Source organism: Bactrocera dorsalis, chromosome 6, assembly GCF_023373825.1.
Source record: "Bactrocera dorsalis isolate Fly_Bdor chromosome 6, ASM2337382v1, whole genome shotgun sequence".
Lineage (NCBI taxonomy): Eukaryota > Metazoa > Arthropoda > Insecta > Diptera > Tephritidae > Bactrocera > Bactrocera dorsalis.
In genome coordinates, this window is record NC_064308.1 from 13872854 (window position 1) to 13944942 (window position 72089).

Here is a 72089-nt window from a genome sequence, read left to right on the forward strand (position 1 = left end):
TACGGTCCAATGATTCCACCAGCGTACAAACCACACCAAACAGTGCATTTTTCGGGATGCATGGGCAGTTCTTGAACGGCTTCTGGTTGCTCTTCACCCCAAATGCGGCAATTTTGCTTATTTACGTAGCCATTCAACCAGAAATGAGAAATGATATGTAGACCATAAATCGGACGTAAAGCGCGAAACACATTTCGAACCGAACACTGATTTTGGTAATAAAATTCAATGATTTGCAAGCGTTGCTCGTTAGTAAGTCTATTCATGATGAAATGTCAAAGCATACTGAGCATCTTTCTCTTTGACACCATGTCTGAAATCCCACGTGATCTGTCAAATACTAATGCATGAAAATCCTAACCTCAAAAAAATCACCCGTTATAATACCTCCTTTTTGATAACTTTTTCGAAGCCTTTTCTTGTTATGATACTCTAGCATTTTCTCTAGTGCATTTTCCAACACAATTTTCATATTTTCGTGAGGTTCTTTATTAAATAAAATGTTGCAAGGTTGTTTACCTGTTACAGAATGAATTGTTTTATTATACTGTTGAACTGCTGTCATAATTGATTCAAAATGACTAATTAAGCTGAGTTCTTGCTTTAAACATCTGGAGATTTCAATCAGTGTTGAATGAACTCTTTCTATCTGATTACTTGTGGCGTGGTGAACAATAATAAATTTGTACATTTATCCTTTCTATTAAAGACTTGAACTGTATCGTACTTAAGCCTGGTTCATTATCAATAACTATACTTTTAACATTTGGAAATGTTTGTAACAGTTCCAAAACTTTTTTTTCTAAATTTGATTTGTCTTCTATATGTTTTTCGATTAGAAATTTGGAATATGAATCTATACATGTAAGAAATTTAAGCTTTTGTGCGAAAAAAAATATCTATATGGAGTTGTTCTCCCTCTTTTTTAGGTATTGGAGCTTCCCCTATTGAAATTAGTTTCGGATGTCTTTCATATTTATTACTATTACATATGCTACAATTTTTTGCATACTGTTTAAATTGTTTTATCATTAAAGGCCAATAATATTGCTGCCTAATTTGTGCCAAATTTTCCCTATAATTTCTATGCGTTCTATTATGTGTTTGCTCAATTATCGATCCTTGATCTTCTTTATTGCATATAACATAAAATAAAACGATGAGTTTTTCTTGGCAGCACTATGTGCTTACTTTGAGCTTTTGTGCCTAGTCATCAAAATTAGGTTTGCGCGTGTTTCGCTCACCTACCTAATAATTTGGACAACGGATGCGCGTGTAGCGCATTCCATTGAGTTAAGATTGCAATAGGAGTCTCAACTGTAAATTGACTCCTAATTGTGCAGACATTGTTGTCAGCGAATTTATATGAATTTATATTGTGTTAACTCCTCCCTCCGAAATTCCAATCGTGCCCGATTGGTCTTTAAAAGTATGGTATATCGTTAAGCCTTTATTGTTTTGCTACTTTTCTTGTCGGCATATGAATCGCTTCCGCGTTTTGGATAGTGATTTCGGCAATTTTCCGTGTCCGAATTTTAAGAGTTATAATTATGATTATAACGACGACCAAAATACCGAAATGAGTTAGCATACTAGACTTGACTAGTAAATTTAGAGGGCTAATTTTTTTTATATTTTTAATATTAAGCTCTCTCATAAACTTTAGAGATAGTACTTCTTCGTACTCGGATCGAGAATTTGAATTATGGATTAATGCTGGCAATGGTCTCAGGCTGTGAGCTTCGATGGCAGTAAAATTTAAATTGTTAATTTTTATTGTTTCATTAAAAAATTTTACAATAAATGATCCATTTCAATGTCTCGTTACATTATTACTTATAGTTAAATTTCCATGAAAGTTATTTAGTAAAATTAATCCTGCTTTTAGTTCTTCAGTGTTTCTTACATGTTCAGTATTTGTAATAATACAATCATAAGATTTGTTTTCTATCAAATTTTTAATACAATTTTCATTTTTTAAATCTTCAATTTGGTCTTATTTGCAAATTTTTACATTATTTATTTGTTTACAATCATTTTCTATTCCATAGTAATTTTCATTACATTTCAAAACGTTTTCACATTTTAATTTCAAAATTGTTCCATTTTTGCTTATTGGTTTTATTAAAATGCAATTACAAATTTCATTCCTTGTTTTTGGTACTTTTATTACATAAATTAGTAAATTTGATTTCATAGCTACTTATTTGAATATTTGCAAAGTTTAATGATTCTTCTAAAGAATCAAACGGAATGTTTTTTTCAATATATGTGTGATTTATCTTGTGAGCCTCTTCATTCGATATTATGAAACTGTTTATTATGTTTGCTTTGGTAAGATGTATTGCTCTGTTAATGTTTTCAATTTCTTCTTTTATTATATCACTTTTAAATTTATACTGAAGTATTAGTGAGGTTCGAAATTCATTGCTATTTTGTAGTGTTTTTAATATGCTGTTGCTTACATCGGTAATATTTTTAATTCTTTGAAAAATGTTTCTATTAATTACTAGCTGTTGATTATTGTTTTCTATGCTTTCTTCAAATTTACTATTGATCGCTACAAGGTCATCATGGTCGGGATCCTTTAAAATTTAATGATCTCTTTACTTTATATTTTGGTGTTATATTGTTGATAGTAATATTAATTATTTTAATTTCTTCTGCAATGAATGGGTGCAACTGATGGGAAGGTGGGATATTTTTTGTGAAGTGGGTATTTATGTCATCTAGGATTATGGAGTATTCGGTGAGGTTGATGAAGTGAAGGATCCTGTAAGTTCCAGACTGTACTTTCCCGATGCCATTTTCGATGGTAACAATTTCGGATCGAGAGTAATCGAGTACTTCAACCGAAGCGTAGCAAAGGATGTGAAGGGTTATGGAAATTAATGATCAAAAAGGAGATATGATTATATTAGTTTCTTATACGATCTTTGTGGACTATTTTGCCTGATTCTGTTTTTACAGTGGAATGTCTGTTTTCCTTAACTATTTCCTCTTTATACCTTTTGAAAGTTTTGTTCCTAATCTTTTATTCTGTTTAACAAAAAGTTTGTCTCCTGTTCTATAGTCCTTTTCCTGTTTCTCTTTTAATTTTTCTAGAACCTTCATCATAGTTTCTTCTCTATTAGCGGCATTTGAGGTAGGTCTACCGAAGAATATGTCAACGTGTCTTTTTCTGTAACAGAATCAACAGAATGGTTGTATTCGTTTACAGACCATTCCATTAATTCGTCGAAATTTTTATCAGAGTGTTCCTGTTTTAAGCATCTCATAATTTCTAATACTGTTGAATGAAACCGTTCTATTTGTCCATTCACCTCGCTTTTATAGGGTGGTGCAGTGAATATTTTTATATTGAATTCGTTTTCTAACATGAATTTTATTGGTTGAGAATTAAATGTCTTTTCGTTATCGAAAACTATAGCCTTTGGAATTCCAAAATAAAATATTATTTTTCTTAAGGGTTTTTTAATACTGTCTATACTTTTCCCATCTATTTTCTTTATAATGGCTAATTTGGAAAACTTGTCAATAAAAGTCAGTACTTTATGTTTGTCTGTTGAGAAAATGTCTGTGTGAATAGTATGACCTGGATATTCTGGTAAGGGTGTAGCTCCTAATTTTGCATTGTTTGGGTGGCGATCATATTTATTTTCTTTACAAACTTTGCATAATTTTGTGATTTTTTTTTATTTCTTTCAACATAGCGGGGAAATAATATTTTTTCAAAATCTGTAGCTTATTTTCTTTTTCGTTTCTGTGAGCACGATTATGTTCCTCGATTATTATTTTATCTTGGGCCTCGGTCTTAGTAATATCTTCAACTACTATTTGCGTGAAACGAATTTTGTAATTTGCGAAATGTAGAGGGTAGATTGATTGGATTTTTAGCATAATGGGATCTGTGGTTTTTATACCATTGATTACCGATGGATTAAGATATGTATTTCTTTAAAAGCGATTTTAGCGATTCTTCATTGTAGGTTGTTTCAGTTATTAAGTGCCTATGGTACGTAGGGAAAACTATTTCGGATTTGTATGAATTTTTGGAATCTTCTGATATGAAAATTTGGTTTTTGAAGACGTTAATGGGTATTTCTACTGAAGAAATTAAATTTTCGGAAGAGCTGTCATTACTGTGGACAGTCATTGAATTTAAGTTAGCGATTGGTGGTCGTGAGAGTAGGTCTGCGACGATGTTTGTGTTGCCTGGTTTATAAATGATTTCGTGGTTATATTCTTCCAATTGTGCCTTCCATCTTTTCATTTTTGCATTAGTATTTTTGTTGCTGACAGCAAAGGTCAATGCTCGGTGATCAGTGTAAATCTTAACCTTTTTTGATCCGTATAGGAAGCATTTCGGGGACTGTAGAGCTCAAATTATTGCCAACATTTCTTTTTCATTGGCGGCAAAAGTTTCCTCTGCTCTGCTTAGAGTTCTTGACAGAAAGGATAATTTGAAGCATCCGTGGTAAGCTCAAAAGCTTTTTCGAAATCTGGATAGTGAAGTATAACATCGTCTGACGTCAAGCAATTTTTCAGGTCTTTAAAAGCTTCTACTTGTTGTGCCGTTAGATTTAAAAGTGTCCTTTTAGACTGATTCTTGGAAACTCTTCCCAGCTCTCCTCTCAATATTTCAGTCAGAGGTTTTGCAATTTGTGCGTATGCTTTTATAAATCTGCGATAATGTCCGGTCATTCCTAAAAAGGAGCGTAAATCATGGACAGTTTTGGGCCGTGGAAAATTTATTATAGTTTCTATCTTTTTTTGTGTAGTTCGAATTCCATTTTGGCCAACTATTATATCGAGGAACTCGATTTCCTTTTTGATAAATTCACATTTATCGAACTGTACCTTTAAATGCGCTTTTTCGAGAGTGTTTAATCCCAACAAATACTCCTCTGCATTACTCCCACAAATTACATAAAGTAATAGAGGCGTAATGCAGAGGAATGTCAACCGCCCCAACTTCACGCAACAGAAGGAGAAACAAAAAGAGACGATTTTTCCCGCGTTTTTTACCAAGAAGTTATTATCCCGACAACACAGCAATAAAACAGAAGTGAACACGGAGACCAACTAAGCGATATACAAGCGAACCAATCACAAGTGAAATAGTAGAGTGAATACCGAACGCAAAGGTGCTTAACATAAAAAACATTTCTTTCTCGGAGAATAAAACGATTAAAACAAGCGCAAGTGAAACACAAGCGAACATACTCTACAAAGTTATTATTATCAAACAAACACAAGTTTACAAGGTGATACATCCAAGTGAACAAACTCAGGAAAAACCCTCAACTCATCATTACAACCACAAATCTCAATTAAATGAATTAAAGTTTTTATAACGTTTGAACTCAAATTAAATATCTTTTAATTAAACGCAATCGCCCCATACGTCGACATACCCGACATTTTTGGTCCTTCGAGCCGGATAATTAAAAGAAAAAATCTTCGTGGGAATTTCAGCAACAACATCAACGTTGGAATTCCATAACCCAACCCAAAAGTTAAAAGAGTGCACCCAATAAGCAAAAGCCTGTAAGCTAAGCCAACAAATACCGAAACGAGTAATTAAAAACAACAACCCAAAATTAACAAACCGGAAAAAATTTCTAAGTGCGACCCATATATTTTTCAATATAATAATACAATATAAAGTGCAAATCAAAAATTTGTTAAAAAACACCCAATTGCCAAATTGTGTCCTTAAGCCGACTTAAGCACAATTTATTTGTTTTATTGGGTTAATAAAAATTTGATCTGCACTATTTAATTATATGTATACACACACATATTTACATATTTACCCAAGAGAAGAAGTGCAATAATAAAATATATGCATATATTTTGCCACCGGCTATTGCATTCTTCTCGTTAAACTAAAAATACATATAAAGAAATATACAGCCGCTAATACCTACGAATAACGCACCCATCCGCATTATATTGTATCGAAAATTGTTAGCGACCAGCGCATCAAAAGGCAATTACCCAGTGGGAAATTAAAAAGGTGACCCAGTAGGAAAAAGTGCAAAACCCTGCAAATTTTATATTTATCGATTTTTTTCTACGATTCATCGGAAATTTAATAATTTCCCATCAATATTAACAATCGGACACCATCGAGATAAAAATTGAAATTTTGAAAATAAATATATCACTATACAAAAAGTTTTTAAAGTTTGTTTTCTTAAATTTTCGTAACTCTACGCGACTTGTTTTTCTCATTCAACCCAAATATTAAATATATCTTACCCAAAAATGGAAATGGAAGATTTTAAAATTACAACAACTGATTTAATGGAATTTGTTGAAGACCATCTTCAGACCCAAAGTGAAGATGAATCGGTCTATACCCTAGAAATTAAAAGGGTCGAACTAAATTCGCTTTATGAAAAAGCAAAGCGCTCATACGATGCGATTAGAAGAATTTCTCGCGAAAGTCATGAAACCATCGATTTCTTTAAAGTGAAAGAAAAATACCAAACAAGTTATCGAATGTACCTCTCTTGCTTAGCTTCCATCAGCGAAGATGTAGATGCGCGTAAAACACAGATGTCAACCGAACCCATTAAGGAAAGGACTTCAGAAGCCACAATGATGGATTTCGCTCCTGCAGTTCACCTTCCACCATGCGACACCGACATCTTTTACGGAGATTACACAACTTGGCCCACCTTTCGGGATATGTTTACAGCCCTGTATATCCGTAACCCAAGGATTAGTAATGTTGAAAGACTCTTTCACCTTACTCAGAAGACCCGAGGAGAAGCAAGAGAGGTTATTCAAAACGCACTCCTAACAAATGATGGTTTCATACTGGCCTGGAAAAATTTAGTCGACCAATACGAAAATAAAAGGTTGCAGGTAAATACCCAATTAAAGACCCTTTTTAACCTACCTCAAGTAACTCAAGAGACAGGTTGTGCTATAAAAAGCTTACAACATTCGGTTAATAACGTTTTAACCAATTTACACAATATTGAGATTGACACAAACAGCTGGGATCCGATACTGATATATCTTTGTAGTTCAAAACTACCTAAACAAACTCTAGAAACGTTTAAATGTACCCTAGCTAATAATTCAGATATACCGACCCACAAGTACAAAACCCTCGAATCTGTTGGAAATTTCAAAGTTTCAGTAGCAAAATTACCCCCATTCCACACCGGTACAATTAAAGAACAGATGAAAAGAAATATAACACTTTTCATGCAAACGTGGCTGAAACGCCAATTGCTAGAGCCTCTAACACCCAAAGGAACAATAAAACCAATAACCACAGTGGACGGACATATTCAGGCGCCAAAATAGCAGCAGCAGCAGTATTAGCAGCAACAACAACAACACTACAGTAGCAGCACCAGCATATCAACGCGGGAAAAATTAACCACTTCAGTTTTTATTTTATTTGGCACACCGGCAAACACACGTCGATCACCCGACATTTTGGTCCTTCGAGCCGGAGTATTTGCGAAATCACGCTTTGCTCACCCTTAAACACAAATTATAAGGTATCAGCACAGGCATTTGTACTAAATAGCTTAACTGATAATTTACCCTCATACCCCTTGGATCCAATGCAGTGTCTTAAAAATCTTGGATTCACTTTAGCCGACACCCAATTTCACAAACCCAGACCCGTGGATATATTAATCGGTAGTGATATCTATCCAAGTATTTTACTCAATGGAGTAAAGAGAAACGTACTAGGTTCACTCTTAGCTCAAGAGACAGAATTCGGATGGATATTGTCCGGACCCATAACCCAACCCTCCCAAAATTCCGCCATAGTCTCATTTCACAATAAAGTGAACCCTGAGAATCTATTCACACGTTTTTGGGAGGTGGAGGAAATCCCAAAGGAATCCGTAGTTTCCAAATGGGACCAAATTTGTGAGGAAATTTTCCAAAAAACTACCCGTCGTAATCCAGATGGGCGCTATATAGTAACCCTACCCTTCAAAGAACCCGACAATATTGATATCGGATATTCTAGACATATAGCGTTGGCCCAATTCCTCAGAAAAGAACGAGCTTTACTTAAAAAACCCGAAGTGAAAGCAGAATATGACATAGCAATTATGGAATATTTGGAACTCGGACAAATGAAGAAAGTAGAATATGACCCTTCTGGTAAAGCGACCCAGTATTACTTACCACACCACGCAGTCATTAAACCCGATCGTATAACCACGAAATTGCGTGTGGTATTTAATGCATCTTGCCTCACGTGAAATAACAAAAGCTTAAATGACGTCTTACATATCGGGCCTACTTTACAGAAAGATCTTGTTATTCTGATCACAAATTGGCGACTATTCCAATTCGTTTTTAATGCGGATATTCAGAAAATGTACCGGCAAATACTCGTAGACCCTAATCATACCCGGTTCCAAAGTATTCTATTTGGGAAGTCCCCGGAAGAAACAATAGAAGACTTCGAATTGCAAACAGTCACGTTCGGCATAAATTGTGCACCGTATCTAGCGATCTGTACGCTCATGAAGCTAGCCGATGATATAGAAGAAACCCACCCATTAACAGCCAAAATACTTCGCCAGGAAATGTATGTAGACGATGTTTTAGCTGGAACACATGACCTGACCACGGCAAAGTCAGCACGAGATGAACTCATTTCCGCTCTGAAGTCCCCAGGATTCGCTCTGCGAAAATGGACCTCCAATGACCCACACATTCTGAAAGGACTTCCACAGGATCATCTTTTAGAGACGGAAACACTCAACCTTTCAGAACCCGAGAACACCAAAACCCTGGGCATTCGATGGAACTCCAAAAAGGATTCATTTTTCTTCCTCGTCAACCCAATGGAGAAAAAACCCGCACACACCAAACGTGAAGTTTTATCAGCCATAGCAAAGTTGTTTGACCCAGCCGGTTGGCTTAGTCCAATAATAATCACGGCAAAAATAATTATGCAACAAATATGGCTAGATAAAACTGACTGGGATGAAAGCCTGAAGTCCCTCACCCTTCATCGATGGAACAGTTTCGTAAAGGATTATGAAAACATAAATAAAATTGAAATACCCAGATGGACCCATTTCAACCCAACAGCCACCATCGAATTCCACGGTTTCTCTGATGCTTCAAAAAAAGCATATGCCGCGACACTTTATATAAGGATTTTAGTTGGACACAATATATGGACAACTCTCTTAGTGTCAAAAACAAGAGTTGCTCCCATTAAAACCGTATCCCTACCCAGATTGGAACTCTGCGGAGCGGTTCTACTAGCTAACCTTGTTAACTCTACCCTATCCCAACTACACCTAACCCAATACAAAAATTATTTTTGGACTTGGTTAAACAAACCACCCTGCTCATGAACCACTTTCGTTTCTCATAGATTAGCTGCAATCACCGAGAAAGTGGGAGTCGATAATTGGAACCATGTGGAAAGCCAAGACAATCCCGCAGACTTGGCAAGCCGAGGTTGTACACCCACCGATCTATTGAATTGCAACCTCTGGTGGCATGGACCCCAATGGCTACAACATGAAAAGGAGCATTTCCCAGCAACGGAGAAAATATACAACACCACCGTGGAATTCAAACCCGTTAAGACGTTTGCGATAACCACCCAAGAGGATATACTCGAAAGATTTTCCTCATTCCTCCTAAAGGAGTTACCCGAAGTGACGGAAGATTAACTAATTCCGCAGCACTATCATATAATGAGCGCCACCCTATCTTACTACCCTATAATAGTCGTATAACAAAATTACTAACTCAATTTACCCATTTAGCAACGTTACACGGCGGAAATCAGCTAGTTCTTCGACTCCATAGGACAGAATTCTGGATACCCAAAGCAAAGATGCTGATTAAAACAATAATTCATCAATGCAAAACGTGCATCGTACACAACAAGGCTCAACAAACCCAAATAATGGCAGCTCTTCCAAATGAACGAACCATCCTAACCCGGCCGTTTGCTGCCACTGGTATCGACTTTGCTGGACCCTATGACATCAAAAACTACACTGGAAGAGCATGTCTAATCAGCAAAGGATATATATGTTCATTTGTATGCTTCTCAACTAAAGCAATACATCTCGAACCCGTTAGCGATCTCACTACACAAGCCTTCCTAGCAGCATTTTCCCGTGTCTTCTCGAGGCGTGGATGCCCCGCCAATCTTTATTCCGACAACGGAACAAACTTTATAGGACCTTCAAAGTTGCTAATGAAAGATCGGCGTGAATTATTACAGACACTTCGAACTCAAATTACATCTCTCCTTAGTCATCAAAATATCTCATGGCACTTCAACCCACCAGGAGCTCCACATATGGGTGGATTATGCGAAGCAGGCGTAAAAAGTCTAAAAACCCACCTAAAAAAGATCGCAAAATTACAAAAATTCACGTTTGAAGAATTTGCTACCCTATTGACCCGCATTGAAAGTTGTTTAAACTCTCGGCCAATAAGCCCCATAAGCGACGACTCATCAAACTTGGAACCTCTAACTCCACGACACTTCCTATAGGTACACCATTACTAACCCCTGCCGAACCCAATTTCGAGGATGCAAAATTAAGCATCGTTAACAGATGGTAGAAACTAAAAATACTCTACCAGCACATTTGCAAGAGATGGAAGGAAGAGTACCTCAAGGAACTACACAAACGATATAAAGGAAACATCCACAACGTAATGTCGAAGTTAACGACTTAGTCGTTATAAGAAACGACAATATTTCACCCAACGAATGGAAGCTCGGTCGAATCCAAAAGGTCTTCCCCGGCTTAGACAATAAAACACGAGTGGTTGAAATCCGAACTGCTCAAGGCACAATAACCCACCCCATCACAAAAATTGTGATATTAAATACAGAATAACATACAAGTTTTCTCTTCTTTTTCAGTGAAATGGCCCCAACAATCACCAACTCACCCAAAACTCGTCGTATGAGTTCAACAAGCACCATCCGGTCCCATAGCGCAACCCGTAGCATTACACCGATTTCGGAAGACGAAACGATGTCACGACGCATTCAACGTTTCAAGTCGACCCTTCCCACTATTCGCGAGGAAAAGGAACGTGATGATCACACAACCCGAAGAACGATCTCACATAAGAGAAAGAATACGTCATCCCGTCATGTCGCTTGCGGCATATGCAAAAAAGACCACCGTCTAGTGACTTGCGCTACGTGCTCGGGATACAATATAAGCAAAAAATACGAAGCAGTAATAAAACACCACTACTGCGTCAATTGCTTAGCCAGGTCGCACAAGACAGAAGGATGCACAAGCAAAAATCGATGTTCCACTTGTCATGGGAAACATCATTCATCCTTACACGGACATCCGAGGGTATACCCGGCCAACGATGCAAATATTGTTGAGAAACATCCACTTGCGATAGAGACCCGACTACCATCCTTACTGGCTAAGCAGACCCTATTACCCACACTGAAGTTCCGTTTAAGATGCGATGGCGAATGGTATAAAGTTCGAGCCATTTTAAACCTTCCCCTAAAAATTACAAATTTCGCGGCCGAACTCGTTAAAAAATTAAAATTGCCAATTACATACCTCAACACTTATCGTATTTGTAGCATCAAAATTAGCTCAAGTAATGATACAAAGTTTTGTTTGGAATGTAACGCAGTTATAACACACAAGTCACCCAAAAAAACATTTGAGCGAGACTTAAGTGACGATGTGCAAATGCGCTTCGAACACTTAGTTCTCGCTGACCCTCAATTCCATAGTAACAAAGAGATAACGTTGGAGATTGGAGCGGATATCTACCCACAGATTATTAGAAGTGGACTCTTCAAACCCGACAATAGTACAGTGGTACCGCAGAATACAGCATTTGGCTGGACCCTTACTGGCACCATCTAACCCCAAGTATACTTCTGATAATTACTCTATTTCATTTCAAAACTTTCAATATATGAGTATGTTACCCGACTAATACTCAATTATTTCGCAGATTCTGCAAGGTGGCCGGGATGTTTAATCCAAACAAATACTCCTCTGCATTACTCCCACAAATTACATAAAGTAATAGAGGCGTAATGCAGAGGAATGTCAACCGCCCCAACTTCACGCAACAGAAGGAGAAACAAAAAGAGACGATTTTTCCCCCGTTTTTTACCAAGAAGTTATTATCCCGCCAACACAGCAATAAAACAGAAGTGAACACGGAGACCAACTAAGCGATATACAAGCGAACCAATCACAAGTGAAATAGTAGAGTGAATACCGAACGCAAAGGTGCTTATCATAAAAAACATTTATTATCAAACAAACACAAGTTTACAAGGTGATACATCCAAGTGAACAAACTCAGGAAAAACCCTCAACTCATCATTACAACCACAAATCTCAACCCAGGAATAAAGGAATTTAAAATCACAACAATCCGTATGTATATTAACCCTGAACTCTAACACTAACTAATAGGAAATCAATAACAATTAATAAATATTGGAAACACACACACACACACTCAAATACTTGTATATATCCACATTTATATTGAATTAAAGTTTTTATAACGTTTGAACTCAAATTAAGTATCTTTTAATTAAACGCAATCGGCCCCATACGTCGACATACCCCGACAGAGAGTGTCAAATATGATTGCAAGATTTCTAAAATGATCTTCTTTACTTTTGCTAAAGATAATTATGTCGTCAACATAAACGTAGCACCGAACGCCGATGTGTTTTCGTAGCACATCATCCAAAGTTCGTTGGAAAATGGCAGGCGCATTTCTTAAGCCGAATGGAAGTCGAGTAAATTCAAATTTCCCATTGGCAATGGAGAAGGCGGTCTTCTCAATATCTGCTTCGTTGAGAGCAATCTGATGGAATCCACTCTTAAGGTCAATTGTAGAAAAATACTTATTTGATCCTAGATTAGTTAGAATAGTGGTAATATCTGGAATGGGATATTTATCTGCCATGGTATCCTCGTTCAATTTACGATAGTCGATAACCATACGGAACTTTTTAATCCTGAGGCGTCTTCTTTCTTCGGTACGACCCATACCGGAGAATTGTAGGGAGATTTCGATGGTCGAATAATGCCATCTATAAGTAATTCCTCAATTTGTTTGTCTATTTCCTTTTTTAAAGGCATTGGATAGGGGTGAGTTTTGGAATATATTGGCCTATCGCTTTAGTCTGATGGAATCCACTCTTAAGGTCAATTGTAGAAAAATACTTATTTGATCCTAGATTAGTTAGAATAGTGGTAATATCTGGAATGGGATATTTATCTGCTATGGTATCCTCGTTCAATTTACGATAGTCGATAACCATACGGAATTTTTTAATCCTGAGGCGTCTTCTTTCTTCGGTACGACCCATACCGGAGAATTGTAGGGAGATTTCGATGGTCGAATAATGCCATCTATAAGTAATTCCTCAATTTGTTTGTCTATTTCCTTTTTTAAAGGCATTGGATAGGGGTGAGTTTTGGAATATATTGGCCTATCGCTTTTAGTCCTAATTTCGGCTTTAACGTTCGTAACCTATGTTAATTTTTTATCTAGTTCAGAAAATAGTATTCGGCGAGAGTTAAAGAGTTGTTTTAATCTTTCGTTATTTTCGGGACTCAAATAATTTAGCCTTAATATACTCGTAGTGTGTGCAATAGAGTTAATTGCTAACTGGTGGATGGGGTATTCGTATTTATTGAGTAATGTAAAATAGTTCTCCTTAGTAAAAATTACTGCGTTTAAACTTTTCATTGGCATACATATTATGGCATCAAAGGTTCTTAACTTGGGCAAAATGTGTTATTTTAAATTACATATTTCATCACCGAAAACACTGATATTAGCATGATGAGTAATTTTGACGGGTCCACCAACAGAATTTGCAATGAAAGGTTTGTTCGGAATGGGGTTCCTAATATAAGTTGGACTAATATAATTTTTGTTCGATCCCGTATCTAATAAAAATTTTAGTTCATTGCCATTTTTCAGTTTGAAACGATAGTATGGCAATGAGCAGTTTAGTCTAAAAAATTGATATTATCACTAGGGGTTGCTTCGATCTCTTCTTGTTTTTCGTTGTATTCTCGTTGGTAGTCCTGCGAAGACTCGTAGTACCCTTCAGGATATTCTAATATTTCGTTATCGTATTCTATTGGGTCAGTTTCTGTAACTTCAGTATTGTAGATCCATTGCATTTTATTAGGAATCTGTATTATCTGTGATGGTGGTCTCTTACTAGCCTGATTATTATTAGCCGGCGCTAGTTCATTACTAAACGCTTGTGGGTTGTTACTGAATGTTTGCTGCCTATTATAAAATGTTTGATTTTGTTGATACTGAGGCCTATTTTTTGATAATTTATTTGCTTCGTTTGAAGAGAGCGATCAACTTCCATATTGATTGGTATTGGTCGGCAAGCGACTGATACTATTTGTATGGTTCGTCCTGTAATTCATGTTGCCTAATTTGAGACACATGTTGAGAGCCTGTGGTAAACTGGTTGGTTCCTTTACACTTAACAGACTGGGTAAGGCACCGTTCAGACCTCTTATAAATGTGTCAAGTGCCTTTTCTCTATTTGTCGTTGTCATGGCATACAAAGCTTCTTCACCTAACTCCAGGCAATCGATTTTGTCTAGGATAAGTGAGAGATATTGATAAACTTGTTGATAAAATTCTTCAACAGTGCTTCCCCGTTGTGCAAGTGTTGTCATTTAATATTCCAACGTGCTAACGTCTCTCTTGTCTGAGTAATGTAACATCAGACATTTTTTTATCTTACCCCAATTTAATGGGGTGCGGTAAGACTCAAGGGCCGTGTCAGCTTCGCCAACTATCTTGTGTCTTATTGCATGCAGGATAGCAAAATATTTTGGGGTGTTCTTATTCTGTCCGTACAATAATAATATTCTATCTACCGATTTCCGCCATGAACTGAATTCTCCGTTTTTACCCGAAAATTCTCTTAAACATTTTACCACATCCGGAACTCTTTCGGATGAGTCCACGTTAACGCTAAAATCTACAGGATGTTCAACTTCTTCTTCGGTTTGTGGGTGTAGTATGGTCGAAACTGTTTCCGATAATAACGAAACGAGTTCTCTTTTTTGATTAGGAGTGAAAGTGGAAGGGATGTTGCGAGGGGAAACGTTGCTGGATGAGTGCAGATTTAATCTCGACAATGTCGGTGCTATTTATTCTTCCCGACTCATTTTGATTCACTACCTTTCTTTTACGTTTGAAAGATGAAAAATATGAACCTTTCCTTTATAATTTATTAATATTATTTCTAGTATATAAAAAATTGATTTCTAATAATTTTTTCCTTATATTATCTATTTAGTATCAAATATTTTATTTAGACTAACTTACATTAATCCTAGCCACTGCATTATGTCCTTAGATGGTTGATTGCTGGTTAATAGTAAGTTGATGAATGTTGTTGCACCTTTTTTTTGTCTCTTTTGCACTTAGCTTTATTTGTTGATTTCGTTATTTGATGATTTTACTGTTTGTAGTTAGATTGTTAATCAGACATTGATGAATGTTGTTGCACTTTTTTTTTGTCTCTTTTGCACTTAGCTTTATTTGTTGATTTCGTTATTTGATGATTTCAGCCTTTTAAGTTCGTTTAATTTTAGTATTCTTTAAAAATTTTTAAACAATTTTATTTTATTTTTTCTTTAAAAATGCAAAAAAAAGTTTTTTTTTTCTATTCTTCTTGACTATGTTAATCTTCCGGTTGGCGGGTCCGTACGGACCGTCCTTTTCGTGAACACGTGTTGTGCTCTTACTACGGGGCCAACTACCAGAAGTGTTTTTCTTTTTTTTAGATTTTTAACTTTCGCGGTCCATGCTCGGGCGCCACATAAAATAAAACGATGAGTTTTTCTTGGCAGCACTATGTGCTTACTTTGAGCTTTTATTTCAAACTGTATAAATGAGCATCCTCCCCCGTACATACGCACACACACCACACTATCACACCACATCAACCCAACTTCATATCACGGACACGCACCTTCACCATACTCCCTTCACAAGTCAGCAGGGCTTACAACCCACATTCCGCACTACATACCAGCCAAACACATTACGCCAGCTGATTCCACATAAAACATAAAAAAGGAAAAAAAGGAACTGCAACTCACTTCGCTTTGGATCTTAGCAGCGAGCGCGCGTGTACGAACAGTCAAACCAAGCAACCTCAGCGTTTTTTCCCAAATTATACCAAATTTAAAATCACCGATTTCCCGAGTTTTTCATCACCGAGCGGCATCTGTTCAGATTTCTGAACAGTTCTTAACGGCTACAATTGTAAATGAGATAAATCTGTATAGAAACGGATCTCATATGTCAAATATTTGTATGCATTATCGCTAACACATAAAAATACAGTCATAAATATAAATATGTACAAATACCCATTTCGGGTATTGTTTATGTTACATGGTATAGGGCTGTTTTCAAGTGCACATGCACATTTGTATTCAATTGCCTAAATGCATATCTTAAGTCAATATGTTATCATAAGTAAATATGTTTGTTTGTTAATTGTTGAGTGCATACGTATTGCATATAAATGCATACGTGCCTCATATAAATGTATGCAGTGTAAAGGATCGCAAATGATCCTAAACTAATAGTAGATAAGAAATAGTTGTGTATGCCGTTGAGAACACTTATGTTTAAGATATGTGTACATACTGTCGGTATGTACAGTAGATTAGTATTAAGTAAGTTATGTGTATGTACTCTGCATGTGGTGCATACACGAATTAGGATAAGAAATTCTATAAATAAAGGAGCTCTGGGCAACCAGAGCTGAGTACTATTTTATAACCGAACCCAACGCGTCTCACTTAACATTTTGGTGACCCCGACGTTTTTAATCACGCGAGTGAGTATTTATAAAAAAAAAAGAAAATTCTAAAAGTTTGTCTTTATAAAAAAAATAAAAATGAAATTTTGTGAAAAGTGAAAAGTGGTGTTTGAAAAAGTGCATTAAAAAAAAAAAAATAATAATAATAATATATATATACATACATACATATATTATATTAATAATAAAAAAAAAAAAAAACGAAGTGAATTAAAAAAAAAAAAATTTTTCAAATTTACAGCTTTCTACGAGTATCAAAGTAAGAACATTTTTCATTTTTTTATATTCATATACAATTATTTTTTTTATTTTTGGTAAAATGGAGAACCAAATTAAATTAGCAGAAGAACTGCAAAAACTTCATTTTAAATCCATGAGTATGGATATAAATGAAGATTTAGAAAATTTGGAAAAACTCCTAGATAGTTTGGACAAAAAATGGTCAGAGTTTCAACGAAACCATTTAGAATTGTCCAAAGATCCCAAAAATAAAAAAGATAATTATTTTAAAAGTGACGTAGAAGGGTCGGTAGGCACGCTTTATTTGACAGCGCACGCCAAGTTAAGCGAATTGATCGCTATTATTAAAGAAAATAGTGCTCCCAGGAAAATGGAATGCCTTCCAAATCCTGGTTTAGTTCGCAGGCTTCAATTCTTATTAACAGAATTAGAAAAGAATATTGAAGACTGCGAATTAAACGAAATAGTCTCTCTAGACAGTATAGAGAGACTAATAGAAAAAACTCGTGATACTGTGCTTGAATTTATTAGCCAGCACGAAAATGATGAATTAACAAGTAAATTCTATGATTTAAGAAATAGATTTTACAAACTCAAATTAAAATCCATTAGCAAAAAAAATGCTACTAATTTTACGTTGCCTCAAGTTGACATTCCGATTTTTTCAGGAGATTACGCTCAGTGGCAAACTTTTAAAGAATTGTTCGAACAGCTAGTAGTCTCTCAAAATGTTTCAGATACGTATAAAATGTGTATTTTAAAAACAAAATTAAGAGGTTCGGCTGCAAGTTGTATTGCAAATCTGCCTTCAACCTCAACAAATTTTTCAGTTGCCTGGAACCTTCTTAATGAAAAATTTACCAATAAGAGGTTACTCGCCAATACTTATTTTAAACAAATTTTAGATGCACCAGTAGTGATTGAGACTGCTTTTAGTGTACGAAATTTTCAAGAAAAAATTTCTGAAAGTACACAAGCATTGGAAAGTCTCAGTTTGTCTGCAGATAATTTGTTGCAAGCTTTATTAAATTATACGCTTGCGCAAAAATTAGACAACAATTTAAGACTTAGGTATGAAAATTCCCTTAAAAACCCTAAGGAAATACCTACCTTAAATTCTCTACAATCGTTTCTGATTCATGAAGGGAATGCACTAGAAGCAGCACAAGCTTCAAAAACATCACCAATATTTCAAAATGCAGAATTTAAATGCATATTGGGATGTAATACTTCACATAATATATTTCATTGTTATAAATTTAAAGCCCTTTCTACACAGGACAAATGGGATGCAGTAATAAAACACAAATTATGCACCAAATGTCTTAAAACAGGGCACAATACAAAAGAATGTAAAGGCGAAAGTTGCCTCACTTGTAAAGGAAACCATCATTTATGGCTTCATAAAGATAAAACTTCTAAAGCAAAAAGCACAATCATTAAAAATACAAAAAATGATAAATTAAAAAATGATTCTAAACATGTCCTGCTAACCACAGCAATTGTTGGTATAAAAGGTCGTGATGGAAGAATAATAAAGGCACGTGCTTTATTAGATAGTGGGTCTCAAGTTCACCTTATAACCAAAGAACTAAAAAATAAATTAAAACTTCCTTCCAAGAGAGAATCTATGACCATTGAAGGAGTTGGTCAAAACAAGACAAATACAAATGAAAGAGTTAATCTTCATTTAAAGTCATTAAAAGATCCCTTCGAAACAAATTTAGACACTATGGTTGTAGAAAAGATTGTGTCGAATGTGCCCACAGAACACATAAAAGTAAAAAAAATTCCAGAGAATATAAAACTGGCCGACCCTTCATTTGGTGTTCCGGGTAAAATTGATTTACTTTTAGGTGCGGACATATTCTTTGATTTCTTAAAAGAAGAGAAATTATCAATCGAAAATGTTAATTACAAACTGCAGAACAGTGTGTTTGGGTGGTTGATATACGGATCAACTAACATAAGCTCCAAATTAGCTCACTGTGGTGTTGTAACATATTTCGTTGAAAAGTAGACAATCAACTTAAAAAGTTTCGGAAAATAGAATCCTTGGAAAAATGTGTTAATAAAACCAAAAAGGAAACACAGTACAAGAAAAATTCTCGTAATAATTTAAAATTCCCCGCAGATAGTAAATTAACTGCAGCTTTTCCATTCGAAAAGAAAAATATAATCTTAAGAGATTCTTCTTCACAAACAAAAGGAAGATTAATCTCTCTAGATAGAAAATTTAAAAATAATAAACCACGAAAAAGAAATAAATGCCAGGTTTCCTTGGAAAATATTAAAAGTGGTACATTTGTATTTTTTAAAGAACAAAATATTCCACCATTGCAGTGGAAGAAAGGACGTATGGAAAACGTCATTTTAACCCAAAATTGCAAATGTAGACGTAAGGATAAGCAATGGCACATCATAAAGAGCGATGCACATTGTTTACCCTTTTCCTACCAAAGAAAAAATTCATAAATAATAAAGAGAAAAGCGGTCGACTCGAACTAAAAACCAAGAAAAATAAAAAACCTTATACATACTTTGTTAAACTTATTTATAATTTTACAATCTATAAAATGTTTAAATATAACATAAGTTATTAAAAAAAAAAATACTTCTGGAGTGCCTGTTGGGAGTACTTGGACAGCGTGGGATAGAATTATCCACATCGATCTAGGTCAATATTCGGTTGAAAGGCAGCAAATTTCAAGTTCACAGAAATATTTAAAATACTCAACAAGTGAACTCAATGATTTAGCAGCTGCACGACATCATCGCGTTCACGGGGAGGAGGATGAAGGAAGATTGGGTCATTGTCACCCTTGAAAGGATCATTTTACTACTCCTTGTTTGACTTGATGAATGAAGAATACTTATGGTGCATTGAACAGAGCTTACTGTTCTCAGATGGTCAGCTCTTGAACTTAATTGTGGTAATTTGACCAACTTAGTGCATGAAAAGTTCCCACGAACCCGAAGGGCTTCAAGAGTTTGAGCGAAGAAACTACAACCGGTGTACACAATTTATATGAAATAATGAAGCAGAGACGTCTCGGTGTGCCAACCATCAACGTCAACGACTCGGTGGCCAAGAGTAAATCTATAATCTGTATGGTTGTCGCGAGTCGCTAATTGATGGTATTAAATGGATCACGGATGTGATTATTGCTGGCAAAGTGTGTTGTGTTGTTGGTTATGTAATATTGGCATGAGCTCGGCGTAGTTTCGGCGGAATCGTTATTGTCATCGAAATCGATTATATCATTGCCTTCCAAGTGGCTATGAAGTAACCACCATGGAGCAAGCATACAAAGAAGCTATCATCTTCGTAACAACAACTGTTTGCAAGGACATTATTACTCGCGCACATTTTGAACACATGCCCAACGATGCGATCGTTTGTAATATTGGTAATTTCGATTGTGAAATCGACGTCGCATTTTTTAATGCAACGTCAAAGAGACAATTATTATCAAAACCCAAGTCGATCGTTATACACTATCCAATGGTCATCATATTATTTTGTTGATCTAAGGACGTCTGGTAAATTTGGGCTTCGCGCACGGTCATCCCAGCTTGAGATGTTCAAACCATCAGAGATCAAGGCTAACAAATATAACGTAGATTTCTATCTGTTGCTGAAAATACTTCGTGAAAAGAGCACCAGTTTACACTTGGAGAAATTGAGCATACGAGCTGAAAAGTACCGTGATTAAATTCGAAACACTTGGACTTAGAATGGCATCACATGATGCATTAAGGCATAAATACTGACAACCTAATCCTATTAATTGCTGTAAAGTCATCGTAAACTAGTCCTACAACGCATCTGTAATTCAGCAAGGCACTAAGGCACTCATTTCCGCTACGACGGTATATCTTACAAAATTAGTTATTAATATTAGCAAATGAAAATTATATTAAAAATTTAAAATGTATACAATAAAAAATAACTTATATTAGAAAAATTATTACGAGTTCGATCCGCCAATCTTGTAATTAAAAAATGTAATTAACATGCCCAAAATTTATAATTACTAGAATTATTTTGAAGTGTAAACACTTCAACGTGGGCAGTATGTTCAGATTTCTGAACAGTTCTTAACGGCTACAATTGTAAATGAGATAAATCTGTATAGAAACGGATCTCATATGTCAAATATTTGTATGCATTATCGCTAACACATAAAAATACAGTCATAAATATAAATATGTACAAATACCCATTTCGGGTATTGTTTATGTTACATGGTATAGGGTTGTTTTCAAGTGCACATGCACATTTGTATTCAATTGCCTAAATGCATATCTTAAGTCAATATGTTATCATAAGTAAATATGTTTGTTTGTTAATTGTTGAGTGCATACGTATTGCATATAAATGCATACGTGCCTCATATAAATGTATGCAGTGTAAAGGATCGCAAATGATCCTAAACTAATAGTAGATAAGAAATAGTTGTGTATGCCGTTGAGAACACTTATGTTTAAGATATGTGTACATACTGTCGGTATGTACAGTAGATTAGTATTAAGTAAGTTATGTGTATGTACTCTGCATGTGGTGCATACACGAATTAGGATAAGAAATTCTATAAATAAAGGAGCTCTGGGCAACCAGAGCTGAGTACTATTTTATAACCGAACCCAACGCGTCTCACTTAACAGCATCAGCGCTTATTCCGAGTTTCGCCGTTGTCATCCAGTGCCCGAATTATACGAAATTTAAAATCACCGCTTTTCCCAAGTTTTTCATCATCGAGCGGCATCAGCGCTTATTCCGAGTTTCGCCGTTGTCATCCAGTTCCCGAATTATACGAAATTTAAAATCACCGTTTTTCCCGAGTTTTCATCATCGAGCGGCATCAGCGCTTTTTCCGAGCTTCGCCGTTGTCATCCAGTTTCCGAATTATAGAAAAAGTTTAACATCACCGTTTTTTCCCGAGTTTTCGTCATCAAGCAGCATCAGTGGTTTTTCCGAGTTTCGCCGTTTTCATCCAGTTTTGGAGTGATACAAATTTAACTACCTACTATAGTTTTTTTACATTTATACACTTATAAAGTGGAAGCCATTGTTCATAAATATATTCATATACATATACACGCGTATGCACAGTTCATTTTTTTTTCCTTGATAAAACAAAATCTGGTGGTGGTAAAGAAGGTGAGTTAGTGCAAAATACATGGTCCTTCGAGCAAAACGAACGGCACTTTGGTGAACCGATAAAAAAAAAGGGTGCACAAGTGTAGTGAAATGTGAAATAATATATCTATACTAATTATATAAAATCTATACTAATTATATAAAATCGCTTATATGAAAAATGTTTGTAACGGCTAATCTCCTAAAGTTCTGAAGCGATTTTTATAATTTTTTTTTTTAAATAAAGCATTTGCTCTAGGCTTGCGAGTGGCATACTTATTTTTTGAATTTTCCGAAATCAAATCCTTTTTCTTTCGGGTTGAAGTTTTTGAAAAACCAAAAATATTGCAAGCATAAGATTTTTCGGTCACCAAACGCAGTCTACAGCGAAGCGCGCTTTGTGTGTGCGCGTGTGCCCTTTATCGTTTGCGGCACGCACTCTCTCTCTCTACCATCTCTGCGCATCTTTTCCAGCTTAACGTAATGAAGTAAAGTACATACATATGTATGCACTCTCTCTCTTCCATCTCTCGCATCTTTTACTACATAACTTATTGAAGTAAAGTACATACATATCTATGCACTCTCTCTCTTCCATCTCTCGCATCTTTTATTACATAACTTATTGAAGTAAAGTACAAAGCAAAAAGTTTGCATATATAAATGATCGCTGAACAAGTGAAACAGCACAATAAAATGCTCGCATAAATTGCCGTATGTATGCATGTACATCTATACTAATTATCTATACTCTATATCTATACTAATTATATAAAATCGCTTATATGAAAAATGTTTGTAACGGCTAATCTCCTAAAGTTCTGAAGCGATTTTTATAAATTTTTTTTTTTAAATAAAGCATTTGCTCTAGGCTTGCGAGTGGCATACTTATTTTTTGAATTTTCCGAAATCAAATCCTTTTTCTTTCGGGTTGAAGTTCTTGAAAAACCAAAAATATTGCAAGCATAAGGTTTTTCGTTCACCAAACGCAGTCTACAGCGAAGCGCGCTTTGTGTGTGTGCGTGTGCCCTTTATCGTTTGCGGCACGCACTCTCTCTCTCTTCCATCTCTGCACATCTTTTCCAGCATAACGTAATGAAGTAAAGTACATATGTACATATGTATGCACTCTCTCTCTTCCATCTCTCACATCTTTTACTACATAACTTATTGAAGTAAAGTACAAAGCAAAAAAGTTTGCATATATAAATGATGGCAGAACAAGTGAAATAACGCTAAACAGCAAAATCAAATGCTCGCGTAAATTGCCGTATGTATGCATGTATGTAGATATGTAAATACAGTGTCAACTATATTTACTCTGTTTTACAGTTACTTGTTTTGCAGCAACGCACCGTTGCTTGAATTGCTTGTCTTATTGTCTATGTACTTTTTTGTAACAAAGCACATTGAAAATAAAAACAGAACGCTCTCCGTAAGGAACATCCAAAAACCAATAAAATCAAATATTAAGATGTAATGTGGTTTTCATGTGTGTCTGCGAAATACTTTCTGGTTTCTTCTAACTTTATTGTATTTATGATCGTATTCTGCAAAGGGTAGAGTAAAATTGGAAATTTATTGTCTTTAAATCAAAAGGTAAAGATTAGATTTAAGCGAAACTAATTTGGTTAATAATAAATATACGGTTTTTACAATAAAAGCTTTCAGAGATGCCAAAAGCAAAATCTCAATTATTTAGATCTTCATCAAATAGACGGCAAATTCAGCTAAGACGAAATGAGACGGTCGACGAGAGTGCAAATCGCGTAGAGAATGATGCAGAATAGACAAGGGGCGATTGCTTTCAAATCAGCGTTTAACTATAGACAGGATTGTAATTATTTGGACCATTCCCTTTTATTCATTGGTCGAATGAATGGCATTTGCAATTTTTGTAAGGCTAAAAAGTGGGTGAAAGACGCACCAGGTATGTGTTGTAGCAAGAGCCATGTAAAACTAATAGATATAGGTGAGCCTCCGCAGACAAAGCGCTGCTTACAGGCGAGCATCAGTCGTCTGTCACTTTAAAAAAAATATAAGAAAATACAATGGTTGTTTCGCTATGACTTCGTCTGGTGGTAATGAAGTTAGGGAGGGTAATTTCATGCCAACGTTTAAAATACATGGACAAGTTTACCACGTTATTGGGAGTTTACTTTACGCCAAAGTGCTACACCAACTCTTCAACGAGACATTTTGAAATCAATTCAAGAAACATAAAATTGTTAGAAGTTTCAAGACATCTATAGACCGTATGCCCACTAATTCGAATAATTATAAGGTTGTAGTCCATGCGGACAATAAAATTTACAATTCTTTTGACACAGTGACAGATGAAGGAGACGTTGTTCACTATCCAACGGAGTTTCTTAACTCTCCTAATCCCGGGACTACCTCCATTTCAACTAGAACTTAAAATTGGTACGCCAATAATCCTTCTACGAAATCTTAAGCCTCCCAATTTATGTAATGGCACTCGACTGAAGATAACGCACTTGATGCCTAATATCATTCAAGCAAACATTTTAAGGGGTTATATACAGTTAACGAGGTCGAAAAAAAGCATTTTTCAAGAATTTTTTCTAAGCAAACTATTTGGTTTATTGATTTGAAACTTGGCAGGTATATTATGACAACCTTATACTATATTCACATATTTTTTATTGCCAAAAATAATTATCGGTAACGTTGATATTGCCAATTTTGCAGAGGTCCGCAAAAAAAAGGCCTCTTGCGGTGAGCACGATATCTCTGGACTGGATAATCTAAAATGCAAAAACCAAATAAATTTCATTATAGTAATAAATAATCTTGTGTTTGATCGAAGGAATTAGCAAAAAAATTTTTTTTGACAAAATGGCGGCTACTCAAAGCAAAAGGTTCGATTTTCGACCAAAATTCGGGTCTTTAATTGTTTATAAAAATAAGAAATTTTGGTCGGATGGGGAAATCCTTCGATTAATTACTAAAAAATATAGTTAAGAAGCTTGTGTAAAAATTTCAGACCGATCGGTTCAGCCGTTTCTGAGAAATCTTGCTCACCGACTTTGAAAACACTGTTTCGAGAAAAACGAGTTTAAAGTTTTGAAAGCTCTTTACATGTAGTCGGCGCGCCTTCACTAATGTGTCTATAACTTCGAAAATATTCGTCGGATCGACTTGAAATTTTGTGTGTTTATACTCAGATGTATATACATTAAGAAAATGCAAAAAAACAAAAATCGATTTTTTGAAAATCCTAACTGTATATAACCCCTTAACCGGACCTGCAGCAGGCGAAAGCACAATGATCCATCAGATACCGATGATACCTACAGATCTTCCATTTAGTTTCAAAAGAGTACAGTTCCCCGTTAAGACGTGTTTTGCGATTACCATTAATAAGTCCCAAGGGCAAACATTTAATGCTGTTGGCATAGATCTTCGAAACGAAGTATTTTCTCACAGTCAATTATATGGGCTCTGTCACGAATTGGTTCCCCGCAAAACAAACTGTTCTCATTTCTGGCAATGGAAATAAAGCAAAAAATGTTGTATTCACTGAAGTTTTTAATAATTAAAATATATCCTTTTTGGTTATTGTTCCAAAATACATCAATTATAGTATACCTTATTTCATATCTTGAATTAATATTTACTCTATACAATCTTATTTATTTATGTAAGAGTTTTGAATTGTTTCCTTTTTGTTATCTATTTTTAATTTTTCTGTAAAAAAGAATTTAATAAACAAATTATTTATAACGTTAATGAATTTAAAAGTGTTTGCAATTAATTCAAATATGGGTAGTAAATATTTGTAAGTCTAACATAAGTTACACATTATACTCATGTATGTGTGTTTACATGTACGAATAAAGGTATTCTTTTATTTGCATTTTAAACTACATTAAATTCTTTCCAATACCCTCATCGTTTCAAATTTTGCGGCGTAACAAAGTACGCCGGGTATTTGCTAGTACATACATATGTACAAACTAAAAGTAAAAGTGCACAAAAAGGTGATACCCTAATTAATAAATAATAATAATAATAAAAGTTAAAAGTGGGTGCAAACTAAAACTAAATAAAATCCGGGCGCGGACATTAAAACCTATAAATAAAATACGGGCACGAACTTATAACAAACAAATAAATAACAACAAAATACAAATAAAACAAAAGTGGAAAAAAAAGAGAAACAGCAGCACAACAAGCGGAACGCCGGCGTTGGAGGGAATTCCCATCGAGAGAAGAAAGGAAACACACAACCTTTGCAACCCAAATTAATTCCCAAAGTCCCTGAGGAAAATCAGAGTGAGTGTCTCCATTTCACTTTTGATTTATTTATTATATGTATCTATGTATGTATGTAACGTTGTACAAACCGTCAATTTGATAAAGTCGATGGAAATCAAACCCGTTTAATAAAAACGGTTAATAAAAGTTCTAAATCGGCGGGAAATTTAAGTACCGATACAAACCAATACGGTAAATAATATATATGTATATATATATCCACAGTATATATATATATACATATATATATATATTTTAATAAATTTAACTAAATAAATTACTATTCCTTGCATTATAAGCTTACCTTCGTGCATACAATGCACACAATCCACAAAAAATTCAATAAAAATTTAATTTCAATCTATTCTGGCAATACCGCTCCAGTTCATTTACTGTGAGAGGCATACTTGCAAACTATACGAACAATACCTCTTCAGCTTATTAAGCTGTGAGAGGAATTGCTTCCAAAAAAGTAAGCAAAAAATAGCAAGAAGAAAATAACTAAAAGAGAATACAAACATACATACATATATACACACCCTCCAGCGGATGAATATAAAGAACAAAAGGCAAACTGACTTATACTTATAAAGGGTGATTTTTTAAGAGCTTGATAACTTTTTTAAAAAAAAAAACGCATAAAATTTGCAAAATCTCATCGGTTCTTTATTTGAAACGTTAGATTGGTTCATGACATTTACTTTTTGAAGATAATTTCATTTAAATGTTGACCGCGGCTGCGTCTTAGGTGGTCCATTCGGAAAGTCCAATTTTGGGCAACTTTTTCGAGCATTTCGGCCGGAATAGCCCGAATTTCTTCGGAAATGTTGTCTTCCAAAGCTGGAATAGTTGCTGGCTTATTTCTGTAGACTTTAGACTTGACGTAGCCCCACAAAAAATAGTCTAAAGGCGTTAAATCGCATGATCTTGGTGGCCAACTTACGGGTCCATTTCTTGAGATGAATTGTTGTCCGAAGTTTTCCCTCAAAATGGCCATAGAATCGCGAGCTGTGTGGCATGTAGCGCCATCTTGTTGAAACCACATGTCAACCAAGTTCAGTTCTTCCATTTTTGGCAACAAAAAGTTTGTTAGCATCGAACGATAGCGATCGCCATTCACCGTAACGTTGCGTCCAACAGCATCTTTGAAAAAATACGGTCCAATGATTCCACCAGCGTACAAACCACACCAAACAGTGCATTTTTCGGGATGCATGGGCAGTTCTTGAACGGCCTCTGGTTGCTCTTCACCCCAAATGCGGCAATTTTGCTTATTTACGTAGCCATTCAACCAGAAATGAGCCTCATCGCTGAACAAAATTTGTCGGACGTAAAGCGCGAAACACATTTCGAACCGAACACTGATTTTGGTAATAAAATTCAATGATTTGCAAGCGTTGCTCGTTAGTAAGTCTATTCATGATGAAATGTCAAAGCATACTGAGCATCTTTCTCTTTGACACCATGTCTGAAATCCCACGTGATCTGTCAAATACTAATGCATGAAAATCCTAACCTCAAAAAAATCACCCGTTACATTTACAAAATATACAAACATAGCCGTGTAAATACATAATAATATATTCATTAGCGCTTTAGCGCATATAATATGTATATATATATATAATATATATATATGTACATATAATATACATTTCTAAACGCGAGTACACAACCGCGAATACATAGACGCGAATTATATAGATTGCCGTTTATTTCAATGCTTGTATACCTATAAACATAGGATACAACACAAAAAAACAGAAACGGTGCGGTGAACCAAAAACAACATTGGGTAGCCACAGTAAATATTTTATATGCTATATACTTTTGTACATACATACACACATACATATATTGAAAGTCCAATTTTGGCGATTCCTAGCATTTATCTTGTTTCTTGTCACACAAGAACAAGCATAATTGCACACATTCTATTTAACGCATACTATATGCACAATCCACAAGTATGTACAAAGGATATTGACCTAGTTTCAGTGCGCACTGATACAAGGGCATCCGAATAAATCCAAAAAAAAAATAAAATAAAAATATTTTTTCGAAAATAAATAAATAAACAAAAAAAAAGAAGCTCGACGAACGAGATAAATACAAGCGATAAACGCATTATTATATTATTTTGCGGAAATAAAAGATCTTATTTGTTAAAAAAGAGAGTTCGGTAACATACATATATAATTTACTCATACAATTTTTCGGCAATATCAACTCTTATTTGTTGAAAAGAGTTTTCGGTACAATATATCTCTATTATAATAAAATATACATATATATTTTATTAATTAAAATTTTCTGAATGAGCACTGACTCAAAAGACTCTAAATCAGAATTCTTAAGAATTCCGAAAATGACTAATGACGATAAAAGCCCATGTACACCTGCTGAAGCTACACGCTCAAAGCAAGGTGTTACGAAGCAAAAAAGGGGGAAAGACATTTCGTATATTAAATTCATTTCCGAGAGTGACAGCTTAATTAAATACTGCACTCGATTTGCATCTTCACCGATTCAGGACAACTCTGAATCGGTACTAGAAATTAAAAATAAATCTATTGACAATTTTTGGACACGCCTCCAAGCGGCATACGACGCAGTAGTAGAAACTGATGATTCAGATCTACCTGAAAATTTCAAATCTTCGGCTTACGCCAAATACGAAAATTGCTTAGACCGCTATGAAGACACAAAAGCAATGATATCAGATCAATTAAAGCTTATGAAGGCAATTGCACCTACTCCCCACAGTGGAGTAGAGTTATCACAATTGCAAGCCCAAGAGGCAAGTTCAGGCATTCATCTCAAAGTGCCAGCGTGTGATACGGAAATATTTCATGGAGGTTATGAACAATGCCCGTCCTTCTGGGACATGTTTACAGCCGTGTACATAAACCATCCAAAATTATCACAAGCGCAAAAATTGTATCACCTCCGATACAAAACTAAAGGTCAAGCAGGCGTAATAGTCAAGCAGTTCGTATTGAATGACAATAATTTTAATTTAGCTTGGGAAGCTTTAAGACAAAGACACGAAAATGAGAGAATATTAGTTGACAAGCAAGTAACGATACTTATGAACTTGCCTAAAATTCAAAGAGAAACCAGTGAAGAATTCATGAAACTAGAATCCACTGTTTCAAATTGTTTGTCGGTTCTATCGACACAAAATATTCCCACTCACAGTTGGGATCCTATTCTGGTAAACATATGTACCGCCGCATTACCAGAAAAATCATTACTTTTGTGGGAGCAATCGCTCTCATCAAGAAGAAAATGCCCAACGTGGCAGCAGATGAAAAATTTCTTAACTACCCAATACGAAATTGCGGAAAGGGTAGACAAAAAAGTAGTCAGAACTAAAAACGTTCAACAAGACTTAAATCGAAGCTTCAATAGACCCCAAGCCGGAAGCAACATAATTTAAACAGAAAATTTTTCAAAACACAATCGTTCACATCTGAACAAAATAAATTCACGTCATGCGAACAATGTTCTGGAGGGCATAAATTAAAAACTTGCGAGAAAATTAAAAAAAATGAATGTCACTGAACAACTTTGTCAGGTCAAAAAGACTCTGTACAAACTGCTTGTCCCACTCACACAATCTTAATACTTGCGAAAGCAAATTTAATTGCGTATATTGCCACAAAAGGCATCACTCTATGTTACATCTCAATAACTTTCCCAACACATCTCATAGCAGCGCTTTTTCAAAAAAAGCCACGGGTTTAGTTGCAACAGCAACTCCCGAAACAAAACCTCAAGAAAATTGCCAAGAAACACCATGTTGTTCAAAGGCACTAAAAACTCAAACGCTACACAGCGAAAATCATAGTAGAGTACTACTACCCACAGCAGTTGTCTCCATCGAACATCGAGGAGAACTGTTCAAACTAAGAGCCCTAATAGATCAAGGATCGCAACGATCATTCATAGCGTCTAGGGCACAAAATAGGCTAAAACTGCCAACAAAACATGCCAACTATGAAATTACGGGAATGGGCGGACGAGTAGTACAAAACTCAAGTAAAATCTGCCCCATTACCCTAATTTCCCCCAAAGCGGATAAGCAAATGCCATTGTCTTACCGCAACTAACAAACATGCTTCCAAGCTATCAAATAAATAGCAAGCAGTGGGATAAAATTTCACACCTGACTCTGGCAGATCCCAACTGCAACACGCCAGCTCAGATAGACATCCTAATAGGCAGCGACCTTGTACCGCAAATCATATTAGAAGGTGTTGAAAAAATTTCGAGAACACTACTGGCGCAAAATACCATTTTCGGATGGGTCCTAAGTGGACTAGTTGCGGAACCAGTCACAGCTATGACAACTCAAGTTGAGGAAATCTCAAACGAGTATCTCAATTCACAATTGAGAAGATTTTGGGAGGTAGAAGAACTCCCCCCCATTCCAATTACAACACCTGAAGGTCAGTATTGTGAAGACTTTTACAAAGCCACAACTACTAGATCAGATAATGGTCGGTATGTCGTACGACTACCAATAAAACAACAATTTCCAGACACACTCGCCTTAGGTCACTCTCGCACCTCTGCAATTCAGCAGTTTCTAAGTATGGAAAAAAACCTACTTAGAAAAGGTGAGCTTAAACAAATTTATGATGGTGTCGTGGAAGAATACCTTCATTTAGATCACATGGAGGAAATAAGCCCATGTGAAAAAATCATAAGAGGCAAATATTACTCTTTCTACTTGCCACATCATACAGTAGTAAAGCCTGAGAAGAAAACAACGAAAGTTCGAGTTGTCTTCAATGCATCACGATCCACGAGCTCGGGTAAATCCCTAAATGATATTCTATTTACGGGACCCACACTCCAACCAGATTTAATGCTCCTCATATGGAACTGGCGTATATACAAATACGTATTCAATAGGGATGTCGAAAAGATGTATGGACAAATACTGGTTCATAAAGATGATCAAGATTTTCAGCGGATTATTTTCCGAAAATCTGCCAATAGTCCACTGCGCGACTTTAAAATGAAAACAGTTATCTTTGGCGTAAACTGTGCCCCTTATCTAGCCATTCGTACACTACACGAACTGGCAGAAAACACAAAGCCAGAATTTCCACTGGCAACACAAGTCTTAAAAACGCAAACGTATGTAGACGATATCCTGTCTGGAAGCCACAGTCTTCCACAAGCATACGAGACCTTATCACAGGTAATAAATGCCCTCAATACCGCAGGGTTTCCTTTAAAAAAGATTACTGCCAATCACCCAAATATTTTAAAAAATATTCCTAAAGACCATTTGTTGGATACTAATTTCCTTATATTTGAAAAGGATAGTACAACAAAAACACTAGGCATCCAATGGAATGCGATATCGGACCAGTTTTCATACACGACTGAGTCCATATCCGCATTATCCGCCAAATTCTCTCCTCGGTGGCAAAACTTTTTGACCCCGCAAGATGGCTTTCGCCAAATATGATACAAGCGAAAATCTTGATCCAAGAATTATGGCTAGACGGAACCGACTGGGACGAACAAGTGAAACCTATTCGGTTAGAAAAATGGTCCCAGTTCGCTAATAACTTGAACGACATCTCAAAGATACAAATTCCACGGTGGGTAAACTATTCCCCCGAATACAACGTGGAACTACACGGCTTCTGCGACGCCTCTGAAAAGGCATATTGTGCCACTATATATGTGCGTACACAAACCGATGTCGCAACTACAAGCCACTTATTAGCGGCAAAAGCAAAAGTTGCGCCTCTAAAAACGCTAAGTCTTCCACAACTTGAACTCTGTGGCGCCCTGTTGCTAGCAAAGCTAGCTTCAATGGTGCAGACCCACTTAAAAATGGCGAAATACAGATTATATTTATGGTCTGATTCCGAAATAGTTCTAGCCTGATTGGAAAAACCACCATATGCGTGGAAAACATATATTTCCAACAGAACGTTTCAAATACTTGACCTAGTAGGATCAGCCACTTGGCAACACGTAGCCAGTGCTGACAATCCTGCGGATCTAGGTACAAGAGGATGCAAACCTCTGCATCTCGCCACCTCCACCCTCTGGTGGAATGGCCCCCGATGGTTAACAGAATCTCCCGATTCTTGGCCGCAATCGCCTATGCGCAACATACTTGCCCCAGAAAGTCGTAAAATCGACACTTATCATGCAACACTGGATGACACTGACATCCTTGAACGATTCTCATCGTTCCCCCGAGCCCTCCGGGTAGTTGCCTATATGCTCAAGTTTTTAGATCGGCTTAAACTTAAAGTTAAAGGAGCAACTTATCATTGCGATAAATTGACGCACCAAGCCTTACAAAAAGCAAAGGTCGCTCTTTCGCATCAACCCAAACGCGCTACTTCAGCCGCGATATAGGATTACTAAGAGAATCGAAGCCTATTGATAAAAAGAGCTCACTCTTAGTTCTAAACCCATTTCTAGATACGAAGGGTTTACTTCGTGCGAATGGTCGGCTTGCTAATTCAAGCCTAACGTACAATGAACGCCACCCTATAATCATACCAGAGAGGTGTCCGTTTGCCACTTTATTTATTAGTTATATCCACACACTAATGCTCCATGCCGAACATCGCCTCATGCAACATATGGTCCGCCAAGAGCTGTACATACCCCGATTGAAGCCCCAAATAAAGAAGTGCATTTTCATGTGCAAAATCTGCACTATGCATAAGCAGAAAATGCGATCGCAGATTATGGCAGCACTTCCACCTGAACGCTGCAATTTTGCTCCGCCTTTCACCACTACAGGTGTAGATTTTGCTGGGCCTTTTATGATAAAGGCATCCATGCTAAGGTCTCCTACCCTCATGAAAGGCTATGTGGCTGTTTTTGTCTGTTTCACGACAAAAGCAGTACACCTTGAGCTATGTACGAAACTGACGACGGAGGCTTTTCTTGCGGCTTTTGCTCGTTTTGTCGGACGACGAGGCTTTCCATCAAAAGTCATGAGCGATAATGGTAAAACATTTATCGGAGCCCAAAGAGCCACAGAAAAACAATTTGTGGATTTTATGAAACAAGTCTCAGCGGACATTGTACAAAAATATGCTCCCCAAGGTATCAATTGGCAGTTTATCCCCCCAAGCGCCCCTCACATGGGCGGCTTATGGGAGTCAGCTGTAAAAAGCTTCAAATCACATTTCAAGAAGCTAGCTGGCAACTATAAATTCAATTATGAAGAGTTCTCGACACTCTTAACTAGAATTGAAGCCGTTCTTAACTCACGGCCTCTCGCTGCACTCTCGCAAGATACCTCAGATTTTACTGCTCTCACGCCAGGGCATTTTCTTAAAGGAGCGCCCATTCTGGTTTCTTCTAACTTTATTGTATTTATGATCGTATTCTGCAAAGGGTAGAGTAAAATTGGAAATTTATTGTCTTTAAATCAAAAGGTAAAGATTAGATTTAAGCGAAACTAATTTGGTTAATAATAAATATACGGTTTTTACAATAAAAGCTTTCAGAGATGCCAAAAGCAAAATCTCAATTATTTAGATCTTCATCAAATAGACGGCAAATTCAGCTAAGACGAAATGAGACGGTCGACGAGAGTGCAAATCGCGTAGAGAATGATGCAGAATAGACAAGGGGCGATTGCTTTCAAATCAGCGTTTAACTATAGACAGGATTGTAATTATTTGGACCATTCCCTTTTATTCATTGGTCGAATGAATGGCATTTGCAATTTTTGTAAGGCTAAAAAGTGGGTGAAAGACGCACCAGGTATGTGTTGTAGCAAGAGCCATGTAAAACTAATAGATATAGGTGAGCCTCCGCAGACAAAGCGCTGCTTACAGGCGAGCATCAGTCGTCTGTCACTTTAAAAAAAATATAAGAAAATACAATGGTTGTTTCGCTATGACTTCGTCTGGTGGTAATGAAGTTAGGGAGGGTAATTTCATGCCAACGTTTAAAATACATGGACAAGTTTACCACGTTATTGGGAGTTTACTTTACGTCAAAGTGCTACACCAACTCTTCAACGAGACATTTTGAAATCAATTCAAGAAACATAAAATTGTTAGAAGTTTCAAGACATCTATAGACCGTATGCCCACTAATTCGAATAATTATAAGGTTGTAATCCATGCGGACAATAAAATTTACAATTCTTTTGACACAGTGACAGATGAAGGAGACGTTGTTCACTATCCAACGGAGTTTCTTAACTCTCCTAATCCCGGGACTACCTCCATTTCAACTAGAACTTAAAATTGGTACGCCAATAATCCTTCTACGAAATCTTAAGCCTCCCAATTTATGTAATGGCACTCGACTGAAGATAACGCACTTGATGCCTAATATCATTCAAGCAAACATTTTAAGGGGTTATATACAGTTAACGAGGTCGAAAAAAAGCATTTTTCAAGAATTTTTTCTAAGCAAACTATTTGGTTTATTGATTTGAAACTTGGCAGGTATATTATGACAACCTTATACTATATTCACATATTTTTTATTGCCAAAAATAATTATCGGTAACGTTGATATTGCCAATTTTGCAGAGGTCCGCAAAAAAAAGGCCTCTTGCGGTGAGCACGATATCTCTGGACTGGATAATCTAAAATGCAAAAACCAAATAAATTTCATTATAGTAATAAATAATCTTGTGTTTGATCGAAGGAATTAGCAAAAAAATTTTTTTTGACAAAATGGCGGCTACTCAAAGCAAAAGGTTCGATTTTCGACCAAAATTCGGGTCTTTAATTGTTTATAAAAATAAGAAATTTTGGTCGGATGGGGAAATCCTTCGATTAATTACTAAAAAATATAGTTAAGAAGCTTGTGTAAAAATTTCAGACCGATCGGTTCAGCCGTTTCTGAGAAATCTTGCTCACCGACTTTGAAAACACTGTTTCGAGAAAAACGAGTTTAAAGTTTTGAAAGCTCTTTACATGTAGTCGGCGCGCCTTCACTAATGTGTCTATAACTTCGAAAATATTCGTCGGATCGACTTGAAATTTTGTGTGTTTATACTCAGATGTATATACATTAAGAAAATGCAAAAAAACAAAAATCGATTTTTTGAAAATCCTAACTGTATATAACCCCTTAACCGGACCTGCAGCAGGCGAAAGCACAATGATCCATCAGATACCGATGATACCTACAGATCTTCCATTTAGTTTCAAAAGAGTACAGTTCCCCGTTAAGACGTGTTTTGCGATTACCATTAATAAGTCCCAAGGGCAAACATTTAATGCTGTTGGCATAGATCTTCGAAACGAAGTATTTTCTCACAGTCAATTATATGGGCTCTGTCACGAATTGGTTCCCCGCAAAACAAACTGTTCTCATTTCTGGCAATGGAAATAAAGCAAAAAATGTTGTATTCACTGAAGTTTTTAATAATTAAAATATATCCTTTTTGGTTATTGTTCCAAAATACATCAATTATAGTATACCTTATTTCATATCTTGAATTAATATTTACTCTATACAATCTTATTTATTTATGTAAGAGTTTTGAATTGTTTCCTTTTTGTTATCTATTTTTAATTTTTCTGTAAAAAAGAATTTAATAAACAAATTATTTATAACGTTAATGAATTTAAAAGTGTTTGCAATTAATTCAAATATGGGTAGTAAATATTTGTAAGTCTAACATAAGTTACACATTATACTCATGTATGTGTGTTTACATGTACGAATAAAGGTATTCTTTTATTTGCATTTTAAACTACATTAAATTCTTTCCAATACCCTCATCGTTTCAAATTTTGCGGCGTAACAAAGTACGCCGGGTATTTGCTAGTACATACATATGTACAAACTAAAAGTAAAAGTGCACAAAAAGGTGATACCCTAATTAATAAATAATAATAATAATAAAAGTTAAAAGTGGGTGCAAACTAAAACTAAATAAAATCCGGGCGCGGACATTAAAACCTATAAATAAAATACGGGCACGAACTTATAACAAACAAATAAATAACAACAAAATACAAATAAAACAAAAGTGGAAAAAAAAGAGAAACAGCAGCACAACAAGCGGAACGCCGGCGTTGGAGGGAATTCCCATCGAGAGAAGAAAGGAAACACACAACCTTTGCAACCCAAATTAATTCCCAAAGTCCCTGAGGAAAATCAGAGTGAGTGTCTCCATTTCACTTTTGATTTATTTATTATATGTATCTATGTATGTATGTAACGTTGTACAAACCGTCAATTTGATAAAGTCGATGGAAATCAAACCCGTTTAATAAAAACGGTTAATAAAAGTTCTAAATCGGCGGGAAATTTAAGTACCGATACAAACCAATACGGTAAATAATATATATGTATATATATATCCACAGTATATATATATATACATATATATATATATTTTAATAAATTTAACTAAATAAATTACTATTCCTTGCATTATAAGCTTACCTTCGTGCATACAATACACACAATCCACAAAAAATTCAATAAAAATTTAATTTCAATCTATTCTGGCAATACCGCTCCAGTTCATTTACTGTGAGAGGCATACTTGCAAACTATACGAACAATACCTCTTCAGCTTATTAAGCTGTGAGAGGAATTGCTTCCAAAAAAGTAAGCAAAAAATAGCAAGAAGAAAATAACTAAAAGAGAATACAAACATACATACATATATACACACCCTCCAGCGGATGAATATAAAGAACAAAAGGCAAACTGACTTATACTTATAAAGGGTGATTTTTTAAGAGCTTGATAACTTTTTTAAAAAAAAAAACGCATAAAATTTGCAAAATCTCATCGGTTCTTTATTTGAAACGTTAGATTGGTTCATGACATTTACTTTTTGAAGATAATTTCATTTAAATGTTGACCGCGGCTGCGTCTTAGGTGGTCCATTCGGAAAGTCCAATTTTGGGCAACTTTTTCGAGCATTTCGGCCGGAATAGCCCGAATTTCTTCGGAAATGTTGTCTTCCAAAGCTGGAATAGTTGCTGGCTTATTTCTGTAGACTTTAGACTTGACGTAGCCCCACAAAAAATAGTCTAAAGGCGTTAAATCGCATGATCTTGGTGGCCAACTTACGGGTCCATTTCTTGAGATGAATTGTTGTCCGAAGTTTTCCCTCAAAATGGCCATAGAATCGCGAGCTGTGTGGCATGTAGCGCCATCTTGTTGAAACCACATGTCAACCAAGTTCAGTTCTTCCATTTTTGGCAACAAAAAGTTTGTTAGCATCGAACGATAGCGATCGCCATTCACCGTAACGTTGCGTCCAACAGCATCTTTGAAAAAATACGGTCCAATGATTCCACCAGCGTACAAACCACACCAAACAGTGCATTTTTCGGGATGCATGGGCAGTTCTTGAACGGCCTCTGGTTGCTCTTCACCCCAAATGCGGCAATTTTGCTTATTTACGTAGCCATTCAACCAGAAATGAGCCTCATCGCTGAACAAAATTTGTCGGACGTAAAGCGCGAAACACATTTCGAACCGAACACTGATTTTGGTAATAAAATTCAATGATTTGCAAGCGTTGCTCGTTAGTAAGTCTATTCATGATGAAATGTCAAAGCATACTGAGCATCTTTCTCTTTGACACCATGTCTGAAATCCCACGTGATCTGTCAAATACTAATGCATGAAAATCCTAACCTCAAAAAAATCACCCGTTACATTTACAAAATATACAAACATAGCCGTGTAAATACATAATAATATATTCATTAGCGCTTTAGCGCATATAATATGTATATATATATATAATATATATATATGTACATATAATATACATTTCTAAACGCGAGTACACAACCGCGAATACATAGACGCGAATTATATAGATTGCCGTTTATTTCAATGCTTGTATACCTATAAACATAGGATACAACACAAAAAAACAGAAACGGTGCGGTGAACCAAAAACAACATTGGGTAGCCACAGTAAATATTTTATATGCTATATACTTTTGTACATACATACACACATACATATATTGAAAGTCCAATTTTGGCGATTCCTAGCATTTATCTTGTTTCTTGTCACACAAGAACAAGCATAATTGCACACATTCTATTTAACGCATACTATATGCACAATCCACAAGTATGTACAAAGGATATTGACCTAGTTTCAGTGCGCACTGATACAAGGGCATCCGAATAAATCCAAAAAAAAAATAAAATAAAAATATTTTTTCGAAAATAAATAAATAAACAAAAAAAAAGAAGCTCGACGAACGAGATAAATACAAGCGATAAACGCATTATTATATTATTTTGCGGAAATAAAAGATCTTATTTGTTAAAAAAGAGAGTTCGGTAACATACATATATAATTTACTCATACAATTTTTCGGCAATATCAACTCTTATTTGTTGAAAAGAGTTTTCGGTACAATATATCTCTATTATAATAAAATATACATATATATTTTATTAATTAAAATTTTCTGAATGAGCACTGACTCAAAAGACTCTAAATCAGAATTCTTAAGAATTCCGAAAATGACTAATGACGATAAAAGCCCATGTACACCTGCTGAAGCTACACGCTCAAAGCAAGGTGTTACGAAGCAAAAAAGGGGGAAAGACATTTCGTATATTAAATTCATTTCCGAGAGTGACAGCTTAATTAAATACTGCACTCGATTTGCATCTTCACCGATTCAGGACAACTCTGAATCGGTACTAGAAATTAAAAATAAATCTATTGACAATTTTTGGACACGCCTCCAAGCGGCATACGACGCAGTAGTAGAAACTGATGATTCAGATCTACCTGAAAATTTCAAATCTTCGGCTTACGCCAAATACGAAAATTGCTTAGACCGCTATGAAGACACAAAAGCAATGATATCAGATCAATTAAAGCTTATGAAGGCAATTGCACCTACTCCCCACAGTGGAGTAGAGTTATCACAATTGCAAGCCCAAGAGGCAAGTTCAGGCATTCATCTCAAAGTGCCAGCGTGTGATACGGAAATATTTCATGGAGGTTATGAACAATGCCCGTCCTTCTGGGACATGTTTACAGCCGTGTACATAAACCATCCAAAATTATCACAAGCGCAAAAATTGTATCACCTCCGATACAAAACTAAAGGTCAAGCAGGCGTAATAGTCAAGCAGTTCGTATTGAATGACAATAATTTTAATTTAGCTTGGGAAGCTTTAAGACAAAGACACGAAAATGAGAGAATATTAGTTGACAAGCAAGTAACGATACTTATGAACTTGCCTAAAATTCAAAGAGAAACCAGTGAAGAATTCATGAAACTAGAATCCACTGTTTCAAATTGTTTGTCGGTTCTATCGACACAAAATATTCCCACTCACAGTTGGGATCCTATTCTGGTAAACATATGTACCGCCGCATTACCAGAAAAATCATTACTTTTGTGGGAGCAATCGCTCTCATCAAGAAGAAAATGCCCAACGTGGCAGCAGATGAAAAATTTCTTAACTACCCAATACGAAATTGCGGAAAGGGTAGACAAAAAAGTAGTCAGAACTAAAAACGTTCAACAAGACTTAAATCGAAGCTTCAATAGACCCCAAGCCGGAAGCAACATAATTTAAACAGAAAATTTTTCAAAACACAATCGTTCACATCTGAACAAAATAAATTCACGTCATGCGAACAATGTTCTGGAGGGCATAAATTAAAAACTTGCGAGAAAATTAAAAAAAATGAATGTCACTGAACAACTTTGTCAGGTCAAAAAGACTCTGTACAAACTGCTTGTCCCACTCACACAATCTTAATACTTGCGAAAGCAAATTTAATTGCGTATATTGCCACAAAAGGCATCACTCTATGTTACATCTCAATAACTTTCCCAACACATCTCATAGCAGCGCTTTTTCAAAAAAAGCCACGGGTTTAGTTGCAACAGCAACTCCCGAAACAAAACCTCAAGAAAATTGCCAAGAAACACCATGTTGTTCAAAGGCACTAAAAACTCAAACGCTACACAGCGAAAATCATAGTAGAGTACTACTACCCACAGCAGTTGTCTCCATCGAACATCGAGGAGAACTGTTCAAACTAAGAGCCCTAATAGATCAAGGATCGCAACGATCATTCATAGCGTCTAGGGCACAAAATAGGCTAAAACTGCCAACAAAACATGCCAACTATGAAATTACGGGAATGGGCGGACGAGTAGTACAAAACTCAAGTAAAATCTGCCCCATTACCCTAATTTCCCCCAAAGCGGATAAGCAAATGCCATTGTCTTACCGCAACTAACAAACATGCTTCCAAGCTATCAAATAAATAGCAAGCAGTGGGATAAAATTTCACACCTGACTCTGGCAGATCCCAACTGCAACACGCCAGCTCAGATAGACATCCTAATAGGCAGCGACCTTGTACCGCAAATCATATTAGAAGGTGTTGAAAAAATTTCGAGAACACTACTGGCGCAAAATACCATTTTCGGATGGGTCCTAAGTGGACTAGTTGCGGAACCAGTCACAGCTATGACAACTCAAGTTGAGGAAATCTCAAACGAGTATCTCAATTCACAATTGAGAAGATTTTGGGAGGTAGAAGAACTCCCCCCCATTCCAATTACAACACCTGAAGGTCAGTATTGTGAAGACTTTTACAAAGCCACAACTACTAGATCAGATAATGGTCGGTATGTCGTACGACTACCAATAAAACAACAATTTCCAGACACACTCGCCTTAGGTCACTCTCGCACCTCTGCAATTCAGCAGTTTCTAAGTATGGAAAAAAACCTACTTAGAAAAGGTGAGCTTAAACAAATTTATGATGGTGTCGTGGAAGAATACCTTCATTTAGATCACATGGAGGAAATAAGCCCATGTGAAAAAATCATAAGAGGCAAATATTACTCTTTCTACTTGCCACATCATACAGTAGTAAAGCCTGAGAAGAAAACAACGAAAGTTCGAGTTGTCTTCAATGCATCACGATCCACGAGCTCGGGTAAATCCCTAAATGATATTCTATTTACGGGACCCACACTCCAACCAGATTTAATGCTCCTCATATGGAACTGGCGTATATACAAATACGTATTCAATAGGGATGTCGAAAAGATGTATGGACAAATACTGGTTCATAAAGATGATCAAGATTTTCAGCGGATTATTTTCCGAAAATCTGCCAATAGTCCACTGCGCGACTTTAAAATGAAAACAGTTATCTTTGGCGTAAACTGTGCCCCTTATCTAGCCATTCGTACACTACACGAACTGGCAGAAAACACAAAGCCAGAATTTCCACTGGCAACACAAGTCTTAAAAACGCAAACGTATGTAGACGATATCCTGTCTGGAAGCCACAGTCTTCCACAAGCATACGAGACCTTATCACAGGTAATAAATGCCCTCAATACCGCAGGGTTTCCTTTAAAAAAGATTACTGCCAATCACCCAAATATTTTAAAAAATATTCCTAAAGACCATTTGTTGGATACTAATTTCCTTATATTTGAAAAGGATAGTACAACAAAAACACTAGGCATCCAATGGAATGCGATATCGGACCAGTTTTCATACACGACTGAGTCCATATCCGCATTATCCGCCAAATTCTCTCCTCGGAGGCAAAACTTTTTGACCCCGCAAGATGGCTTTCGCCAAATATGATACAAGCGAAAATCTTGATCCAAGAATTATGGCTAGACGGAACCGACTGGGACGAACAAGTGAAACCTATTCGGTTAGAAAAATGGTCCCAGTTCACTAATAACTTGAACGACATCTCAAAGATACAAATTCCACGGTGGGTAAACTATTCCCCCGAATACAACGTGGAACTACGCGGCTTCTGCGACGCCTCTGAAAAGGCATATTGTGCCACTATATATGTGCGTACACAAACCGATGTCGCAACTACAAGCCACTTATTAGCGGCAAAAGCAAAAGTTGCGCCTCTAAAAACGCTAAGTCTTCCACGACTTGAACTCTGTGGCGCCCTGTTGCTAGCAAAGCTAGCTTCAATGGTGCAGACCCACTTAAAAATGGCGAAATACAGATTATATTTATGGTCTGATTCCGAAATAGTTCTAGCCTGATTGGAAAAACCACCATATGCGTGGAAAACATATATTTCCAACAGAACGTTTCAAATACTTGACCTAGTAGGATCAGCCACTTGGCAACACGTAGCCAGTGCTGACAATCCTGCGGATCTAGGTACAAGAGGATGCAAACCTCTGCATCTCGCCACCTCCACCCTCTGGTGGAATGGCCCCCGATGGTTAACAGAATCTCCCGATTCTTGGCCGCAATCGCCTATGCGCAACATACTTGCCCCAGAAAGTCGTAAAATCGACACTTATCATGCAACACTGGATGACACTGACATCCTTGAACGATTCTCATCGTTCCCCCGAGCCCTCCGGGTAGTTGCCTATATGCTCAAGTTTTTAGAGCGGCTTAAACTTAAAGTTAAAGGAGCAACTTATCATTGCGATAAATTGACGCACCAAGCCTTACAAAAAGCAAAGGTCGCTCTTTCGCATCAACCCAAACGCGCTACTTCAGCCGCGATATAGGATTACTAAGAGAATCGAAGCCTATTGATAAAAAGAGCTCACTCTTAGTTCTAAACCCATTTCTAGATACGAAGGGTTTACTTCGTGCGAATGGTCGGCTTGCTAATTCAAGCCTAACGTACAATGAACGCCACCCTATAATCATACCAGAGAGGTGTCCGTTTGCCACTTTATTTATTAGTTATATCCACACACTAATGCTCCATGCCGAACATCGCCTCATGCAACATATGGTCCGCCAAGAGCTGTACATACCCCGATTGAAGCCCCAAATAAAGAAGTGCATTTTCATGTGCAAAATCTGCACTATGCATAAGCAGAAAATGCGATCGCAGATTATGGCAGCACTTCCACCTGAACGCTGCAATTTTGCTCCGCCTTTCACCACTACAGGTGTAGATTTTGCTGGGCCTTTTATGATAAAGGCATCCATGCTAAGGTCTCCTACCCTCATGAAAGGCTATGTGGCTGTTTTTGTCTGTTTCACGACAAAAGCAGTACACCTTGAGCTATGTACGAAACTGACGACGGAGGCTTTTCTTGCGGCTTTTGCTCGTTTTGTCGGACGACGAGGCTTTCCATCAAAAGTCATGAGCGATAATGGTAAAACATTTATCGGAGCCCAAAGAGCCACAGAAAAACAATTTGTGGATTTTATGAAACAAGTCTCAGCGGACATTGTACAAAAATATGCTCCCCAAGGTATCAATTGGCAGTTTATCCCCCCAAGCGCCCCTCACATGGGCGGCTTATGGGAGTCAGCTGTAAAAAGCTTCAAATCACATTTCAAGAAGCTAGCTGGCAACTATAAATTCAATTATGAAGAGTTCTCGACACTCTTAACTAGAATTGAAGCCGTTCTTAACTCACGGCCTCTCGCTGCACTCTCGCAAGATACCTCAGATTTTACTGCTCTCACGTCAGGGCATTTTCTTAAAGGAGCGCCCATTCTGGCCACACCTGAGCCAGGCGTGGAGTCGCTTTCCTTATTAAACCGTTGGGAAAGAATTAAGATTCTCCATCACGACTTCAGTCGCCGATGGAAAGATGATTATTTAAAGGCCCTCCACAGAAGGTACCGATGGAAAATCACAGAAAATGCGCCTAAGCTTGGAGATTGTGTCTTAATCAATGACGATTGTCTCCCCCCTACCGAATGGCGGCTTGGTCGCATAGAGAAGCTCTACTACGGCTCCGACGGTCATATTCGCGTAGTCGATCTCCGTACACAATCGGGAACGCTAACTAGACCGCTCGTTAAATTATGCTTTTTGCCAACCGCAGATAAAATCGAAACGTAACCGCAACCAATAAACAAGAAATTAACAAAAAAATATAATAAAAAAGCCAAACCCAAAAAAAGCGGGTCGATCCACATGACGACTCAATCGTGCCACATCACGTGGTACCAACGCCCATATGATTATATACGCAATATATATAATAATTAACCATACCAACCTGCGGAGGAGTACCGCGCCTGGCGCCATCATCACCATGCCACCCCGCATCGGAGGCGCCATCCTAGGCCGCAAGCGCGTCGTAGGACAGGCCTCAGCAACGTTGTTGCAACACTACAACAACTTCAGAGACTACTAGGCTAGATACTCGCCTAGGGGGGCCAGGATGTATAAATGAGCATCCTCCCCCGTACATACGCACACACACCACACTATCACACCACATCAACCCAACTTCATATCACGGACACGCACCTTCACCATACTCCCTTCACAAGTCAGTAGGGCTTACAACCCACATTCCGCACTACATACCAACCAAACACATCACCCCAGCTGATTCCACATAAAACATAAAAAAGGAGAAAAAGGAACTGCAACTCACTTCGCTTTGGATCTTAGCAGCGAGCGCGCGTGTACGAACAGTCAAACCAAGCAATTTCAGCGTTTTTCCCAAATTATACCAAATTTAAAATCAGCGTTTTCCCGAGTTTTTCATCACCGAGCGGCATCAGCGCTTATTCCGAGTTTCGCCGTTGTCATCCAGTGCCCGAATTATACGAAATTTAAAATCACCGCTTTTCCCAAGTTTTTCATCATCGAGCGGCATCAGCGCTTATTCCGAGTTTCGCCGTTGTCATCCAGTTCCCAAATTATACGAAATTTAAAATCACCGTTTTTCCCCGAGTTTTCATCATCGAGCGGCATCAGCGCTTTTTCCGAGCTTCGCCGTTGTCATCCAGTTTCCGAATTAGTGCAAAATACACAAACTAAAAACTTAATTCTATTGCAAGCCACCATCAAGCTTAGCTCGAGCCCTATAAATGCCTAGTCATCAAAATTAGGTTTGCGCGTGTTTCGCTCTCCTACCTAATAATTGGGAGAACGGATGCGCGTGTAGCGGATTCCATTGAGCTAAGATTGCTATAGGAGTCTCAACTGTAAGTTGACTCCGAATTGTGCAGACATTGTTGTCAGCAAATTTATATGAATTTATATTGTGTTAACTTATATCATTAGGGAATAGTTTAGTATATAGAAATTTTATCATGGGAAATGTCTCCTTCAAAATGTTTTTTATTGCATATAGCACTTCAGGTGTGCAAAATATTCCTGTAACTACTTTTGGATTCATATATTCTTTTAAAATACCAATTATATTTTCTGGTTTGTCATATTCAATTAAAAAACGTTTATTATTAAAAGAAGAAATAGTCTCTAAGGCAGTAATTCTTGCTCCATTATCGATTACTATCTGTTGCTTAAAATGATTCAAAGGTTTTTTTGTTTCATGAATTTGGTACTCATCGTTACTTTCTGCGGGTTGGGTTACTATTAGTGAATCACTTGAGTCACTCGACTCACATGAACTAGTTAAATTATTTAATTCTTGTCTTGATAATGCGTCAGCAACTACATTTGTTGTTCCCGGTTTATAAATTATTTTTGGAGAAAACTCCTCAATAAAAGCTCGCCATCTTTTCATTTTAACATTTGAATTTTTTTCTTACATTGCAAATGCTAATGGTTGATGATCCGTATGAATTTCTAAATTTTTTACTGCATAAAGATAATGGCGTAATGTCTTTAATGCCCAAACTATGGCGAATAATTCTTTTTCGTTTGTAGCGTAATTTTGTTCGGTAGAGTTTAGTGTCTTTGAAATAAATGTAATTGGTCTTCCTTCTTGGGATAAAACTGCACCTACAGCAACATTAGATGCGTCAGTAGTTAAAATTAATTTTTTCTCAAAGTTTGGTTAAGCTAATTCAACTTGTTCTTGTAACGCTATTTTTAAGGTTTCACAAGCAACAATTCCTTCTTGATCAAGATTAATAATTGTTTTTTTGGACATATACTGCGATGTTTTACCATTTTCTCCCTTTAATTGTTTTGTTAGTGGTTTAGCTATTGTTGCATAATTTCCTATAAATTTTCTATAGTATCCCGTTAATCCTAAAATTCTTCTAAGTTGTCGTAACGTCTTGCGAAATGGGTAATTTTTTATTGTTTCTACTTTTTTGGGATCAGTTTTTATAACTTTATGGAATACAACGTATCCTAAAAATTCAACCTTGGTTTCTATAAATTTTGATTTTTCGACAGATATTTTCATATGGGCTTCTTCGAGGGTTTGTACTATATATTTCAAATGAGATATATGTTCCTTTAGAGTTTTCGAATATATTATTATGTCGTCAACATATTCTTCTTCTTCTTAATTGGCGTAGACACCGCTTATGCGATTATAGCCGTCAACATATACGTGACAAAATTTTCCTATAAATTCTTGTAAAATATTATTCATTGCTCTCTGAAATATACTTGGAGCATTTTTAAGTCCAAATGGAATTCGTAGGTATTCATATTTTCCGTTATTTACAGAAAATGCTGTTTTTTCTATATCGTTTTCTTCTATCAATATCTGATCTGATCCAGACCCTAAATCTAATGTGGAAAAGTATTTTGATTCTCCCAAATTAAAGAGTATCAGCTCGGGATTAGGCATTGGGTACCTGTCGATTATTGTTTTTTCATTAAGTTTTTTAAAGTCGATGACCAGTCTTAATTGCGAACTACCATCTTCATTTAATCCTTTTTTGGAACGACCCAAACGGGAGAATTATACGGGCTTTTACTATGTCGTATAATCCCTTTTGCGAGTAAACTTTCGATTTTCTTATTAACAAAAATATTTGCAGATATAGAATAAGGATATTGTTTGGACCATAGAGGTTTGTCCTCCTCAGTTCTAATTTCTGCTTTAATATCTGTTCTAAAAGGTTCACGTTTTGATGAGCTTTATTTATTATTTTAATAACATCGTCTCTTAACAATGGAATGTTGATATCTTTCGTTTCATAATTATTATAGTTATACGTATCAGCAACTTCGTTAGAAATTTCAACATTATTTATTTTTAAAGTGTTGTGAGCATTTGCTTCATTAGTTTTTCTATCCTTAGTATCATTTTTGCTAATATTATTATTGACGGGTGCCTCAGGACTTTTCTGTCCCAAGGGGTTTAGTATAATTAAATCATTGAAAAAATTTATTTTCTCTGTTTTATTATTCCCATAAATCAATTTTCTATTCGGAATATCAATTGTCGCTCCGATTTTATTTAGGAAATTAATTCCAATTAAAAGATCGCTCTCTAAATTGTTAATTTCATAAAAACGTTCCTGTATACCAAACAGATTAATATTATGAAAATGTTTTATTATGGTCGAACCATGAATGGTTCTAACCTTCTACTTAACTACTGAAATGTTTTTATTATTATAAATCCCAGCCCGTATATATGAGCTGATTGCCCCCGTATCTATGAGAATTCTGAAGATTTGCCCAGTTTTTATATCAGTTTTAATAACGTACGGCAAATCGAACTTTACCCTTAAAAAGTGGTTCTCACCAATATTATTGATTCTTTCAATTTTTGGTTGAGGTTGTGTGCTTATTTGTGCGCTTTCAAATGACCTTTTTGGTATTTTGTTGGCTGATAATTGGTCTGCCAATTATACCTGTTACTCGTAACATGTGGTTGGTTTCTTTGCACATGATTGGGTTTATTTGTTAATTGGATTGATTGATCCACTTCCATAGGTTCTCAGTGATTGGCATACATTTGGTATGAATTATTATTTGTTTAGGCGTACCTTAAGTTATTCTGAAAATTCGAATATCTTCGGTTAGCTTGAGGCTGGTTTCGTGAACCAATTTCATGGTTGTTTTTGGTAAATTGCAAAGCAAATTGCGATCGTATTTGATTTGAATGAAGTTCTTGTACTTTAGCAAGAGCATTTGGCAAATCGGTAGGTGTTAATAACGGGTGATTTTTTTGAGGTTAGGATTTTCATGCATTAGTATTTGACAGATCACGTGGGATTTCAGACATGGTGTCAAAGAGAAAGATGCTCAGTATGCTTTGACATTTCATCATGAATAGACTTACTAACGAGCAACGCTTGCAAATCATTGAATTTTATTACCAAAATCAGTGTTCGGTTCGAAATGTGTTTCGCGCTTTACGTCCGACAAATTTTGTTCAGCGATGAGGCTCATTTCTGGTTGAATGGCTACGTAAATAAGCAAAATTGCCGCATTTGGGGTGAAGAGCAACCAGAAGCCGTTCAAGAACTGCCCATGCATCCCGAAAAATGCACTGTTTGGTGTGGTTTGTACGCTGGTGGAATCATTGGACCGTATTTTTTCAAAGATGCTGTTGGACGCAACGTTACGGTGAATGGCGATCGCTATCGTTCGATGCTAACAAACTTTTTGTTGCCAAAAATGGAAGAACTGAACTTGGTTGACATGTGGTTTCAACAAGATGGCGCTACATGCCACACAGCTCGCGATTCTATGGCCATTTTGAGGGAAAACTTCGGACAACAATTCATCTCAAGAAATGGACCCGTAAGTTGGCCACCAAGATCATGCGATTTAACGCCTTTAGACTATTTTTTGTGGGGCTACGTCAAGTCTAAAGTCTACAGAAATAAGCCAGCAACTATTCCAGCTTTGGAAGACAACATTTCCGAAGAAATTCGGGCTATTCCGGCCGAAATGCTCGAAAAAGTTGCCCAAAATTGGACTTTCCGAATGGACCACCTAAGACGCAGCCGCGGTCAACATTTAAATGAAATTATCTTCAAAAAGTAAATGTCATGAACCAATCTAACGTTTCAAATAAAGAACCGATGAGATTTTGCAAATTTTATGCGTTTTTTTTTTTAAAAAAGTTATCAAGCTCTTAAAAAATCACCCTTTATAAATATTATTCGGTTTAGAGGGTAATTTAAACCAGTTATAAAACTTCTTAACGCCGTTTCTCGATTCTTGATATTTAATTGTTTTGTAATATCTGAATTGGTGCCGTTCGTCATTATAGTTGTATTTATTAGTAATGTCAATTTCGGATTGACTTCATTATAATAATGAATTAAGGATGTCGACTCTTGTCTCATAACGCTCATCTCTTGATAAATTACGTGAATTCGTCGTCTATCGGCGTAACAAAATCTAATCTCGCAAATATTGCTTCAAAATCAAAACTGTGCCATGATTAGTTAACATATCATTTTCATTACCTACAATCTTATTTTGGAGGATAGTTTATGCTCCAAAATACCTTCTACTGCCTTCAATATATAGGCTCATGGAATTCTTAGTAGCTTCTCTCCAGCTGACATAAGATTTACCGGAGAATTCTGGCAAAGACTTTATTATGTCTAAATCACATGTTATGAAATCATTAATTCCTTGAGTTTCATACTCAGTTACATGTGCCGCATCTGTTAGAGTTTTAATTCTATTACTCAACTGAGCTATCTCAGTTCTTAAATTTGCGGTTTGTGTAGCTATTAATCTAGCTATATCATCTACAGTAAAATTATTGACTGTCATTTTGAGATTTTTAAAATTATCTTGTTCGCTTAAAAATTTTTTATTCCTATCGCCTGTTTTCTATAATCGTTATTTTTCGGGTTTGCCTTTTTTTCTTTTTTATATACTTGTGAGTTTCATGAAACAGGATATATAGTAATACTCACAAAAATATAGTTAAATTTCTTTTTGCATAAATCTATTCTAATAACTTTCTATTAAAAGTATTTAAATGGCATATATGTTGTTGCCTGTCTGTATTTAAATATTTGTTTTGATCTTTTCTGGGAAAAGATACTCTTTATTCTGGAGGGTCTGGAGTTCAGAATCGCAGAACTGAGTTTATTTTATAAACCGGAGGGTCCCCTTTGCGGTAGTGAATCGCGGTTTTCAAAATATTTTATTATTTGGCTGGTCAAACCTTCATTTAAAATTTTTAATATTTAATTTGATATAATTTGTATATAATTGATATACAATTTTTTTATTTTTATTTTTAAACACGGACAGTTGTGAGTGGCATGATTATTATTTTTATAATACTCACAGTAAACAATTTTTTATACTTAGTATTAGTGGGTTTATTTCCCATTTAATTAATAAATATAGGCCTTACTTACAACTAATTTTATGTTGTTGCTTCTACTGCTGCTGTTGTTACCGTTGCTGTTGCTACTGTTGCGGCTATTTTTGCCTTTGCTGCTGTTGCTTTTTGAGTAGAATTTTGGCGGTTGGTTGTGCGATGGTCGTCTTTGGCGGCCGTGTTTAGATGAAATAAGATGTTTTTGGCGAAATTTCTGATTTACAGAAATTGTTTGATTCTTTTGTTTTTATGGGGGGTTATCAGCGTTTTTCTATTTGAATGTCTTATGGATCCACATCTTCTTCTTCTTTACTGGCGTAGACACCGCTTACGCGATTATAGCCGAGTCAACAACAGCGCGCCAGTCGTTTCTTCTCTTCGCTACGTGGCGCCAATTGGATATTCCAAGCGAGAACAGGTCCTTCTCCACTTGGTCCTTCCACCGGAGTGGAGGTCTTCCTCTTCCTCTGCTTCCCGCGGCGGGTACTGCGTCGAATACTTTCAGAGCTTGAGTGTTTTCATCCATCCGGACAACATGACCTAGACAGCGTAGCCGCTGTCTTTTAATTCGCTGAACTATGTCAATGTCGTCGTATATCTCGTACAGCTCATCGTTCCATCGAATGCGATATTCGCCGTGACCAACGCGCAAAGGACCATAAATCTTTCGCAGAACTTTTCTCTCGAAAACTCGCAACGTCGACTCATCGGATGTTGTCATCGTCCAAGCCTCTGCACCATATAGCAGGACGGGAATTATGACCGACTTATATAGTTTGGTTTTTGTTCGTCGAGAGAGGACTTTACTTTTCAATTGCCTACTCAGTCCGAAGTAGCACCTGTTGGCAAGAGTAATCCTGCGTTGGATTTCCAGGCTGACATTGTTGGCGGTGTTTACGCTGGTTCCAAGATAGACGAAATTATCTACAACTTCAAAGTTATGACTGTCAACAGTGACGTGAGAGCCAAGTCGCGAGTGCGACGACTGTTTGTTTGATGACAGGAGATATTTTGTCTTGCCCTCGTTCACTGCCAGACCCATTTGCGTTGCTTCCTTGTTCAGTCTGGAGAAAGCAGAACTAACGGCGCGGGTGTTGAGACCGATGATATCAATATCATCGGCATACGCCAGCAGCTGTACACTCTTATAAAAGATTGTACCTGCTCGATTAAGTTCTGCAGCTCGAACTATTTTCTCCAGCAGCAGATTGAAAAAGTCGCACGATAGGGAGTCGCCTTGTCTGAAACCTCGTTTAGTATCGAACGGCTCGGAGAGGTCCTTCCCGATCCTGACGGAGCTTTTCGTGTTGCTCAACGTCAGTTTACACAGCCGTATTAGTTTTGCGGGGATACCAAATTCAGACATCGCGGCATAAAGGCAGCTCCTTTTCGTGCTGTCGAAAGCAGCTTTGAAATCGACGAATAGGTGGTGAGTGTCGATTCTCCTTTCACGGGTCTTTTCCAAGATTTGGCGCATGGTGAATATCTGGTCGGTTGTTGATTTACCAGGTCTGAAGCCACACTGATAAGGTCCAATCAGTTTGTTGACGGTGGGCTTTAATCTCTCACACAATACGCTCGATAGAACCTTGTACGCGATGTTGAGGAGGCTTATCCCACGGTAGTTGGCGCAGATTGTGGGGTCTCCGTTTTTATGGATTGGGCATAGCACTCTTAAATTCCAATCGTTGGGCATGCTTTCATCCGACCATATTTTGCAAAGGAGCTGATGCATGCTCCTTATCAGTTCTTCGTCACCGTGTTTGAATAGCTCGGCCGGCAATCCGTCGGCCCCTGCCGCTTTGTTGTTCTTCAGGCGAGCAACTGCTATTCGAACTTCTTCATGGCCGGGTAATGGAACGTCTGCTCCATCGTCATCGATTGGGGAATCGGGTTCGCCTTCTCCTGGTGTTATGTGTTCACTGCCATTCAGCAGGCTGGAGAAGTGTTTCCTCCGTAATGGCATCGGTGGATAGATCACCTTTGGGGGTTCTACAGGAGTATGCTCCGGTCTTGAAACCTTCTGTAAGTCGCCGCATTTTTTCGTAGAATTGTCGAGGATTACCCCTGTCAGCTTATCATGCTGTTCGTACTCACGCATTTCGGCCTCTTTCTTCTTCTGTCTGCAAACGCGTCGCGCTTCCCTCTTCAACTCTCGGTATCTATCCCATCCCGCACGTGTTGTGGTCGATCGTAACGTTGCGAGGTAGGCAGCCTATTTTCTCTCCGCTGCGACACGGCACTCCTCGTCGTACCAGCTGTTCTTTTGCACTTTCCGAAAACCAATCGTTTCGGTTGCAGCTGTACGTAAGGAGTTTGAAATGCCGTCCCACAGTTCCCTTATACCGAGTTGTTGACGAGTGCTCTCAGAGAGCAGGAGTGCAAGCCGAGTAGAAAATCTTTCGGCTGTCTGTTTTGATTGCAGCTTCTCGACGTCGAACCTTCCTTGTGTTTGTTGGCGTGCGTTTTTTGCTGCACAGAGGCGGGTGCGAATTTTGGCTGCAACAATAGAGTGGTCCGAGTCGATGTTAGGATCTCGGAGCGCACGCACATCTAAAACACTGGAGACGTAGCTTGATGTATCTTCTTATGCTGGAATCTAGTACTACAGATAACCATATTTCCGGCCCCGGCGAAGTCGATCAGCCTCAACCCATTTGCGGATGTTTCCTCGTGGAGGCTGAATTTACCGACGGTAGTGCCAAAGATACCTTCTTTGCCCACCCTGGCATTGAAGTCGCCAAGCACGATTTTGACATCGTGGCGGGGGCATCTCTCATAAGTGCGCTCCAAGCACTCATAAAAAGCATCTTTGGTCACATCGTCCTTCTCTTCCGTCAGGGCGTGGGCGCAAATCAGCGATATGTTGAAGAACCTCGCTTTGATGCAGATTGTGGCTAGACGTTCATTCTCCGGAGTGAATGATGGTACTCGGCGACGGAGTCTCACCACGAATCCAACACCAAACTTGCGCTCCTTTATATGGCCACTGTAGTAAATGTCACAAGGACCTAGTCGTTTCTGTCCTTGTCCCGTCCATCGCATTTCTTGGACGGCGGTGATGTCAGCCTTTATCTTTACGATCTACCGGCCGACATCTACCAGCTGGGCAGCGGCACCTTCCCAATTAAGGGACCGGACATTCCAGGTGCATGCCCTCAGATCATAGTCCTTATTTCGTTTGCCATGGTCGTCATCAAAAGGGGGGTCTCTCATCCGAGGCTGTTAGTTGTTTTTCATGGGGGGTGTTTTTTACGTGGCAGGTCCCAAACCCAGCGCACAACCCTTTGCAGGGGATGTTTCGCCTTCTCACTTTAGCTCGCCTTCAAACGGATGTTCTTAGGCTACTCAGAGGATACTTGGTCAAAGACCGGAAGTCGTAAGCTGCTTGAGTCATATGTAAAAGAATCGTTTCTGGGCACTCCCAAGAGAATGGCGATCAGAGAACTTTCCTTACTTGCGTGAACTTCTACACATGACTCCATCCTCCGATGGATCCACATACTTTCTTTTATTTCTTTTAAATGTTCACAAATGTTCATAAATGTTCACTTTCAGTTTTTTCTTCAATTCAAACTTTGAAATCAGTTTATATTTGCTGTTGTAGTTTTTTGTTTTTGTTGTAACGTGTACGTTTGCTTGTTGTTCGCCCGTAATCTGTTTAGACGTGGTGCGTTCGATTGGCAATGGGTGGCACAAATACACACTCGAAATTTTTTCAATATTTTTCTAAGTGGCGCTGAGATTTTTTTGCTTATGTATGTCTCTTTTTGGACTTGGCGTTTTTTCAACCTTTTTTACTTTGCCGTTAATTGCTTAACGCGTTTCTAATTGCTACCGTACAGTTTGAGTAACACACAAGTATTTTTGTATTTCTTTTCTCGCGAGTTCGCGATACTTGTTTGGGGTTTTGTTTTGGTTTTGGTTTAACAGGAGTTTACGTGTCTCTTGGCAGGATCGCCAATTACTAACTCCGTCGAGTTCTCCTGGGAAACTGCCTCGTTTTCTTTATTCTGTTTTCTTATATACAATATTTTGCTTAAGTCTAGATAAAAATGTTTATCTTACATTCTAGGAAGTATATCTAAGATCCACTTGAGATAGGACATATGTTACAAGTGGAAAGATTCATCTTACACTCTATGAATTACATTTTAGGACCACCCAAGGCAGACAGTATTACCACCATATGTGTCGTAAGTGTCATGTTACATATTTATGACAGATAAAGGCAATGTTCATGTAATATGAACTGGTGGTATTAACTTACATTCCGTTACCAACGAGAAACCCGAGAACGTGTTTTATAATCAAAATCCAAGAACGAATACAACAAAACCAGGAAAGAGTCTTGCGTCATCGTAATCGCAATCGAAAGCAGCTTAACTATAATCCAGGTGACGTAATATTTTCCAAGACGCACAGGCGTAATAAGAACGTAACATACGCGAAGCACGTTGTTAAAAAAAGATAACGGAAAGACTGTAACGAATAATAAAGGGCGGATTATCCATAAGGATAACATAAGAGTAAAGGCATGTACGGAATAATTTTCTTTTTACTTTTCCCTATCGTATTATGCGACAATATATTAGATTTAAGTAACGAAAAATATGTTCTCATAGAAGCTGACCCCGTATACATATATAGAAATAGTTCCTTTCTATATCATATTTTAAATTTACCAAAAATACTTGCGCCCTATGAAGACATAATGAGATCTTCTTATAATTTAGAAAAACAGCCCGAAACAAAAATATTAATTAATAAAATAAAATTAATCTTTCTATTTCAACGTATGCCAAATATATATAGGCCTAAAAGATATCTTAACTTTCTTGGTTCTGTACTTAAATTTATAACTGGTACACCAGATCATGACGACCTTATCGAAATAAAAACTTCAATTAATATGCTAATAGAAAATAATAACAAAAAAAAAGCATTAATTCGCAGTTTGAAAGATTTCTTGAGACACTCGATCCTAAAGCAATAAAATGAGAATTTAATAATAGGAGAAATGTATAATTTATTACAAACAATAACTAATACTGTTAAAAGAAAAAAATATATATTTTTTTTTACTGTGCCACACTTAATCTGAATGATGTGCATAAATTAATAAACCATGAGTAATAAACCATGGATAGTCTGATCCATAGGATATAATTATAACTTTCAAATAACCAATACTCGAAACTAAATGTAGACTATTTAATGTATACCCTTTATCACAAAAATATGATAAAATTAATTTAGATCCTAAGATAGCAAAATGCAATAATTATAAAATCGTTTCAAAATGTAAGAATTTTTTCAGTATATTTGTAAATCAGAACATTCTGATAATTGTACTATCAAAATATTAAACGATAAATCAGCACAATGTAAAACAATTCAGAAAATAACGCTCCACTCCAAATCCTAGAGAATGGATACATTTTGACAGATTACCAGCATACTTGACACAACATGCATATATCAGACCCTAAATAGATACACTTCAATGAATCCACGAACATCGATAACATGACATATTACAATCATCAAACAACAACAATTTATAGCAGCATAGCGGGGACGCTCCGTTTTTAAGAAGGAGGGGAGTTAACGACATAGCCTCGCTCCGGGTCACACACACACACTCGCATGCATCTTATTTGTAAATATATACATCCTAAACAAAGACGAACTATGTAAACCGATAGAACTTGTTTTGACATGCACTATCAGTCGAACAATAGATATGAACCAACCAAACATGCATTATCTAGAAATTTATTCTCGACATATAATGGAATAATCCACTGCGATAACCACCCCCGCATCTCAAAAATAACAAACAAGTGATAGCAAGATAACAGATATCGAATTACAACATATAAGTTGCAAGCAGATAACAGCAGCCGCATTCCACAAGTATAAATAGCACTAAGATTATAAAATGTAGTCAGTAAGAAATTATGAATAAACAAGTAAGGAAGGGCTAAGTTCGGGTGTCACCGAAAGTTTTATACTCTCGCATGATAAAGTGATAATCGAGATTGCATTATCCGTCATTTACATACTTTTTTATTTTGCTGTAAAATTAATAAGAATTAAATTCTGAGAGATTTACCGATATTTTCGGTGAAAAATTAGGTTAGGTTGGGTTAGGCACTGAGTTCTTCTTGATCGATATCAGGGACCTTTTCCACAAGGGGTACCTCAGCTCAAATACCGTATTTGTGTAAAGTTTTATTCCGCTATCATCATTGGTTCCTAATGTATATATTATACAGAGAAGGCATCAGATGGAATTCAAAATAGCGTCATATTGGAAGAAGGCGTGGTTGTGAACCGATTTGGCCCATATTTCGTACATGTCATCAGGGTGTTAAGAAAATATTATATACCGAATTTCATTGAAATCGGTCGAGTAGTTCCTGAGATATGGTTTTTGGTCCATAAGCGGGCGACGCCACGGCCATTTTCAATTTTTAAAAAAAGCTTGGGTGCATCTTCCTTCTGCCATTTCTTCTGTAAAATTTAGTGTTTCTGACGTTTTTTGTTAGTCGGTTAAGCCACTTTTAGTGATTTTCAACATAACCTTTGCATGGGTGGTGGGCGTGGTTATTATCCGATTTCTTCCATTTTTGAACTGTATATGGAAATGCCTGAAGGAAATGGCTATGTAGGGTTTGGTTGAAATAGCTATAGTAGTTTCTGAGATATGTACAAAAAACTTAGTAGGGGTCGGGGCCACGCCCACTTTTCCAAAAAAATTACGCCCAAATATGTCCCTCCCTAATGCAATCCTTTGAGCCAAATTTCACTTTAATATCTTTATTTATGGCTTAGTTATGACACTTTATAGGTTCTCGGGTTCCGCCATTTTGTGGGCGTGGCAGTTGGCCGATTTTGCCCATCTTCCAACTTAACCTTCTTATGGAGCCAAGAAATACGTGTACCCATACACACATTCGCTGACACACTGCGCCCCGTCGTCATCACCCGGTCCGATTCGCTACCACCATTCGTTCGACACAAACATCGCTATCAACATCAGTCATCTACCTTCGTTATTTATATACAAGTTTTTTCGATCATACGTAAATCCCTCCTGCGATCCCTCATCGGTCCGGTGTGCTACTTACATCCACCTCGCTCGGTGCACCTACATACATTCGTCGCCCACAAATAATTTATAATTTTTTATAAGAATTTGATTAAAATAACAATTATTGTGAACACCTTAAATTATAACAAATTAATTTAAATTTTGACCTCTGTGCATTTTTTATTAAATAATTGTTGAGGTGATTAATATTTCGGTGTGCAAATTTGGGCAGCAGATTACGAGGGCTGTCCGATAAATAACCGACCTAACCATGATGCACGCGACTTTTTCAAAATTTTTTATTTTTTTCTACATAGTCTCCTTGTAACTCCACACACTTCTCCCAGCGATGCTCCCATCTCTGCAACCCTTCCAAATAGTACTTGGCGTCTTTGTCTGCAAAATACGAGTTCACGAAAGAGATTGCCTGATCATTTGACGAAAATCTCTGGCCGCCGAGCGCAGTTTTAAGTTGAGGAAACAAAAAAAAGTCGCTTGGTGCTAGATCCGGTGAATAAGGTGGATGGTCAAGCAGTTCGAACCGCAATTCGTGGATTTTCGCCATGGCGACTGTTGAGGTGTGAGATGGTGCGTTGTCTTGGTGGAACAAGACTTTCTTTTTTTGCAAATGTGGCCGATTTTTCGAAATTTCTTCCTTCAGCTTGTCCAATAATGATGCGTAGTATGCTCCTGTTATAGTTTTTCCTTTTTCAAGATAGTCGATAAAAATAATTCCATGGCTGTCCCAAAAAACACTCGGCATCACTTTCCCAGCCGAATACACAGCTTTAGGTTTTTTTGGGGCTGGTTCCCCCTTTTCAATCCACTGTTTAGATTGGATTTTTGTTTCGGGCGTATAATGATGAATCCAAGTTTCGTCTACAGTTATCAATCGGCGCCAAAACTCGGTCTTATTGCCTCTAAACTGAGCCAACAGAGTGCTGGAAATGTTCATGCGCGCACGTTTGTGGTCTAGCGTAAGCAAACGCGGCACCCAACGCGCGGACAGCTTTCTCATGCCCAAATCTTGGTTTAATATGTGACAAACAGTTTCTTTTGACATCTTCATAATCTCAGCTATTTCCCTAACTTTGATCCGGCGGTCGTCTAGTACCAATTGATGAACTTTAGCGATGTTATCGTTAGTGGTTACAGTTTTTGGACGCCCAGGACGTTCATCATCTTCCAAGCTCCTGCGACCACGTTTAAATTCAGCTGCCCAAAATTTTACGGTGGTAAACGATGGTGCAGAGTCACCATACACAGAGCCAACTCATCTTTGATTTGTGAAGGCGTATTGCCTTTCAAAAATAAAAATTTAATTACAGCTCGACATTCAATTTTGGGGAAATCACCGAAATAGACTCACAAAAACGACTGTCAACAGATAATTGCGCAAGATAAATTTCTGAAATTTTGGCGAGTAGCTATTATAATATGCACAATTTGAAGTAGAAACTTTTTTTTCAGATGTGCCGCTAGCTTCACGTTGAGGTCGGTTATTTATCGGACAGCCCTCGTAAACATGATCCTTCGAGCCTTAAAGAAAGGCACTACAGATTAACAGCCAAAACGAAAAAAATATAAACAAAAGAAAGTGTGCAGTGCAACAAAGTGCAGTGACCCAACCAGAACAAAACTCAAGAAAAAAAGTTTTTACTCTTATGTACATATATACAACAGAAAAGACAAAAATAAAAAATGTGCAGTGGAACATAAACTTACAAAAACAAAATAAAACCCAGTGACTCTAACAAAGAAGACCAAAAAAAAACAAAAAGATTGCTTATATATCAGTGAGGTGACAAAAATGTGAAAAGAGTGGTTTTCTGGTGAAGTGACAGAAACAAAAACAAAGTCCTCAGAAAAATTAAACTACCAAACAGGTTAAGCAAACAGAAAAACAATAAGCAACTCCGCGAAACCTAAAAACAAAACATAAATCGGGCACGAAGTTTAAAAATGCCTAAACATTAAAACAACGAAAAAACACAAAAACGAATCAAACGGGCGAGTTGATTCATATGCTTATTAATGGGTAAAAAAATATGTATTTACTTTTGCAGAATAAGATCTTTATTCTAGAAATTCACATACTTAAATGAACATGTTTTCGTGTTATCCTATGGGTTATATATTATTCGATAAGTTGATAACATATTCATGTTTTGTGGCTTAGGTCTAAAGCAGCGTTGTCCACGGCCTATGCGCACAATAGCGCAAAGACAGTGCCAGACACCTCACACCAACATGTCGCGACAAGTGTCTGTGAAAGCACGATTGTGCTACTGTATTCAACTTCGTAGGCAAGCAAAGAAGAATTTTGCGATCAGTTGACACTAGAATAACCAACACAAGCATAACGTGCACACAGTCACGTTGGACAACACTGGTCTAAAGTCTAATTGTATTATTTGTTGTAAACAAGTTCTTATCGTGCGGCCTATGCATGCCTATGCATGTGTATGCAAAAAGGCAACATAGTGTATTATTAGACGCGGCAACAAAAGCTGCTAATTCTCGAGCGATTCTCTTTTGCTGTCGCCCATTACCTTCACACGAGCAACTTGTGTTGCGCAACTCTGTTCGAGTTTTTTTCTCATTCTCTTTCACTTTACTTTAACCCATTGTCTACTCTTTACTTTAACCCATTGTCGTTTCTCTTTCCTTATAGGTATTTGGGCCACTATATCACATATATTAATCAGTTCTGTCAATTAAGAAATACATATCGTCACCTGAAATAAAAAATAACGTAACAACATTTTCAGAAATTTACAGTGGCATGAATGAAACACGAAATAAAATCGAACATGAGTAAAGCAAAATATTAATATTGGTTAAGACTGGTTTATATTTATATGACCGCAGGACCAGAAAATGTTAAACATATGTAATATTATGTATATAATTTGAAGTAGTGAAGCGTAATCAATAAGACACTCAATTTCAATTTTTTTGATGATACGTTATTTTGCATTTCAGGTGACGATATTATTTATAATTCAAAATTAAAACAAAGATTATATGACAGACTTTCACATATATCACCCTTTTCACTATCGTCTGAATCAATTTGTATGGCTTTCTTCATACATTTCACAATATCTTTAATTAATTAGATTTTTTCGTCATACTCCATTTTCTAAAATATTTATATTATATTATGTATATCTGTATACATATTTGCAAATTACTTGCCAAAAGATGAAATTAAATTTTTTAAATATATTCAAAATATTAATTTCAAAAAAATATACTCAAATGCAACTATGTACTACGAAAGAAAGAACATGAATGTCGAAAAACGTCGCAGCGAACTGTTACGAATAAGAACACAAAGCGAGTTGCTGAACACTGGAAACTCGGCGCGATTCTCCTCTTCTCGTCGCCCCCTCGCCTATAAACCAAGAGTTGCCGAAACAAAAGTTGCCGCGTGTAATAACAGAGATAAATTCATACAAAAAAAGCCCCTGAAGGAACAAAGTGAGCGTATTCAATCCAATTTTCCATTTTGTTATACACATCTGTATAAAAAAAAAAAACAAATTACTGATTTATATACTATTATAAAATCGGTAATCAAGATTCGTTTTAACATCACTTAAACGGTTGCCAAACTTTTGGGGTTCAAGTTTAACTAACGGAAAAAACCGATAAAAGTTTGGTCTAATATTTAGAATCCACTGTTTCTAATTGTTTGTCAATTCTATCGGCACAAAACATCCCCACAGACAGCTGAGACGCTGTTCTGGTAAATATATGCACAAAATAAGCTAAAGTTGCCAACAAAACAATCAAATTTTGAAATTACGGGAATGGGCTGAAGAGTAATTCAAAACTCAAATAAAATCTGCCCTATTACTCTAATTTCCCCCCAAGCTGATGAGCGAATTAAAGCAGAAGCTATAGTCCCACCACAACTTACTAACGTTCTTCCAAGCTATCACATAAATAGCAAGCATTGGCAAAAGGTTTCACATTTTAAGCTAGCAGATTGGAATTTAAGTGTGCTATGCCCAATGTATAAAAAGGGAGACCCGTGGTATAAGCCTCCTCAACATCGCGTATAAAGTTCTATTGAGCGTATTGTGTGAAAGATTAAAGCCACACAGTCAACAAACTGATTGGACCTTATCAGTGTGGCTTTAGACCTGGCAAATCAACAACCGACCAGATATTCACCATTCCCAAAATTTTGGAAAGGGCCCGTGGGAGGACAATCGACACACACCACCTCTTCGTCGATTTCAAAGCAGCTTTTGACAGCACGAAAAGGAGCTGCTTTTATGCCGCGAGGTCTGACTTTGGTACCCCGCAAAACTAATACGTCTGTGTAAACTAGTGATGAGCGATATTTCACTACCGGTGATTTTTTCACTGTGATTGAAAAATCGCAAATCGCAACTGCGATCACTTTTTATAAATAGCAGTTCGCTTCTATGAACTGCGATTGCGATCGCAGTTCGAACCTATGATTTACGATAGCAGTTCGAACCTGTGAATTACGATCACAATAGCAAATAGCAACAACTTTCTTCAGGGTATTATATATATCGTATATGCTATTTTTCGTCATAGCGGTTTGAAATTTTGAGTGCAACGTTCTTATAATTTTTAATAATGGCAGGAAATGTATCAAGGAAAAGAAGTGAAGTGTGATGTTTGAAGTAGTAGATAAAATATAATCAAAATGGAATATTTTAATTTGTTTTAATAAAATTTTTAATTTTACTTATTGTTCAAACCAAATTTGAAAGCTTTTTGTGATGAAAACAAGAATTGTAACTAATTAATTTCAGAAAAAATGATGGAATAAAAAAGTTACGGGTTTTTAATATTTTCCCAAAGATTAGGAAACTCGCGTTAATTATTTGGTCTTGAAAATAGTAAAAGCTGGTATTCTAAACAAACAAATTATCAACCACACTAATGGTAATTCCTTCTAAGAAATGTGTGAAACCATCATACCAACATACAAATGAACTATGCAATACGCTCTAAGTGTCAGGTAGCCGAACCGCTCCAACATTTGCGAAAATGTAGTGAAAAGAAAGGCGGAAAAACTTGACTCGAGTTACAGGAGCCAAAAGAGAATTTGCCGCCAATAACGACAAAATGTTTCCGTCGTTCCCACGACAGTCGGGTCTACGTAAGGGGAACAGACCCGGACTTTTATTCGGCCAAACAGTGTCAAATTGGCAGAATCTGCCGCTACAACAACAACGACTTTTGAACGTCGACTTAGTTGCGATCGCAATAGCAATATAAAATCACAGTGATTTAAAAATAGCAATCACTGAAATCACAGATATCGAAAAATCACAATATCGCTCATCTCTAGTGTAAACTGACGTTGAGCAACGCCAAGAGCACGTCAGGATCGGGAAGGACCTCTCAGAGCCTTTCGAAACCAAACGAGGTTTAAAACAAGGCGACTCCATGTCGTGCGACTTCTTCAACCTCCTGTTGGAGAAAATAATTCAAGCTGCATAACTTAATCGAGCAGGTACAATCTTTTATAAGAGTGTACAGCTGCTGGCGTATTTCGCGCCGTTAGTTCTGCTTTCTCCAGACTGAACAAGGAAGAAAAGCAAATGGGTCTGACGGTGAACGAGGGCAAGACGAAATATCGCCTGTCATCAAACAAACAGTCACCGCTCTCGCGACTTGGCTCTCACGTCACTGTTGAGAGTCATAACTTTAAAGTCGTAGACAATTTCGTCTATTTAGGAACCAGCATTAACACCACCTACAATGTCAGCCTGGAAATCCAACGAAGGATAACTCTTGCCGACAGGTGCTACTTCGGACTGAGTAGGCAATTGAAAAGTAAAGTCCTTTCTCGACGAACAAAAGCCAAACTCTATAAGTCGCTCATAATTCCCGTCCTGCTATATGGTGCATAGGCTTGGACGATGACAACAACCGATGAGTCGAGGCTGCGAGTTTTCGAGAGAAAAGTTCTGCGAAAGATTTATGATTTGCGCGTTGGCCACGGCGAATATCGCATTCGATGGAACGATGAGCTGTATGAGATATACGACGACATTGACATAGTTCAGCAAATTAAAAAACAGCGGATCTTTGCTGACTTTCAAAATTTTTTTAATTTATTTAAATCAAAAAATAGTAGTACTTCAAAAGACCAAATCAATTAAAACAGTGCGAACTGAACAAAAGTGGCAACATAGCCGATATTGTCACCACATGGCGATTCATATAAAGTTTGTCAACTTTGCGAACCTCCTGAATTTTTTCAAGCTTTAAAAGTCAATATTGTACGAGATATTCACGACATAGGGCTCGATTTAGTGGAAAATGTACTCGGAAATTGGGTTCATCGAATTCGTTCTTGTAAAAGAAGTCGAGGGGCCATTTGATAGGTTTTATCTTCAGACTTTCATTGTATCGACTGTACTTCGCATTAAATAAAAAATATTTGAATTTCCTTTACAAATAGTCTGCTCTTTTTGAAAATAAATTATATTATTTTTATTGGAAAACCTCGTATATATAAATGCGTTTGTGCATTTGGTTTTTGGCTTCGACGGTCATATTCGTTCATGAATAATTAATTTTGATACTGATACTTGCTTATAAATAAATTGATTCGTAACTTCGTAAAAAATGGAATATTAATTAGTCGTTGCACTACAAATACACCCATGTCTCCATGACAAATGGATTTACCAAAATCGATTGGCCAAGGCAGAAGCTGGGAATTATGTGACGGCGGTTATATGATTCCGCGGTAAGTAAAACATTAAAAGAAAATATAGTATATGTTTTAATATTGGTTAAACATTTCAGTGAAGCAGTGTCAAAGTTGCTGGAGGAGTCTGCGTGATCGCTTCGATAAGGAAAAGCTGCCGTCTAGAAGTGCTGCTAAGAATAATAAGTGTTGCAAGTATATGCAAATGTTGACGTTCTTGCAACGGCATATTGCACCACGTAAGTAAATATTATCTTAAATAAACAATTGCTTATATAATAGTATTCAAATGCATATTTTTTTTCTTATTACAGGACTTTTGGGAATCTAGCGTTTAATAGCCAGCAGTTACAGGAAAATCCTTTTCCACTGAATAAAAAAGAGTATTTATGCCACTGTTGCCCGGTTGTCACCATTTATGGACATGTTAGAAGAATAAGCTACACCAACTACAAAAGAGACATAACGAAAGAAGGATGAGGCTGAATGGAAAACCCGTCAGCCAGTGAACATTAATGCAGAATTTTTTAAAGTTCTTCATATTTAATGAAATATTCTTAAGATGATCAAAATATGCTATCAATACAAGTCTTGAATTTTGTACTCATTCTTAAACTTAAAATTCTCTAAAAATCTTCACAATCCATTGATTTCGAAATTTATTTCGGCGAGACTTTTAGTGGTAGTTCGAAGTTCACCACCACTTATGCCGTCCGTAAATGTCCATATTCAGCTCTCAAGTAATTACTCAAGAAAAAAATACATTATTTCTTCAAGTAGTTTTGACATCTGGTTACGCATTGTGAATGATCCACATTAGAAAAGCAAGATAGAATAAACAAAGAAATTAAACTTTGTGCGTAATATGTATGCATGTAAGTTAAATAAGTTAAACATTTATTATTTTTTTAATTATTTATTTTATAATAATTTGGTGAGCTACTGCTGCACCTTATGAGCTACAATTTATAACTAAAACTTAAATCTAAAGAAGAGCATATCTGGAGCCTATGTTTACTATTAGCTTAGTGGCTTCGTATTGTTTCACTATTAATAGCATCAGGCGACCAATGCAGTGGCTGACGTGAGATAACGAATTTCCTTATCTTCTCAATATCTTCTGTTGTACTATTAATAATATCGAGCGACCAACGCAGTGGCTAGCGTGGGATAAGACTTTTGTTAACTCAAGCCACGCGTGAGTTCTCCGTCTGTGGATGAGCTATTTGAGTTAACTCCTCCCTTTCTAGTTGTAGGCCGTTCTCGGGCTTCCTCAGGCTGTCAATAACAATCTTTAGGGAAGATGCGCGTCTCTTTTCTTTTAATTTTTGGAGCACCTTCAAGATAGAAAATACAATAGCTATGATGAGGAGGATAGCCACGCTAAACGTTGCGGGCCTTGTTGTCAGTTTTTTATCTATTTCTCCAATGTATTGTAGATTCTTGATGTTAACCCTTTGTAGATATGATAGACTTAGAATTTCTTGGTGTCCAGTGATATTCAAGAACGCCGATGTCGCTGAGCTGGGATGTCGTCTAACAATATTCTTCATGTTCGAGAATAGAGACCCATTTATTTCGACTTCTTCATCGAATGTCACCAGAAATGTACCATAGATGGTTTTTCCGGAACTGTTGTCCATTTTTATAACAGCAGTTACATCATTTAAAATGATGATACCGTCGTCTATTACTTCCAATGGTTTTAGGTGGCTGGGACGAGTATTGCAATGTGCCGTGCCATCGGAGTGTAGTTGTTGAGCGCAAGTGGTGAAAGGTAATTTCCTACAGAAAGTCTTAGTTAATGTATTGGTGCAGTTTCCAATTGGCAGGATCTTATCGCCGCAATCTGCAACGTTGTTGCCTTTAGCGAAATGTAGAGTTGTGCCGTTGTGTTCAACAGGAAAAAGAGTTATCTTTTTACAAACTAAGCTAGGTTCAGGATATTTTATTATGAAATGTAGGAAATTATGATCTAGTATTACATTGACATATGCTACTTCCATTAAATCTATTATTGTCATACCTGTAGAGTGCTCATTTAACATGTTTTCTATATCTTTAGAATCGAGAATAAGAGGGTTAATAACGCGAATCTTTGCGAGTGTAATTGACAACAATAGTGTTTCAAGTTCTGAGATTAAGGTTCTATCCCTTGCGAGTAATGTTTCATAGAGGTGACCAGTGTCGATTTCTTTATCTTTTGTATAATTAACGATAGTATTAACGGTTTCTGTTAATTTGTTAATTCGCTCCTGTATCCGAGTATTTATTATTGCTTGTCTATTTATTGACTCAATTAGCTTTTGTTGATTGAATTTTAGTTTTTCAAAATCATCAAAATCGGGAGTTCCAGCAACCACTTTCAAAGCAGTTCCTAGAATATTAATACTCCTTGCTTGCCTATGGTGAATGTTAACTGTTTCTAAAAGTCTTTCTATATGACCTATATCAGATTCTAAAATTTTTTTCATATGCGACTGTGGAAAGTGTTTCATCAGTAATCTTGTTTCGCCAGCTATTTCTGAATACCTGGGTAAATTAGATGAGTGTCTGAGATATTTAAAATGCTGCCAGATAACTACATTTCCATCGATTAGTGGGATGTAGTCCGAGTGTGTATAATCGAATAGTTTTGCAGTTGCTACAGTCACGAAAAACAGCACGGTCGGTAGCCTTAATAGAAAAATATAGTTTAGAATAGAAAGTGGGATTTAGACTTATCTTAAATAGTCCTTATGGACCTCTCTCCCTTTAATTAGAACCACTGTTCCCAAGTCGGCTTCTATTGTAGATTCTTCATACAGAGGCGTAAGTTTGTTGCCTAGCCTCTTATTTATTTTCATAAGTACTTTATCCCCTACCTGTAAAGTTCTGTTACGTCTTGTCTCATTATGTGTCCGTAGTTGTATTTCTTGACTCTTTTTTATTTTTTCTCTTATATCCGCTTCGAGATCTGGTGGGTGGGAGTGTATTACGTCGATTGGTCTCTTATTTATTATAGAGTGTACAGACTTATTGTATTCAATTGTTGCTTGAAGTATTAATTCAACTGTGTCATTAATGTGTTTTTCAAGTTTCAAGCACCTAGCAATTTCCGCGAGGGTACTATGAAATCTCTCTACCTGTCCATTTGATGTACTATGGAGTGGTGGAGAGTTTATAATTTGAACGTTAAAACTATTTTCCAGAAGTGATTTTATTGTCCCTGAATTTAAAGATGGCTCATTATCGCAAAATATAATTCTGGTATGCGCACAGAAATTCATAAGTTGTAAAATTGATGGTTCTATATCAATTATAGTTCTCGACGCTATAGGTTGTACTATGGCGAAATTTGAAAATTTATCGATACAAGTTAAGAAATATTTTTTATCTGTAGAAAATATGTCAATATGGAGTATTTCGCCTACATGAGAAGGAATAGGTGTTTCGCCGATAATATGTTTTTTCGGGTGTCGGACATATTTTGCTCTATTACAAATTTTGCAATTTGCAACTATTTCATTTATCATTCATTGTTCGGATGGTGGCAACAATATTGGTATTGTAAGGCAGTGCCTCATTAGGGTCAGCAAATACTCCTTGTCTTTTTGTTATCATTTCTCTGAATTTTGGCTGAATTTGTTTGGGAACTTCTATGCTTTCGACCTCTGTAAAATTAACGTCAGAAGATTTTAAAAACTGAATTATTTCTGAACCGGATGCTGTTTTTAATACTTTATGTTTGAAATCCAATGTAGCACCTACTTCATTAAGCAGGTCTAATCCTATTATTCCGTCGAATGTTGACAGATTTGGGAGTATAAAGAATGTAGTTATGGTGTTGAAAATATGCATAGGACATTTTTTTTAACGGAATTGAAGCCATGAAGTGACTTAACTAAGAAAGATTCGTTTACTGCAGTGACGTTATTTAGTTCAGTTAAAGGTTTAATATAATTTTTTGAAGCTCCTGTGTCAATAAGAAGCTTTATGGTTCTACCTGCTATCGTTCGCTCTACAAACGGTAACAGGGAGGAATTTCTAAAAAAATTTACTTCATTATATTGATTAGTTTTATCTGTAATATCATTTGCCTCTAATTCGGCTGTAATTTGATAATCAGATTCGTCTTGAGCAAGTGTGGTTTTATTTTGTAAAAGATGATTTATCCTTTGTTGCTTTGGTCCCGTATACCGTGCAGTGCCATTATATGATCTTTTAATGATCTGATTAGGGGGTGGTACATAATGAGAGAAACTTCTATTTGGTTGTTGGATAGATCGCCTAAATCGAGATGAATTGTCAATATCCATCGGTTGGGGTGTATCCTGTTTTGAAAATGGTCTTCTATTTTGTGTTTTTTGTCTGCCAAAAAATGGATTTTTAGCCAGTTGCACGTTTTCATTGTTTGGATCTAAGCTTTTTTGATGCTGATATTCATTTCTATGAGCTCTTTCTTCTAAGCTTTTAGCAAAATTGTTTGCGAATTGGAAACGTTCATGATTAGACTCAACTTCTTGAGCTAAGGCTAATGCTGATGGCAGGTCATTTGGACGTGCTGCAAAAAGAATGTCACTTAAGGGTTTTTTCGTGCCTGAAATAAATACTCTCAGTGCATCTGTTCTGTATTTGTCGTTAAGGGAGGAAGCTAAGGGGCTGTCGTGTGTCATTATAGTTTTATTAATGAGTAGAGTTAACTTACGCTCGATTTCCTCATAGTACTGCATTATTGACAAGTTTCCTTGACGTAGAGTCGATAACTCTTGTTCAATAAGGTAAATAGGTCGTTTGTCAGCGTAGGTAAAGTCTAGCCTGTTGATAATAGCTTTAAAATTCAGTGGTGTATCGTATGAGGACAGCACCATATCAGCGGAGCCCCTTATTTTATTTCTAATAATGCCTATTGCCTGGTAGTGTTTAGAACTTCCTACATAACTCTCAAATAGTTTATAAGCCGCATGAGCAGCCTTACGCCATGAGACATATGTCTCGTGTTTCCCTTCGAAATCATGTAGTGATTTTACCATGTCTAATGATTCATCGCAACATATTCCTGGTACTATTTCAGCATCTCTAAATACTTCTACTTCAGGTACTGTTAATGATGCAAATTTATTTTCTAAAGTTTTTACCCTTTGTTCAAAAATTTGAGCTTGATTTGAAAGTGCAGAGTTAACCGCAAACTCAATAAGCGTTTTTATTTCTGATTCTCTAAGCGACATTTTATATGGTCTGATTACTCTACTTCACTATCACTCGTAAAAATATTACAATATTTAATGAAAATGAATTAACCTTTCGCACAGATTCTATTTGTTTCTTTGTTTAATAAGCACTCTACTTACATGCTTCTTTATTTATTTATAATAATTATATTCCAATCCGTTTGTTTTTCTTGGGTTCCAGTCCTTTTGTTGGGTTCCTCCTTCTTGTTGGGCGCCAGTTAAATAAGTTAAACATTTATTATTTTTTTAATTATTTATTTTATAATAATTTGGTGAGCTACTGCTGCACCTTATGAGCTACAATTTATAACTAAAACTTAAATCTAAAGAAAAGTATATCTAGAGCCTATGCTTACTATTAGCTACGTGGCTTTGTATTGTTTCACTATTAATAGCATCAGGCGACCAATGCAGTGGCTGACGTGAGATAACGAGTTTCCTTATCTTCTCAATATCTTCTGTTGTACTATTAATAATATCGAGCGACCAACGCAGTGGCTAGCGTGGGATAAGAATTTTGTTAACTCAAGCCACGCGTGAGTTCTCCGTCTGTGGATGAGCTATTTGAGTTAACTTGTATGTATGTGTGTTGTAACATAAATATTTTCATTGTCATTTAAAGAATGTTGTTGATGATTGGTAAGTTTTATACAATATTTCAAAATGAAATATACTTCATAATAATGATTTTAACTAATTTAGGATGAATTTAACGATTACTTTGAATTTCCTTCAAGAAACAGTTGTTGATTTCATGTTTCTTCGCAAAACCAGTTTGCCATATTCGCATTTTATTGGAAAAAAATTTTTTAAAAATAGTACTAGATTTCTTTAGAGCTGCATACCAGCACTAGAAAATTTACCGCAGGAAATTTTCTTGACCATTTCTTAAGCGCTTTTTAAAACGAAGTTTTTACATATCTTGAGAGCTTGATACTAAGCTTAACGTGGATATTTGTGCAAATTGAATTTTTTCCGTAGAAACGAGTTAGCTCTTTTAAGGAGGGTGCTCTCTTAAACGCAGGGTTAGTAGTTTATAACTAATAAAACTTGAATGTACTTGAAATGTTCTTAGATAACTCCAAATTTTAGTTCGATACAACTATTTGAAATAGGTAGGCTATTTTTAATAATTGGATTATATTTTTGATGTTTTACATTATGAAAAATTATAATTGAAAACCTGGATGTGGACAAAACCATTTATACAAATGAAGCAACATCAAGAGAGAACAACAAAAACTATGTTTTCACTACGGAAGTAATAAGGAGTACATATCTCGGTGCAGCTTAAAAGCATATTCGTAATGACTCACATAATGTAACCGAGGTGACAAATTAACTTACTATCCTAAAGCCAGATTTTATTCCAAAAGGCTTAAAGGATTACATGGATTTCCTTGGGTAAAAACAGCATTTTTTCAAAAATTTTTTTCTCATATAAAATTTTAATATTTTATTAGAATTTTTGTTGTTACAAACATACAATATTAAAAAAGAAATTCTGAAATTTTTGGAAAAAAATATTTTAAACTCGGGCATTGCGCCACCATTTCCGGTGATCCTTAGGAAAAAAAGCACCCGCGTTGGCAGGATAACTCCTTACAGGATCATCTAAAGTGAAAAAACATGCTTTAGTTAAAACCTTAACTTAGATAAAATTGGGTTTTTGGTAGACATTTTTACAAAAAAAATTAAAATTTCAGTGAAAATCTCGCGACATTTTTTTTCAAATAGTTGCAATCGAAAGAAAATTGCTCGTCCACGTCTTTAAAAATTGCATCTCAAAGACCTGTGTAATATTTCATGAAGATCGGTTGAATAGTTCTCGAGAAATCCTGCCAGCCGACTTTAAAAACACTGTTTCTAGAAAAACGCGTTTATAGACGGCCCACTTAGCCTATCTAGCCTCGAGCACTTAGGTTCTTAAGGTAGTATCTCCGAAACTATTAATCGGATCAACTTGAAAATTTAAAGCAATATTCTAGAGAGTTTTGGAATTTAATAAGACAGTAAAAAAATAGATATTTTGAAACCCGTTAATCCATGTAACGATGTTTTTATTGTTATAAAAATCCATAGGACTTCCAGCACTAAATGCCTGAAAAAAGTGTGAAAATGTACGGAAACATATAAAAGTATACATCTTGAAACAGCAAACAGTAATTTTAAAGCAGATCCTAAAAACGTCGACAGCGGCGATTTCATCAAGATTAGAAACAGATCCTGAAACAGCTGACAACTTTGAATTTTGCAAAAAACAGGGCCCGAATCGCGGCACTCGTTAGAGTGCGAAATTCATGAATTTTTTTTATTTTCGTCTCGTTAAAAGCTTTAAATAAATTATTTACAAATAATCGGAGGTAAAATGAAAGTTATTTTTCTTTTATTGATTTTATTTAACAAGTATTATAATTATAACTAATGATTTAACGTTATAAATATACTGTTACAAAAGTAGTATTAAGTTGTATTTGTATTGCTAAATGCATCCCTTATTATGAACAATAGTTGTAGGTATATGGTATGGTATAGCATTTGTCTTGTTGTAGACATCTGGCGCCGCGGCTG

At 36.5% G+C, this 72089-nt stretch overlaps 1 protein-coding gene and 1 pseudogene across 1 annotated transcript in view; both read left to right on the forward strand.

The window, feature by feature from the left end:
* The first annotated feature begins 19494 nt into the window (after window positions 1-19494).
* On the forward strand, window positions 19495-35060 carry LOC125779162 (adenosylhomocysteinase-like; annotated as a pseudogene).
* Window positions 35061-72015: 36955 nt separating this feature from the next.
* The window catches only part of LOC125779103 (uncharacterized), a 15961-nt gene continuing 15887 nt past the window's right edge, over window positions 72016-72089 (forward strand). The window contains exon 1 of the mRNA XM_049459631.1: window positions 72016-72089. This exon is cut by the window's right edge and continues 8085 nt beyond it. The gene's annotated coding sequence lies outside the window, so the exon portion shown is untranslated.